General features: G+C 40.3%; 3 protein-coding genes across 3 annotated transcripts in view; all 3 read right to left on the bottom strand.

Moving 5' to 3' along the window:
• Nucleotides 1-16,877: 16,877 nt before the first annotated feature.
• On the bottom strand, nucleotides 16,878-61,089 carry antxr1c (ANTXR cell adhesion molecule 1c; the record flags this gene model as incomplete). The annotated part of the gene is made up of 18 exons (XM_083903806.1): nucleotides 16,878-17,147; nucleotides 23,474-23,554; nucleotides 24,686-24,853; nucleotides 24,949-25,047; nucleotides 27,438-27,476; nucleotides 27,681-27,776; nucleotides 31,615-31,693; nucleotides 38,079-38,148; nucleotides 39,134-39,232; nucleotides 40,418-40,478; nucleotides 42,233-42,313; nucleotides 43,359-43,427; nucleotides 43,517-43,590; nucleotides 43,687-43,717; nucleotides 43,814-43,895; nucleotides 44,757-44,828; nucleotides 46,443-46,514; nucleotides 60,953-61,089. 18 exons carry the CDS (start codon nucleotides 61,087-61,089, stop codon nucleotides 16,878-16,880), a joined length of 1,680 nt encoding a protein of 559 aa, XP_083759932.1.
• Nucleotides 61,090-65,460: 4,371 nt separating this feature from the next.
• On the bottom strand, nucleotides 65,461-67,761 carry LOC310939107 (retinol-binding protein 3-like; the record flags this gene model as incomplete). Its single annotated transcript, XM_083903774.1, has 4 exons — nucleotides 65,461-65,786; nucleotides 66,113-66,255; nucleotides 66,358-66,548; nucleotides 66,661-67,761. The coding sequence occupies 4 exons, from the start codon at nucleotides 67,759-67,761 to the stop codon at nucleotides 65,461-65,463; spliced, it is 1,761 nt and encodes a 586-aa protein (XP_083759900.1).
• A 2,333-nt stretch (nucleotides 67,762-70,094) lies between these two features.
• The window catches only part of gdf2 (growth differentiation factor 2), a gene marked incomplete at both ends in the record, with an annotated part of 2,464 nt that continues 469 nt past the window's right edge, over nucleotides 70,095-72,089 (bottom strand). The window contains one exon of the mRNA XM_083903625.1: nucleotides 70,095-71,017. Coding sequence (XP_083759751.1) covers nucleotides 70,095-71,017 — 923 coding nt within the window. The remainder of the gene's footprint in view (nucleotides 71,018-72,089) is intronic.

Raw genomic sequence — 72,089 nt, 5'->3', positions numbered from 1 at the left:
ACACTGAATGTTGTCGTGACCGGTCAATCCCGTCTTACATGTGCAGGTTTAAGCCACTGTTTTTCAAGCACTTAATTAGAGTCGGTAGCACCAAATTTGCTTTAGATACACACAAACACACACATGCCCTCCTCAGTGTGAGATCCAGATCCAGTGTGGAACCATCTCCTCATTCCCCCCCCCGCGGAACAATCAGAATGCCTCCTGGAAGCTCAGGTCTAATTGGCGGACTGTACCACTGGGCTGTTATTGTACCAGACTGTAGCTTAGGAGAATCTCCCACAGGCCTTCAGGGTATTAGAGGCTGATACGAGCTCTATCAAAAGGCAGGTTTTCCCACGAGTGGAGGGGAAAACCTGACGCAGACTGAAAACCTGAAGGTCAGAGATAGACTCTGCATCGGGAGAAGAGAAAGTAAAGAAAGTAGAAGTGAAATCTAAGGCTTAAGCTTTACACGAGCATTGCGCTCCAACTTTTTATTTCGTGTTTAGACGAGCGTCTTTGGGTGGAAATCTGCGTGCACGTGGTGGCGCTAAAGTGTGTGAAATTTGATGTAGTATGCATGCCAGGTGGCTAGGTGGCGCTGTGAAGCACTGCCATACAACAACACCAGGAGCGTGCGAATGCGTTGAAACTTCCTGCTACTTCTCTCCAGTAGGGCGAAGTAGCAGCTTAGGCAACTTGAATGTCCGACTGATGGATTGTAATCCGACATGTTTGTTGTTGTTTGTCTGTGCTGCACACAGATCTGACGTCAACGCGTACGGGAGGATAGCTAGCGTGAGCAGCTCAGAGCGCGCTTTTTTGCGTTTTCAACCCTTTAGACGGGAACACGACGGCGGAGCGTTTTTTAAGATTTCCACTCTGGAGGGTGGGTTCATTTTTTTTGTGTTTTTCAAGGTGAAGTAAGTAGTTTATAGTGCCATCTAGAGGATTACAACAAAGAACTGCTGCTCTGCTCACCCCCTCCCTTCCCTGAGCGCTACGGTGTCCTCAGCTGGTCAAATGTCGTCCTCGTCGTCTTTCTCCGTGTCAGCAGATGAGGTTCGTGAGGCGAGGGAGAGGGCGGAGCTACCGTGGCCGTAGCAGACGAAGCGGAGAGAGTGGAGGCGGGACTTCCGCCACAAGTAAAGAGACGCTTGATTTGTTCTCTCGCGTTTGTCCTTACAGGCTCCTGTAGAAACATGGCGTCTCGCTGCTAACAGTGGCTATGCAACCGCGGCCCGCGACCATGTTATTTTACATGACTTTTTGAAACACTACGAAAATGAAACAAAAACTATTATACAGCGACTAGACAATGCAGGAGCACATAATATGTATAAAAAAGTGGATTTTGGGTTATATAAACCCATAAATACTACACAGTGTCCCTTTAAGCCCCAAAAACGCTGTCGTCGTCTAAACGAAAGGCACGTCTGCTAAAACATATTGTCGTTTTCACCCGGGAGTATCGTTTCTTTGCACTTAAGCAAACTAATTTGTGAATCGTATTTGACTTTTTCCCCATTTTTCTTCCTAATGTCCTTCCTAAATGGATCAAAGTATGCCTTGGATGATGCCCTGGAACACTATTATGTGTAACTCTCTCCTACATTTCTTTTACACAGATATTGTTTGTATTTTTGTACAATTTCGTCTTTTACCCGACAGCTTTGATCAGGGCACACGTGAAAAGACACAAACACTTCACAGCTCTGTATGTTAGAGTTAAAGTCAATGCATTTCAAGTCAACAGCGTTCACACACACACACACATGGTGAACAAGAACAATGGCAGCAGGTGCCTTAAATAGACTCATCAATCAATCACAGTGTCTTTAAACAGGTGGTCGACCATGTGATCTAATCAATTGATTCGTCTATTTAAGGCACCTGCTGCCATTGCTCTTGTTCACCCTGTTGACGTGAAGTGTTGTCTTTAACTTTAACATACAGATCTACGAATTCATCAAGTTTTCCTTTGTGTATTTTTTTCCCCACATCAGATTCCTTCATTTTACCTTCACTCCCACTTATATTTTGGACTCTTGAAAACTGTGACATTTGAATATAATGTGCTCTTTCACCCATTAAATCCAGCTCTTTCCAGTTTCCTTGTACAAATATCCCCCAAAAAATAACAATTAATCAATAAAATCACCACAAGAAACTTGTTTACGTAGACCATTAGAAAAACTATGATTTATGTTACCAAACTTTGCTAGCTGGCATCGCTAGATAGCAGAAGTGACAGCTAATACAAAATATAAAAAATAAACAACTTTGCACAGAGCCTGGCTTTAAAGTCAACTTGAATTTCCTATAAAGTTGGTTTTTTTTAAACTGGAAGAATAAAGCAGTGTCACACACTTGCTAGCTTGTTCGGTTTACGTATTCTCAGTATGCTAGGAGGGAGACGATAGCCAGGACCTGAGTTGGAAGTTATAATCACATTATATCTGTGAATTCTGAATCGACTATGCACATTCACCTTCAAAACTCTAGAGTTTTCTTCAAAGGTGAAGCTTTTAATTAAAATATATCAAAATAAAATGACCACAAACAGCTTAAAAACACATTCTAGGACTCCTGTTGTACGTAGACAGTGAACATGCCGCCAAGGAAAGTCAACAAAAACTATGTTTTATGTTAATGATTTATGTGTCAACTTTAATTTCCTACCAAGTTGTTGTTTTTCAAAAAAAAAACTGTATGAATATCAGTGTCACACCCTTGCTAGCTTGTTTGGTTTACGTATATTCTCAGTATGCTAGGAGGGAGACTAGCTAGGACCTGAGTTGGATGGATCGTTTTTAAGCAGGAAATTTACCTAAAGTTATAATAACATTATTTCTGTGAATTTTGAATACACAAAAATTCCAACAAGCATCTTAAATCTTAATCTTTAATCTTCTGGGATTCCTGTTTTACGTAGACCGTGAACATGCCGCCAAGGAAAGTCAACAAAAACTAGGTTTTATGTTAATTTATGTTATGATTTATGTGTCAAAATTAATTTCCTACCAAGTTGTTGTTTTTCAAAAAAAAACTATGAATATCAGTGTCTCACACTTGCTAGCTTGTTCGGTTTACGTATTCTCAGTATGCTAGGAGCGAGACTATAGCCAGGACATGAGTTGGATGGATCGTTTTTAAGCAGGAAATTTACCTAAAGTTATAATAACATTATTTCTGTGAATTTTGAATACACAAAAATTCCAACAAGCATCTTAAATCTTAATCTTTAATCTTCTGGGATTCCTGTTTTACGTAGACCGTGAACATGCCGCCAAGGAAAGTCAACAAAAACTAGGTTTTATGTTAATTTATGTTTTGATTTATGTGTCAAAATTAATTTCCTACCAAGTTGTTGTTTTTCAAAAAAAGACTATGAATATCAGTGTCTCACACTTGCTAGCTTGTTTGGTTTACGTATTCTCAGTATGCTAGGAGCGAGACTATAGCCAGGACATGAGTTGGATGGATCGTTTTTAAGCAGGAAATTTACCTAAAGTTATAATAACATTATTTCTGTGAATTTTGAATACACTAAAATTACAACAAGCAGCTTAAATCTTAATCTTTAATCTTCTAGGAGTCCTGTTTTACGTAGACCGTGAACATGCCGCCAAGGAAAGTCAACAAAAACTATGTTTTATGTTAATTTATGTTATGATTTATGTGTCAACTTCAATTTCATAACAAGTTGTTGTTTTTCAAAGAACTCTATGAATATCGCAGTGTCACAACCTTGCTAGCTAGTTCTGTTGACGTATTCTCACAGTATGCTAGGAGCGAGACTATAGCCAGGACTGGACTTTGAAGGACTGTTTTTAAAGTTTCTTGACTTTGATAAGACACAGTTGTCGCACTAACAGAGCCATCGTTAACGTGATCAGTAACACCTGTGCTATTCCTGCTAAAACGTGTGAAAATGGCTGCCGCGCAAAGGGACCAAAGTGAGTAGTTTTGCTGGTGTGGAGGTGGTACAGAGTACGGACCCCAAGTCAAATAGAGGCATAATTTGAGTTGTGTGTTTCCCACTAAACATTACTTTGGACGTCTTAATTAAAAGTACTGTGGAGGGTTTAACTCCGTAATGTGTATATCCATTGTTTTGCGGCGCCCCTAAATAATTACATTCATTCTCTGCCGCACAATAGATGGTTGCCGCCAAATTACAACATTGCTCAAACATGGTCGAAACAGTCACATAACCATAAACAGTCATTACGAGCCCGTTGGAATGAAGCAGTGAAATACCAGATGGAATTTTAAGATGCAGGGGAAGTTCCTCCTGCGTTTATTTTCTATGGGAATAAAAAAGGGCGTAACGATGGGGGATTATGGGGGATTAATGGAAACGAGACCTGCGTCGTACAATATAATGCGGGGAAAAAGCGAAGTTCGCACATGAGCACATTTGCGGGATGAGAATTCAAGCCAAAGTATAGTCAGTATATCTGACTTCTCGGTTGCATATAATGTGTCCGCCATGTAACCGTGAGACCGGTGAACCCGTCCTTCAGTTTGCTTACGTCACGCTCTCTGCTCGTGTCTTTATACTCTGAAGGCGTCTGCACGTCTTTCCAAGAGTCTTAAAAACTGGAGACTGGTGGTCTTTTTGAGGTGTGTGTATATGTGTGTGTGTTGTAACTGTGGGTTTTAAAGGTTTTTTTAGGGACTGTAGCTAAATTATTAGCGAAGGAGTGCGGGGTCAGCAAAGGGCGATTGGACGGTCGGACTTTTCTAGAGTCTTGATGACCACCGCCAAGTACTTGACAGTTGCCAAGACCAAAATGTGGGGTTTACTGTGTAACTTGCCCAAGGACACATTTTGGGGATCAAACCGCCGTCCATCCGGCGAGAAAATAACCCACTTTACCGACTAAGCCACAGCTTCATCACCTAGGAGGGTAATGTAGTAACGATGTATTTATATTCTGGAGGGTGGGTGGTCAGATTTTTGTGATTCACTTTGAATTATTATATTCTTTGAGTATGTATAACACACAACAAGTGTATATGTGTTTCTACAATATTGCGTTAAAGACACAAATGCTATGCTTCCGTGAGTGTGGGATCACTTTGGTTTTCATAGCCTAAAGTATCTTAGCCGATTTTAGGCCTCGTTTCTAGGCAACCAAAGAACAAAGTTCTATCTGGAAAACAGGAATGTCTCACCATTATGCTACGTTTTGCGGCATTCGCAAATTTTGCTAGCTGTTAGCTGGGCTGCGCGGCGAGTATCGTGCTAGCGGCGTGGCGCGTCAATCGTTCCGGGACCGTATCTGTATTCCCCGGGTCCTATGTTCCCCACTTTGTATGTGACCGGGGAACATAGGACCCTTTCTATAAAAAAGGGTCCTATGTTCCCCGCTGTTCACCCAAAGGGTCCTATGTTCCCCGCTTTGTATGAGACCGGGGAACATAGGACCCTTTCTCTAAAAAAGGGTTCTATGTTCCCCGCTGTTCACCCAAAAGGACCCAGGGAACATAGGACCCTACTCCTTACCCTAACCCTTTACCCTGGAGCCTTTTTTTTTCAAAAAAAAGGTACCTATGCTCCCCGATCGGGGAACATAGGACCCAGGGAACACAGGTACGACCCCAATCGTTCCAACGCTCGAATTGCAAACGTTGAACGTTTGGTGACACGACGCAATGATGCTATGACCAATCAGCGTTGAGACTCTACACTCTTAGAAATAAGGGTTCCAAAAGGGTCCTTCTACAAGGGCTGAGGTTCTACCTGGAACCATTTGCTTCTGAAAGGGTTTTTCAAGGGTTCTTGGTAACACTAACGGTTCCAGTAAGAACCATTTTGAGCCAGAGAACCCTTTAAAACCCCTTTCCTGAATAAAGGGTTTTAAAAGGGTTCTTTGTAGAACCCACCAAAAGGGTTCCAGGTAGGACCTTTATAAAAAAGGCTCTACCCGTTAGCCAAAAAGGGTTCTCCTATGAGGACAACCCGAAGAACCTTATATGGCTCTACTTAGCACTTTTATTTCTAAGAGTGTACTCAAAATGGAGGAAGAAAATGAAATTTCTGTGTTTGGACACCTGGAATTCTAGGGTTCCACACAAGGTTTAACAACACTCTTAGAAATAAGGGTTCCAAAGGGTCCTTCTACAAGGGCTGAGGTTCTACCTGGAACCTTTTGCTTCTGAAAGGGTTTTTCAAGGGTTCTTGGTAACACTAACAGTTCCAGTAAGAACCATTTTGATCCAGAGAACCCTTTAAAACCCCTTTCCTGAATAAAGGGTTTTAAAAGGGTTCTTTGTAGAACCCTCCAAAAGGGTTCCTGGTGGAACCTTTATAAAAAGGTTCTACCTGGAGCCAAAAAGGGTTCTCCTATGAGGACAAGCTGAAGAACCTTATATGGTTCTACTTAGCACTTTTATTTCTAAGAGTGTGCTCAAAATGGAGGAAGAAAATGATAATTTCTGTGTGTGGACACCTGGAATTCTATGACCTAAGTTGCGTTCACGTACTGGGACAAAAACAAAAAGGAGAGAGCGTCGCATATGGTCACAGATTAAGCCGTTTGTTGTGAACGCAGCATTAGATGTCACTAAATCTCACACTCCAGACTGTTAAATCTCCTTTTAATCCAGATCGTCTTTATTTGTCTTGATCTGTGTGTGTGTGTGTGTGTGTGTGTGTGTGTGTGTGTGTGTGTGTGTGTGTGTGTGTAGACTCTAGGAACAAGCCGTGAATCTCTGTTGATGTTTCTTCTTCTTCCCACTTCCTGCTCACGAGGGGTAATAAAAACTACTAGACTAGGTACAGTCATCGTCACTGGAGACAGTCTGGGTCAAACTTAAGGACAATCTGAAGTGTTTCTTCACAAAGGACGAAGAGGTCACAGGTCATGACAGGAGGGTTTTATACAGAGTGTGTGTGTGTGTGTGTGTGTGTGTGTGTGTGTGTGTGTGTGTGTGTGTGTGTGTGTGTGTCGTTGGAAAGAAGCCACACACATAAAAACGGCTTCACTGAGAAGATGTGGGAGGAGGATAAGATGAAGAGGTGGAGAGAGAGAGAGATTCAGTCAGTCGGTGCCACACAAGTTGCCCTCGGGGCCTGAAGTGCTGGTGTTGGCTCAGCAGGAAGCGTGGAGGAGGGGGGTGTGTGTGTGTGTGTGTGTGTGTGTGTGTGTGTGTGTGTGTGTGTGTGTGTGTGTGTGTGTGTGTGTGTGTGTGTGTGTGTGTGTGTGTGTGGTGCCACGTTTACATCACAGAACTGTGATCCTTTCAGGACTCTTTCAGTGTCTGGCACACTGGCTGCATCCAAAACCTGTTCAGTGGAGTTAAGACCCTTCAACAGCGACGGCGTTTCGATGACTTTTTCACACTTTATTTCATCCGCGGCAAAGTCACCACATCTCCTTTTTACGCTCGTTGTCGACTGTCAGTCAGAGATTTCCGACATTTGAATCCCTTTGAAAGTAAAGCCAAACGTCCAAGGCTCTTCATCAACACCCCAGATTTGTACATGAGCAAGAATGAAACATACTTATGAACATACACTCTTAGAAATAAAAGTGCTAAGTAGAACCATATAAGGTTCTTCAGCTTGTCCTCATAGGAGAACCCTTTTTGGTTCCACCTGGAACCCTTTTGGAGGGTTCAACCAAGAACCCTTTTAAAACCCTTTATTCAGAAAAGGGGTTTTAAAGGGTTCTCTGGGTCAAAATGGTTCTTACTGGAACCATTATTGTTACCAAGAACCCTTGAAAAACTCTTTCTTCAGGGAAAGGGTTTTTCAAAAGCAATTGGTTCCAGGTAGAACCTCAGCCCTTGTAGAAGAACCCATATTTCTAAGAGTGTACATAGTGTGAAATTGGTTGAAAATATTTGTTTTATTATCGTGCCAGAACTAGACGGAGAATTTACTGTATTGTGCAACAAGTCTAGATTAATTTGCTTTAGTCATGCTGTAATCACCAAATATGATTATTCTTCAGTCTCTTTTACTAAAATGTGGCCTGAAAATACAGGAAATACATATCTAATAGTAAAATAACAAACATTTATCAGAAGAAAAGCCTGTTTCTAGTGCCAAGTTTTCAGTGTAATGTCCTTAGCAGAACCCTGACCTTCACTCTTACAAATAAAAGTGCTAAGTAGAACCATATAAGGTTCTTCGGCTTGTCCTCATAGTAGAACCTTAGGTTCCACCTAGAACCCTTTTTTCTCTGGATCATAATGGTTCTTACTGGAACCATTAGTGTAACCAAGAACCTTTGAAAAACCCTTTCTTCAGGGAAAGGGTTTTTCCAAAGCAAATGGTTCCAGGTAGAACCTCAGCCCTTGTAGAAGAACCCTTTAGGAACCCTTATTTGTGTTGTTAAACCTTGCGTGGAACCCTAATTAAGGTCATTGGTAACACATGTGTTTGTCTGAGTAGTTAATTAAGAGAACAGCTGCTGTGGAACGGTTTATAACACCAGGTTGATCACGTTGTAGGAGGTTAACTTGCAGAATATGCAGATTATCTCAGCATTTTGCTCAGGTCTTATCTCAGCATGATAAGACCAAAAACAAAGTCTCTTTAGACGACTTTGACAGAGGAAAAGAATGTGCACAAACCTTCTCTCCGAGGTCCATCTGCAATACCGCCAAGGGCCCACTAGTAGGCCACAGCCCTCCCTCTCTTTTTTTTACAAGCAGTGATTTATTTAAGCTTATGAAGCTGCCTGGAAAGTCTGTGAGGAAACATCTGACACATGCTGCGATGTACATTACAGTCAGTGCTGTGATGTACTGTCATAAATGTGCTGTCACTTCAAACGTTAACATTCCACTCCACAAAAAACAAGCGACGTCGTCTGCAGACTGACACCGAGCGTTGTTTACGTCTCAGGCGGCTAACGACGGCGAGGAAACATCGCGTTTGTAAAACCGTGAAAACAACACGTCTGTCTGTGATTGTAAAAGACATCGTTGTTGAGGATTATCCTTATTCAGGGACAACGTTTTTGTTCCTGTCGATTCAGAGACTCAGAAATGAGCAACAGAACGTTCAAATAGAACCTGATATTCGTTTACATGAACCAGCTATTGACACACTCACTCTGCACATCTGATTTGGACTCTGTGATTCTCTCTGGGTTTTTTTCTTTGTTTTTTTTCCAAAGTCCACATCATCATCATCATCATCATCATCATCATCATCATCAGTGTCGGAAAATTACTGAGAAGCAGCAACCTGCACTCAATGGGAAAATGGTTCTGCATTATTTGACCATTTCTCTCATATCTTGCACCCTCCTAAATCCTGAATTAAAGGGATAGTTCGGAATTTTGGACATAAGACCTGTTTTCCAACTCAGCCGGTGTGATGGAGACGTCTGGAGACGTTTTCATGAAATTTCATTCAGTTCTTCTAGTTACCGAGTTCGCTGGTGCTATGGCTAGCGCAAGTCAACGGCACACGCTAGCACGGTGTTAGAAACACTCATACCGACTCCACAGTGCACCCGAGGCAAATCAATTGTAACGGCAGACTATCGATGTACATATCTGTGTTGATAGAATAATATTTGAAATACAACTAACCTCGCATCGCATGAATTTTTGAGGGGCTACTTTCTCTGCAGCAGCGGAATCAGTCCGCTCCTGCCATAGCCTAACAGGAAGTATAACACGCTGCTGCCATAGCCTAACAGGAAGTATAACACGCTGCTGCCATAGCCTAACAGGAAGTATAACACGCTGCTGCCATAGCCTAACAGGAAGTATAACAGGCCGCTGCCATAGCCTAACAGGAAGTATAACACGCCGCTGCCATAGCCTAACAGGAAGTATAACACGCTGCTGCCATAGCCTAACAGGAAGTATAACACGCTGCTGCCATAGCCTAACAGGAAGTATAACACACCGCTGCCATAGCCTAACAGGAAGTATAACACGCCGCTGCCATAGCCTAACAGGAAGTATAACACGCTGCTGCCATAGCCTAACAGGAAGTATAACACGCTGCTGCCATAGCCTAACAGGAAGTATAACAGGCCGCTGCCATAGCCTAACAGGAAGTATAACACGCCGCTGCCATAGCCTAACAGGAAGTATAACACGCTGCTGCCATAGCCTAACAGGAAGTATAACACGCTGCTGCCATAGCCTAACAGGAAGTATAACACACCGCTGCCATAGCCTAACAGGAAGTATAACACGCTGCTGCCATAGCCTAACAGGAAGTATAACACGCCGCTGCCATAGCCTAACAGGAAGTATAACACGCCACTGCCATAGCCTAACAGGAAGTATGACACGCCGCTGCCATAGCCTAACAGGAAGTATAACACGCCGCTGCCATAGCCTAACAGGAAGTATAACACGCCGCTGCCATAGCCTAACAGGAAGTATAACACGCTGCTGCCATAGCCTAACAGGAAGTATGACGCGCCGCTGCCATAGCTAACAGGAAGTATGACGCGCCGCTGCCATAGCCTAACAGGAAGTATGACGCGCTGCTGCCGCCGCTGAGACATAAATCCTTCAAATTGCAAGGTTGGTTTTATTTCAAACATTCTATCAACACAGATATGTACATCAATAGTCTGTCGTTACAATCGATTTGCCTCGGGTGCACTGTGGAGTCGGTATGAGTGTTTTTAATGCCATGCTAGCAGGTACCGTTGACTTGCGCTAGCCATAGCATCAGCAAACTCGGCAACTAGAAGAACTGAATGAAATTTCGAATTTCCGAACTATCCCTTTAAGAGAGCATATCCCTCGCTTTAGGTCATGCACCAGTTGAAACCGAGAACCTACACTTTCACTTTTGCCACAATTGAGTCGGTGGATATTTGTCCCTGGTTTTGCTCTTATAAGGAAGACGCTGAGCCTCTGGGAGGAAGTGTCAAACTCAGCCTTCTTCTTTGGTGTTAAGTTTTTGCATTACCCAATTTCTTGCTTTGAGATTAAACCAAAAAAAAAATCCCCTCCAGACTCCAGTTTCTTGGATGCGCGCAGATCATTACACGTTTTCCCCATGTAGAGGATTAGAAAAACGGTGGATCTGGTTATATAAGCTCCAGCTCCGACATGCCAAACAAACCACCGCAGTGCTTACAGGACAGCTTTCCATCTTTTCCAGTCCCGGGCTGTTTTGCGCTCACACCAGCAGTTACCACGGAGACCGGGGGCATCAAAATACAATGACAAATACCAGCATCAGTGTGTGTGTGTGTGTGTGTGTGTGTGTGTGTGTGTTGGGTCAGTGAGGTTCAGTCTGGGAGGTAATGTGAGACCGAGATGAAACGCTCAGCCATCAGCACATTCCTCTGGGGCCTCGAGTTCCTTCTCCTCAGCTCTAAGAAAGAGAACGAACCAAAGGTTCCACGCAGCAGTAAACATGTCATTCTCTCTACACGATGCAGTCGCTTCACAACAGTCGTAATCATACGGCAAATAATCGCTCCCTCCACCTCTCATTTAGACCGGCGTATGGTATGTGTGCGCATGTCGGCGTAGCCTTTGCGTAATTATACGTTGCGCGGAGAGGCTTTTGCACAGAGAAAACCTCGCCTGCCTTCATGGCGGTGGTCGACGGTTGGAATTCACTCCCCACAAATATTGTCTGAATATCTGTGAAGCAGACTTTTTCAAAGCAGAGCTCGGGCTGGTTGTGATGTGGCTGCAGAGGCCGTCACTAGAAAACCATTTATATCACGGTCTACGCAGAGGAAAAACGCATTTATTCTCCTCTAGTATGTTTTTAATTCAAATTCAATTGTCCTAATTATGGTCTAAGTTGTGAGGTGCGCCCCCTGGTGGAAAACTACAGCGACATAATATAGAACATGTGGCAGTGAAAGAGAACTCATGGATTTCTACAGAAGCACATGGCTAAACATTCATGTATTAGCCTCTTTAGCAACTTTGAGTCCATCTTGCCAGAATAAACTGTTTATTTAGGTAGATTTTTTTTGGTAATAAGAGACTCAGAAAAAACATTTATATGTTTTACTTTGAATGATTTTATTGCTAGCATGTGAACATGAACTTTGCCACACACAGAGGCTCACACCTCACACTGACTGGTAGCTAGCTCAGCTAAATACTGAAAATTTACCAAAACAAACCAAATGAGACGACTCATCTGGGGAAAACCAAAAATCTATTTGCAGTGTTGCCAAGACTAAGTGGTAGTTGGAAAGAAAACTGGACACGTTATTGTTCCACTCACTTTAAAATGTGAAAATACACAAAATCCAATGCTAACAGGCAGCCGGCTAAGCTAAATGCCCGCAATCCATCACAAGATTGAACAACAACAACTCTCTTAAACTCACGGCTAACCTTGGTGGGTGCAAGACTGTGATGCATATCTTATAACGTATTTGTGTTAGCGTTAGCTTGTGAGGAATTGGCGCTATGTGAGCCTACAGCTAAGTTCAGATTGCGCTGCGCGTTCAGAATAAGCCTGAAGTGAATCATGGTGTCATCAGCGTACAGTGTGACAAAGCCAAACAACAACAGAGGTTGTTGGCCTCTAGAGCTGAATGTCTCCCGCAATTTAGCTACATTAGCCTCCATTTTGAGCCTGTCTTCCAACTCAAGCAACCCTAGTGGTCGTTTGCAGCAGCGACAGCGGAATATAACACATAGTTACCTTGGGTGTTTTGCCACAAAGGTTCCTATGGGTCGTGTTTGGGGGTTAGGTTTTGGGGTTCGTTGGTTCGCTTCAAAACCAAGCCTGATGGAATAAAATCCATATGTTCTTTGTATTTACCGTCCCATAATGCCGTTGTTTGTCTTCAACAGAAAGTACGGGTCACTACAGGTGCATCTGCGGAGCAGGATTGAACCTAATGTGAAGGTTACGTGACTGTGTTGGGAAAATCCCAGCTGCTTTTAGTTTTGTGTTTTTCTTTGTTGGGCTCAACCTGTCTGTTTGAAAGAGACTGAGCGTCCGTCTGCCTCCGTATTTGTCTGCGTTTTTCTGATTCAGCCCTCGCCTTTCAACACACCACATCCTCCTCTCCTGCAAAAAAAAAAAAAATGCAGACTTCATGGTTATTATGCAGCTGGAAGTGCTCAGGAGAGCCAAACTAGCTCGCTTTAATGTCATTACTAAGCAGAGAAACTCGCTCAGAACATAATGTGCTTTCATTTACATTAAGGTTATTAATGACACTTTGATTCCCGGCCACAGATCCGTGTCCCTGCAGCAGCTGCTGCTGCTGGCGACGCTCGGATTCACTCGGCTTCGCGTCCAACAGTGACCTCGTTTCCGTCTCTGGGGAGTTTTGAGCGAGGTCAACGGGTCACCGTCACTCATTTGACCGGAAGGTAGCCAGCGGTGAAGCCAGCAGCGCCACGGAAAGAAGTGCTCAAGGAAATTCAGTGGAAAACCGTCTTTCCTCCATCAGCGGAGGCGAAGCCTCAGGAGGTTTGACGGGTGAGGAAAATCCTCCTCAGTGGAACCACTTTTTTCTGGTTCTCTCTTCTAAAACGGTCTCTAAGTGAAAGGAACAGGATAATGGCTTTAGAAGTGTTTCACTGATATGTTAGTAAACGGTCAGTAACAGCAGCACAACAAGCTATAATCACTTTATAGAACCCTGCACTCTTAGAAATAAGGGTTCCAAAAGGGCTGAGGTTCTACCTGGAACCATTTGCTTCTGAAAAACCCTTTCCTGAAGAAAGTGTTTTTTCACTTACACAACCCTTTTTACTGAATTGTTCTTTTTCGGTCGTATATTTGCTATTTTGCCTTGTACTTCCTGTTTTATTTTGATACTCAAGGCTCGTTTGAGGCGTCTTCACTTCCTGCCCACCTGTGCTTCCCACTTTGTTGATTATCTCACCTGAATCCCATTAACTTCCCCCTTTATACGCCATTGCACTGGTAAAAAACTAGTTTAATCTGGTTTTTACTGGCTTGGTTCCAAGCCATATGTTTGTACACTCTTAGAAATAAGGGTTCCAAGGACTGAGGTTCTACCTGGAACCATTTGCTTCTGAAAAACCCTCTCCCGAAATAAGGGTTTTTCAAGGGTTCTTGGTAACACTAATGGTTCCAGTAAGAACCATTTTGATCCAGAGAAATAAAGGGATTTAAAAGGATTCTTGGTGGAACCCTCCAAAAGGGTTCCAGGTGGAGCCTTTATAAAAAAGGTTCTGCCTGGAGCCAAAAAGAGTTCTCCTATGAGGACAAGCCGAAGAACCTTATATGGTTCTACTCAGCACTTTTATTTCTAAGAGTGTATTTAGTGTAACAGAGGAGCAGAACACTATTAGCAGTTGTTAAATTTATGAATTCTTTTAGCTCCATTTTTGGTCTCCTCCACTTCCTTCATAAAATATGTAGCCTTAATTCATCAAATATGTTCCAAATAATCGTTTCCTTTTTATTAATTGTAGTAGTTCTTGTCTCCAGCCTCATGTCGAATAGTTTTTGAGATGTAGTCAGAAATATAACACAAACAAACTCTCTTGTAGAAGCTTGGAAATCAACCTTTATTTATACTGTTTGTTGTTGTTGTTTTTTCCTAAAAAAAAAAAAAGAGTGATGTCATCAGTACAGAATAATCATATACGTCTGAGATGATGAGATTCAGTTTGATTTATTTCAGTTTGATGCTGCAGCAAATTGCGATGTAACACAACATAATTGTGTTTTTCACTGTTGGATCAATCAAGTTTTGCCACGTAAATGACAAATAATCATGTTTTATTAACTCTACCAAATTACACAGTCGTTAATTTCCCAGAGACAGAAATACTTATGACTTCCAACACTTTTAATGAATACTTTTGGAAATAAGTCAAATTTGATGATTAGACACTGTCAGAAAATACACAATCATCTTATAGGAGCAATGGTGCACAATTAAAAGTAGTACCCGGTCACTAAAAGCTGACCGAAATACATAAAATGAGATTAAAAGGCATTTTGGGGGTTACATACACATTTGTAAAGCAGTTTAAACACTGAGCGTTACCTTTACCCGGCAGTGCAACTGCTTTTAAGACGCCGATTTTACAAATGAATGCGGTAACGCAACGGTACACGACATGACTGAATGACGTAAAATTAAAATTTTAAAGTATAAAACAAAAAAAAAATAAAGGAAGAAAACTCCAGAAAGCACTGGATGGAGATGAAATACCAACATTTTTCAACTTGTTTTTCGAAAACCCTGAAGTCAAAAAAAGCTAATCCTGCTTTACTTTTTTTCCTACGTTAGCATGTAGCCACAGCTAGCATCTTTGCTAAAAAAAAAGAGCATAACGCTCTCACCCAAATTCGTACAATTTAATTTCATTTTAAAAACATTAAACGTCAAGTTCAAATTGATAAAATGTGTCAGAGTAGCTGGTGGGTTGAGAAATGCTGGTACGCGTCGTATACGTCGACCGTTAGCTGGCTAGCTGTTGTGTTTCTAAATTCCGCGCACAGTGTCCGTCTCGGTGGTTGGACACCTTGTCGATATTCAAGTACTCTCCTCTATGTCTCTCAGGGAGTAAAAATAAATTAGATGCTCTTTGAACTGCCCTGCAGTTGCAATGTGACCTGCAATGTGACCGGTGATGATAAACGAAAACACACATAATCGTTACTTAAAGTAAATAAAAAAGTCAACAAAAAAGTAAGGAGAGATGCCAACCTGATTGCCTGATTTCTTAAGTTTCATTATTATGATGCTAAGAAAAAAGAAAAAAAATCATACTGTAGTTGCCCAGCAGTCTATGTGCGCAGATACAAAACAAAACATATATAATGCTGTAATCCAAATTACAAAAATCCAAAGCCTCAAAGACAATCGACCAAAGTAGCATTCAAACACATACTGTAAAAAACCATACCGTCCATGTTACGTCTGTACACTTCCCCGTCTCTGTATCATTTCTGTATGAAAAGGGCTAGAAAATGTCGGGTTTACATTGTTATTGGATAAAAGAAGCAAAACAATAACTTGAAGAGGAAATAATAATTGTCTCTTGACCGATTGAAATGACTTTAAAAATCCAAATTCCCAAAACCTCAGAGCCTCAATCAGTCAACGTTTACTTAGAGCTAATTCACACGGAAACTTTCCCGATACAATCCTTTTTTTTTTGTTCTGCAAACACAGAAAACATGTCTTCATACACACCAAACCCCGCCCCCCCCCCTAAAAAACAGCTCTAAACGCGGTAGAATTAATGTCAGGCTTGTATGTGACGCTGTAGCGCTGCCACAGGAATACACCAAAAACTAGGATTTGGAGCATTTCCCAAAGTTGTGTTGATTGTACACATGAAAACGCAGGGATGGGGTTTTTCCAAAAATTTGGCTTTAGGGCTCCCAAAACGCCGGGTTTACGACACAAAACTTCAATCTCGTAGTACGGACCCTTAGTTTTTGCACTCACGACCTACTTTTCACCTTGATTCTCAACGACAATGGCGCAACTCAGTGGTTGACTTTTAAAAACAACGAAAAAATTCCATCCATTGCAATGTTCTTCTACTTCTCTGGACTTCCTGTCCCATCATGCTTTGCTGTCCAGCAACAATCCTCCCAACACAAAGTAACACAGTATCACCCCCCGTTCACTCTCTACGGGATAGAACGACAAAGTCAAACAGCTCGATGCTCTTTAGACGTTCGATTTAAAGCTTCACCAATCACTGTGATACACAATAAACCAATAAACCAAGCTAAATATGGTAAAAAAACAAAACACGTGTGAGACGACTAAATCTCCAGCTCGCTGTTTAACTCGACGTTCTCTCCCGTACGTGAAGAGAGAACGCAGCATGACGAGGATTCAAACCCTTTGGTTTATAGCAGGAGTACCTTTGGCGGCGGGGGAAAGGGGGTTGGGGGGGGGGGTCAGCGAAGAAGAAGAAGAAGAAGAAGAAGAAGAGCGCGAGTGAGCGTGTCCGTGTGAGATTCAAGGTCGGAGCGTGGGCGGGGGACGCGACGGCGGCGGACAGGGAAGCCCCGGTGGCGTGCGGGAAGGCGGCGGACACGCCGTCGGCGGCGCCCGGGCGGGAGGGGCGGCGGCGGCAGCGGCGGTGGCGGTGGGAGAAGCGGACGGGGTGCGGGTCACGGGGAGGTAGTCCGGCGGCGGCGGCGAGGGCGTGTGGATGGGCGTGCGAGGTTGAGCCTTGGCTGCCGCGGCCGACTCGTCCTTGACTCGCGTGAAGTTGATGCAACGACCCTGCAGGGAAGAAAAGACACGAGATTAATAAAAATGTTTAAAAAAATTCATCAGGACAAATTGATCATTTCCTGATTTTCAAAAATTCATTAAAAATATTCCTTAAGACGTTTACAAATGTTTTCAACAGATCCTTGTTCAGGGCGATGCCGACTATTATGAAGGTGAATTTCAAGTCATTCCGAGATACTTTTTATTTTTTTGAAGAAAGTCAGCTCACTGTCAAAGTGAGCTGATGCAAATGGATAATTTCAAGAATTTCAAATATTCATGAAAATTATTCCTTAAGACGTTTGCAAATATTTTCAACAGATCCTTGTTTAGAGAGATGCCGACTATTATGATCGCGAATTTCAAGTCATTCCGAGATACTTTTTGTTTTTGAGAAGAAAGTCAGCTCACTGTCAAAGTGCATCAGGGCAAATGGATCATTTCAAGAATTTCAAAAATTCATTAAAATTATTCCTTAAGAGGTTTGCAAAACATTTCAATGGATCCTTGTTCAGGGCGATGTCGACTATTATGATCGCGAATTTCAAGTCATTCCGAGATACTTTTTGTTTTTGAGAAGAAAGTCAGCTCACTGTCAAAGTGCATCAGGGCAAATGGATCATTTCAAAAATTCATTAAAATTATTTCTTAAGAGATTTACAGATATTTTCAACAGATCCTTGTTTAGAGCGATGCCGACTATTATGATGGTGAATTTCAAGTCATTCAGAGATACTTTTTGTTTTTTTGAAGAAAGTCAGCTCACTGTCAAAGTGCATCAGGGCAAATTTATCATTTCAAGAATTTCAAAAAATCATGAAAATTATTCCTTAAGAGGTTTGCAAAAAATTTCAATGGATCCTTGTTCAGGGCGATGCCGACTATTATGATGGTAAATTTCAAGTCATTCCGAGATACTTTTTGTTTTTTTGAAGAAAGTCAGCTCACTGTCAAAGTGCATCAGGGCAAATCAATAATTTCAAAAATTCATGAAAATTATTTCTTAAGAGATTTGCAAATATTTTCAACGGATCCTTGTTTAGAGCGATGCCGACTATTATGATGGTAAATTTCAAGTCATTCCGAGATACTTTTTGTTTTTTTGAAGAAAGTCAGCTCACTGTCAAAGTGCATCAGGGCAAATGGATAATTTCAAGAATTTCAAAAAATCATGAAAATTATTCCTTAAGAGGTTTGCAAATATTTTCAACAGATCCTTGTTCAGGGCGATGCCGACTATTATGATGGTAAATTTCAAGTCATTCCGAGATACTTTTTGTTTTTGAGAAGAAAGTCAGCTCACTGTCAAAGTGCATCAGAGCAAATGGATCATTTCAAGAATTAAAAAAATTCCTGAAAATTATTCCCTGAGAGATATGGAAATATTTTCAACAGATCCTTGTTCAGGGTGATGCCGACTATTATGATGGTAAATTTCAAGTCATTCCGAGATACTTTTTGTTTTTGAGATGAAAGTCAGCTCACTGTCAAAGTGAGCTGATGCAGATGGATAATTTCAAGAATTTCAAAAATTCCTGAAAATTATTCATTTAGAGATATGGAAATATTTTAATCAGATCCTCGTTCAGGGCGATGCCGACTATTATGATCGCGAATTTCAAGTCATTCCGAGATACTTTTTGTTTTTTTGAAGAAAGTCAACTCACTGTCAAAGTGAGCTGATGCAAATGGATCATTTCAAGAATTTCAAATATTCATGAAAATTATTCCTTAAGAGGTTTGCAAATATTTTCAACAGATCCTTGTTCAGAGCGATGCCGACTATTATGATGGTGAATTTCAAGTCATTCTGAGATACTTTTTATTTTTGAGAAGAAAGTCAGCTCACTGTCAAAGTGCATCAGGGCAAATGGAACATTTCCTGAATTTCAAAAATTCATTAAAATTATTCCTTAAGAGGTTTGCAAATATTTTCAACGGATCCTTGTTCAGGGCGATGCCGACTATTATGATGGTGAATTTCAAGTCATTCAGAGAGTGTTTGATATTTACAACTGAACAGCGATTGGGGGGCGTGAGCAGAACCCCGTGTGGAGAATGTGTCTGTAGCCAGATTACGCTTGAATCCTCACTATGTTGATCAAAGTTCAAGTTTGCCATGTTGTGACCAAGCGGAGTAGAATCGAAGGAAGGGACTGAAACTAAACGGTTACTGCGTAAGAAAAAAAACGACCTTTAATCTGGCACAAATCACGTTTTCCTCCTTTGCTACTTGCGAATCACAACCCTGACCACACACTTCACTCGAGTTCCTAGAAGTCGCAGTTACCGCAGTAAAACGACCCGCTCCAAGGTTGCATCTGGTCGGCGGCCGCAGCGAAGTGAAGTGAACGCTAATCTGTTAATAACCACCGTCGGTGATTGGCGCCCACAGGCCCACGGTTTCGGGATTTTTAGTGTCCCTCATAAGTTACGACGACGTACATCTCATTCCACTTTAAAAAAATAAAAAAAAAGCCAAGGGAGGAACATGTGTTTCAATTTAAAGACAAACGTCTTTGCAGGAATGTAAGAAGGAAATATCACGACGGAGAAACAAAAGCTGGGGGTTTAAAGAGAAAAGACACAAGAAAATAACAACAAACCAAAGAAGAACTGAGGAAAATCTGGCTCTAAACTTTTGCCCTGAAAAATCCTTTTAAATCCACCAGAGACTCTTCTGTAACAATGCTGTTGAACTTTAACTTAACTCTCACCAGGTCAGATGCAAATTAAAGCGTCCAGTGGATCCAGATCTGAGACTCAGTTGGACAGACATCGCTTATGCACATACGGAACAGGAAGTATGTAAGAAAAGTCTCTAACACACACAGAGTTCACTCTATAATCACAGTGAGACGAACGTTTGGCAGCAAATCAAAAAAGAACGCGGTCACGGAGGACGAATTCCGTTCATCCCGACGACTAAATTAGCAGCTGAGCGCAGACACACGAGCGGAGACGGAGGATGAAGCCGTTTCTGAATCTGTCACCACTGATCCCCCGTCTGGTATTCAAGAAAATAAAAAAACAAAACTGTGTTTGGATCGTTTTCTCGAATTCTTCGTATATTTTCTTGCATGAATGAATTCTATGAACGACAAACGCGTAAAAACCTACAAACCCGATACAGTTGAACTACGTGTGCGTGTTTTGTTCTCTGCGTGTTTTCGTGCACATATTTCCGTCGATGCAAACCTCCGCAGCCTCAATACATGATTCTCACGACTAGTTGAGCTGTAACCTACGTTCTCTGAGAAGCCTTTACTTTTTCTGAGTTTCGTTGTACGGAAGCAGACAAAACACGGCCCGAAACAGCACACCTCCCTATGTACGGAAGCCATAAAGGGTCATACATATACATTCTATTTCCTCCGTTTTCTCATTATAACAAGATCATTTTGTGCCGTTTTCTTGTAATAACGAGATACCTTTCCTCCGTTTTCTCGTTAAAACAAGATTGTTTTGTGCCGTTTTCCTGTGAAAACGAGATTGTTTCCCCTCTGTTTTCTTGTAATAACAAGATATCGTTCCTCCGTTTTCTGGTTAAAACAAGATTATTTTGTGCCATTTTCTTGTGATAACGAGATATTTTTGTGCCGTATTCTTGTGATAACGAGATTTTTTTCCTCCGTTTTCTCGTTAAAACAAGATTGTTTTGTGCCGTTTTCCTGTGATAACAAGATTTTTTTCCCTCCGTTTCTTGTAATAACAAATATCGTTCCTCCGTTTTCTCGTGATAACAAGATTTTTTACCACCGTTTTCCTGTGATAACAAGATTTCGTTCCTCCGTTTTCTTGTGATAACAAGATTTTTTTCCTCCGTTTTCTCGTGATAACAAGATATTTTTCCTCCATTTTCTCGTGATAACGAGATATTTTTCCCCCGTTTTCTCATGATAACAAGATTTTTTTCCCCGGTTTTCTCATGATAACAAGATTTTTTTCCTCCGTTTTCTCGTGATAACGAGATATTTTTTCCTCTGCTTTCCCGTGATAACGAGATTTTCTTCCCTCCGTTTTCTTGTGAAAACGAGATATTTCTTCCGTTTTCTCGTTAAAACAATATTATTTTGTGCCGTTTTCTTGTAATAACGAGATATTTTTGTGCCTTTTTCTTGTGATAACGAGAAATGTTTCCCTCCAGTTTCTCGCGATAACAAGATTTTTTTCCTCCGTTTTCTTGTGATAACTTTTTTTCCCCCTCAATGTTCCCGTAACTCATTATCTTGGTCAGGATCTTGCTTCTTATTTACTTATTAATTCAACTTTCTTTCTTTCTTACGGCCTTTGTTAGTGGTGTGTGTGCTGCTCTCTTGACTCTTATATAATGAGGTTAATTACATGATATTTTGCAAATGTAAAAATGGACGCACACACACTCATTCACCTCCTCCACTGTCTGCAGCCTCACCAAGGTCATAAAAGTTGGACTCTTTTATGACCTTGGTCTGGGTAAAATAAATGTGTGCACATGTGTTAAACATGGACTCAGCTGGTGGACAGAGAATCGGGCTTTGGCAGAATCGTCTTCTTCTTTTTTTACGTATTACCTCATGTCCTTTAACCACCTACAGTACATGCTTCTCTGGGGAGACTTGGGTTTATATGAATGAGTGAGTAACAGCTCGTCCTCACACTGTCATCAGTGTAATGGCTGTGGTTTGGTGACACACACACATAATGGTTAACTCCTGTCTGAGATTACATTGACTAGTGGCCTCAACTCATTGGTAATACAGTAATACCACTGAATTCTGGGATATTGCTCAAACACTGTCTACGGAATGCACTAAATAAATAGATTATTCCACTATTCCATAAGCTTTCAGATATTTCAGCTTCGCAAACGTAACTACGTTCTAGTTTCGTCGCTCCATTTGACAAAGAAATCGTTAAAACTGAAAAATGTTGGCCTGTGGACCAAACAAAGACGTCTGAGAACATCATCATTTTGAGGTTTGGGGGAAAAACTGATCAACATTTTCTGACACTTTACGAGCCAAACAAATGATTAATCTGGAAAATAATCATGAGTTGCAAATCTACACAGGTTCCAGCAGCTCTCATGTCTCCATCAGCACGTTTAATTTGTGGTTGGTTGGATTTATCTGCACATTTATGTTTGGTACATTGGTTGGTACAGGTTATGGTTGTACAAGTTTGACGCGTTTGGACACAATCAACCTTAAAATCTTGCTAATAACTAAACTAAAGCACTAAAACAAACACTCGTGACATTGATTTGTAGCTAGCGGCTGGAAAAGCAACAATAATAATAAAAAAAAATAAGCCACCATGGCAACAAAAGCCACCGTTAATGATTCAGACTGAACTTGTTCCAGTTAATTTGGACATTTGGCAGCTTTGGAGTGTGAGACTGTAGCAGTGAGAACAGACGTTACACCGATGAGCCAAATGTTCCTGACGCTTCATTACAAACAATCTGAGGAGGCGACAACATTTGGAAAGAAAATAAACGTCGCGCAGAGTCGACAGGTGGAGGAAATCAAATTTTATTTTTGGGTACTTGATCGTCATCCTGAGCTCTTTGGTAAAGACGTGATCGCCTGCTTTTTTTTTCTCATTTGTCTCATTAGTCTTAGGTTGAAGCTGAAAGTTTATCTGGAGGAGGTGATGCCGCCAGGAAAAACACTCTTAAACGTGGAATTCCTATTAAAAAAGATCATTGGAAAATGTTCTGCTAATAAGGCGAAGTTTTTACAAGCACTGATCAGCAGGAGAGTTCCTAGTATATATACTCGTAATTAAGCTATAGCTACATATGAACTGGAGTAAAACGGGGGAAAAAACACTCAGAAATCCGTTTGTTAATGTTTATATTGCTTACAAAGGATCACACGGACGTGACTTCATGCTACGACGGGATTTGCGAAATGTCTTTCGATAGTTTCTGAACTCGGTGAACTTTCCGATGTCTTATCTGCGGCTCTTTGATATAAAGTTTTTTCTGGGCGTTAAAACCATGAACCATGTGGCTAAACCGAGGAGAAGAACACTCACACAACACGTTAGCTTCGTTTCTGCTTTCGATTTGAATTTATAGAGCCTAATGCGAAGCAGGTGTGAGAACGAAACCGACTCAAACGGGGGTTGGAGGGCGCAGAAACACCGGGGGTGAGTGAAACAGAAGAGGAGGCTGGAGGAAGTAGGGACAGGATGAGTCATCTGTACAGATGTCTGAAACATCAGACGCTGGATATGCACGAAAAATAGTTTAAAACCAGGTTTCTATCCTCTTTTCTTTGTCACCCAGACATATGTTTGGATGGATAAATGTTGAAGGTGGAAAGGAAGAGGGTGGAGGAACTCACATGATCCCCAGGCTGAGGTCTCATCAGGGAAACCTGGTCGTAGCCGCGGCGGAACAGAGCCCAGATAGCGTCCAGTTTACCCTGAAGATGACGGGGGAGAAAGGAAATGTCATATTCTGCCTCGCAGAAACAACTAGGAAACAAAACGGAACCATCAGAAAAGCTTTTAGAGGTTAGTTTAATTTACTACCCTATTTGGTCCTTAAGGACAAAAATGTCCACCTATAAAAACCCTTATAAAAACAGATTAATATTTCTTTTCTGATTTTTTTTTCTTCTACATAAATCTCTTAAACTTGACTCGAAAAAAAGTACGTTCGAGTGTGTTTCCATTGCCGCTGATGTTTTAGCAAATTCTGGGAAGCTGTTGATACACGGTGGCATTTTAATGCCCCTTCCATCTGTCACTTAAGTCCATGGATTTTGTTGTTCCCGCAAAAGTTCACACATACTTCCTCTCCTCCACTACCGTTTCTGCCAATTCCTGCATTTCCCAGTATTTTTCCATGGCACAGAAATGCAGAACACTGGGGTTACATTTCAGTCGTGATTTTTCTCAACATCATCCCCTTAAAAAACGTTAAAAAAAAAACCAGATTGATGGAAAACCAAACATGAGTAAACTTTACCTACAATGACAGGGATGTATGCAGAGTGTAAAATATCTATATGAATCACTGCGGTGCTGTGTGTGTGTGTGTGTGTGTGTGTGTGTTGGTGCAGCATGCACAGATTACAGTAGTGCTACTGTATAAAAGGCCAGTGCTGCAGCACAGAGCTGTATTGTGGAGCACAAACAGCACTGACGCCAAGTCTAATAATGTCCGACAGTGTGTCTGCACTATGCGTTATACATATCTAGTTATAGGTGTGTACATTAGTAGTTGATGGGCTTTATGGTTATGCAACAAACTCTACATAAACACGGTCGGGACGGGCTTTATTCCTCCCCGCTGTCTTGTGAAAACTTTGAAACTCAACATCTTTTCATGCTTTTGGACGGATTCCAAACCCACTGAATTATTTAAGCGGTCAAAACTGTAAACACGGCATATTTTGGAGTTCCTAGAAAGCTGGGTCTTTGTTTGAGGAATGGCAAGGATCCATATGTGTGTGTTTGTCTTCTGTAGATCCCGTCAATTAACGCTATTATTTTTTGCGTTTATCATTAACAATACAGCGCGCCATTGCCGTTGCTGAGGTTGCGTTTACCCGGATGGGCGTGTACCACTTCCGGTTCTGTGGCGCCTTCCTGTTGTGAGATTTCTTCGGTTTGGGCTCGAAGGGTTCGTACTCCTGCTCGGGCATTTTCACCACGGCGTTCTTCGGCTTCTCCAGCTTGGCTCCCTCCTCGGTCGAGCCCTTTCCTCCCCAACGCACCTACAGAAACCGGGCAAAAACGTTAAATATGCCGCCATGTAGGAGCTGAGAGGTTGAGCCCTCAAGAACAGAAAGTGACATTATCATTCTATTACCTCCATTCTCTTGATCCCTCCAATTCCTCTTCCACCATAATAAGAAGCATCCACAGTTGGCCACTTCTTCTTGGGGAGGCCGTCTTCATCATCTGACTCCTAGAACACCAACAACGACATCGCTCAGAGAGTGCAGACCTTCATAAAGGTTTAAAAACGTTGTCGTCTGCGTTTATGTTATTGAATTTAACTGCTTTTAGCTATTACCATCTAATGTAAGCACGGGACTTCCTGTTTTTACAGTTTTGTGACGTAATCAGTGTGTAGATTCTTAGAGATAGTTACTGGGAACATACTTGAGTGATCATCTATCCATATTCACATTGGACAGGAAGTTGCTAACAGAAGGACAAATGTACAGGATTAGGGTTAGGGTTATGGAGATGGTAGGGGAGGGAAAGGTGAAACTTTGTTTGATGGTTGAGGGTCTGATTCTACTTGCATTTACCAAATTTTGTTGAAATCCGACCGGTTTTGAGAGCGATATGATCGTTTAACTGTTTTGCTCATTGTAAGAGAATGGGATTTCTTGAGAATTCGATAATTCAGTGGGTAGATTCTTACCAAAATTGAATGGGAACATACTTGGGCGATTACCTACTCATCACAAGAATATTCAGATTAATCCGTCAAAAAGTGTGGACAGGAAGTTGCTAACAGAGGGACAAACGTACAGGATTAGGGTTAGGGTTATGGAGATGGTAAGGTAAACGAGGGTGAAACTTTGTTTGATGGTTGAGGGTCTGATTCTACTTGCATTTACCAAATTTTGTTCAAATCCGATCGGTTTTGAGAGCGATATGATTGTTTAACTGTTTTGCTCATTGTAAGAGAATGGGATTTCCTGAGAATTCGATAATTCAGTGGGTAGATTCTTAACGAAATTGAAGGGGAACATACTTGGGCGATTACCTACCTAAATTCACATTGAGCCATCAAAAACTGTAGCTAGGAAGTTGCTAACAGAAGGACAAACATACAGGATTAGGGTTAGGGTTATGGAGATGGTAGGGGAGGGAAAGGTGAAACTTTGTCTGATGGTTGAGGGTCTGATTCTACTTGCATTTACCAAATTTTGTTGAGATCCGATCGGTTTTGAGAGCGATATGATTGTTTAACTGTTTTTCTCATTGTAAGAGAATGGGATTTCTTGAGATTTCGATAATTCAGTGGGTAGATTCTTAGCAAAATTGAAGGGGAACATACTTGGGCGATTACCTACCCATCACGAAAATATTCAGATTGATCCATCAAAAACTGTTGCTAACAGAAGGACAAACGTACAGGATTAGGGTTAGAATTAGGGTTATGGAGATGGTAGGGGAGGGAAAGGTGAAACTTTGTTTGATGGTTGAGGGTCTGATTCTACTTGCATTTACCAAATTTTGTTCAAATCCGATGGGTTTTGAGAGCGATATGATCGTTTAACCGTTTTGCTCATTGTAAGAGAATGGGATTTCTTGAGAATTCGATAATTTAGTGGGTAGATTCTTAGCAAAATTGAAGGGGAACATACTTGGGCGATTACCTACCTAAATTCACATTGAGCCCTCAAAAACTGTAGCTAGGAAGTTGCTAACAGAAGGACAAACGTACAGGATTAGGGTTAGGGTTATGGAGATGGTAGGGGAGGGAAAGGTGAAACTTTGTTTGATGGTTGAGGGTCTGATTCTACTTGCATTTACCAAATTTTGTTCAAATCCGATCGGTTTTGAGAGCGATATGATCGTTTAACTGTTTTGCTCATTGTAAGAGAATGGGATTTCTTGAGAATTCGATAATTCAGTGGGTAGATTCTTAACAAAATTGAAGGGGAACATACTTGGGGGATCACCTACCTAAATTCACATTGAGCCGTCAAAAACTGTGGACAGGAAGTTGCTAACAGAAGGACAAACGTACGGGATTAGGGTTAGGGTTATGGAGATGGTAGGGGAGGGCAGGGTGAAACTTTGTCTGATGGTTGAGGGTCTGATTCTACTTGCGTTTACCAAATTTTGTTGAAATCTGATCGGTTTGAGAGCGATATGATCGTTTAACTGTTGTTGCTCATTATAAGAGAAGGGATTTCTTCTTCTTCTTATTATTATTATTACCAAAATTGAATGGGAACATAAAATTAGCAACTGTAAGAAGTTGCTAACAGAAGGACAAACGTACAGGGTTAGGGTTATGGAGATGGTAGCAGAGGGAAAAGTGAAACTTTGTCTGATGGTTGAGGGTCTGATTCTACTTGCGTTCACCAAATTTTGTTCAAATCCGATCGGTTTTGAGAGCGATATGATCGATTAACTGTTTTTGCTCATTATAAGAGAAGGGATTTCTTCTTCTTATTATTATTATTACCAAAATTTAATGGGAACATACTTGGGTGATCACCATATTCACATTGATCTGTAAAAAACTGTAAGAAGTTGCTAACAGAAGGACAAAACTGTACTTTACTGGTGGTCTAATGTGTTAATGTGTGTTATGTGTGTTTGACTCACGGGCTCAGGAGGAGGTGGAGGAGGTGGTTCTTTAATCACCTGTGGGTAAAATAAGACACACAACATGTTGACCAGCTCTCAGAGGGAGTTTTTACTTTATTCTTTTTCCCGTTATACCTAACCCCCCCTAAAGCTCTCTCTCTTCAGAGCTTACAGACACACAGTCCCTGTGGGGGTTCGGACAAACGACGTCCTTTGAAGCTCTTAATAACAACTTCCCGGGCTGCAGTTTGTGCTTCTTACCACAGTGCAGCACAGAGGCCAGAACCACCACATGAAGAGCAGCGCGAGCAGCAGGAACAGCACCAGCAGCGTGATGAGCAGGATGGTGCCGTCGAACTGGTGGGAAGAAGAAGAAGAAGAAGAAGAAGAAGAAGAAGAAGAAGAAGAAGAAGAAGACGCACGTTTGTAATTAGGATCCCATTATATAATTGACTGCAGATTGTTCACGGAGACTGTTTTTGTCTCAGTTTACTTGTCTTCAACATAAATAAACCTGTATATCATCATATATCATCATATGTATATATATATATATAGAACTGTATTAAAACATATGGTTTTGTATTGTAACGTACCGCGTTATGCTATCCTGTATCATCTGTAACATTACACAATGTAATTTAATATTTTTTTAAAAACACTATATTGTATTGGCTTGCGTTATACAATACTGAACTGTATTATATCCTTTAATTTTGTAGTGTAGCGTACCGCGTAATGCTGTACTGTATTATCTTGTTATATATAATCTGTAACATATATATCCTAATAATACTGTAATTTATTTAATTGTGTTAAACTGTATGTATATTGTATCATATTGTAATGTATGAATACTACTGTAACCATCATACTGTTTTGTGTCATTTGTATTGCACCTTAATTAATGTATTCTACTGTGAATTACAGTATTAGATAATACAATATATGTATCGTCCTGTGCTGTATCGTATCATAATGTCATGTGACATAAGCTAATGTATCGTCATGTGTAACACAATGTTGTACTGTGATGTATCATACTGTGTTGTCATAATGCAACATAAGGTGATGCGTTGGATCATGTGATACTATTTTATATTGTAACGTATCTATCATATTGTAATATAATGTGAGATAAAGTGGGTAAGATAATACAGAAATAATAGGTTTTGTGTACATAAATATGTGTAATACTATATAGTATTGTCTCAGTATTGTAATGTGATGCTACAACAATATTATTGTTAAGCATCAAGTATCATTATAAATGGCCTGTTCTGTATTTCTACTATTACTTCTAGTGCTTGAGTACTTTCACATGTTAACCCACGTACTTTCGATGTACTTCAGGAAAACCTGTGCGTACCAGAAGTATGTTGAAAGACGTCAAAATGAAGAGAGACTCTATCAGTGAGTGGAAATGGCAGCGGTGCGTTCGTCAGACATTTTTGTTTATCTCCATGACGGCGGTTCGTCGTGTCATGAGCCTGATTCTCCAATGAATCCATGAGTACATTAGTGTAGTGACAGAGCGTCCTCGAGCCAAAACATGGTCCCCATTAACAGACCGCAGATGAGAATCACATATGATTTAGACGTTCCCGTGATCTATGTATCTCATGGCGTGGAGTCGCGGTGGATTTATGCGAGCTCAACGCCGGGGTCCGTCATCGCAGAAGGCCTCGCTCGCTTTAGCGTGGAGCAGTTTTTATTGGGGTGTTTTTGCCTTGATTTATAGTATAGTGCCATCTTAAGGCCTGGTGCGACTCCAGCCTATATGGTTTAGTTTAGTGGGCGAGAAGCGGCTAATTGCGATGGTATGTCTAATTGAGCTCTGTACATCACTGACCACAACACAGAGGCTTGAATTGTTTTTACGTGGATGTGATGTCAGATGGACTGAGGAGGGAAAACAGCTTCAAAGAACATAGTTTGGGTTGGAAAGACGCTGTGGGTTCGACCCATATGCTCCAACATACATGTTTTATTTGGCTAAAATGGCTTTAAATCGTATTAAACTGCATCTCGGTTCATCTTGGTTGTTGTCAGGCCGAGGGCAGCTCCACCCTGCTTGGCGCTACAAATGCTACACGCTAAACCTCAAATGACCAGAGGTATTAGCTATATGCTCAGACTGTTCTAACATCACTATTTGTGATCATTTTACCTTTTTACAAATGATTTCAACACTAATTTTAACTGTTTGTCAATGATTTTATAAATAGCTGGAGCTGTTGTTCTCTTTGCTAGCTGTTCCTAAGCTAACTAATACAACAAGATATCCTGTCAATTTTAGCTTGTCTCACCTTAGCTAGCGGTTCCAACTATGTAAACAATATATTTTATCACTCATTTTAACTTTTTGTCAATGATTTTATAAATAACTGGAGCTGTTGTTCTCTTTGCTAGCTGTTCCTAAGCTAACTAATACAACAATATATCCTGTCAGTTTTAGCTTGTCTCACCTTAGCTAGCGGTTCCAACTATGTAAATAATATATTTTATCACTCATTTTAACTTTTTGTCAATGATTTTATAAATAACTGGAGCTGTTGTTCTCTTTGCTAGCTGTTCCTAAGCTAACTAATACAACAATTATATCCTTAGTTATAGCCTATCTCACCTTAGCTAGCTGTTCCAACTATGTAAACAATATATTTTATCACTCATTTTAACTTTTTGTCAATGATTTTATAAATAACTGGAGCTGTTGTTCTCTTTGCTAACTGTTCCAAAGCTAACTAATACTACAGTAGCCTACAATATATCCTGTCAGTTTTAGCTTATCTCACCTTAGCTAGCTGTTCCAACTATGTAAATAATATATTTTATCACTCATTTTAACTTTTTTGTCAATGATTTTATAAATAACTGGAGCTGTTGTTTATTTCTCTTTGCTAACTGTTCCTAAGCTAACTAATACAACAACATCCTGTCAGTTTTAGCTTCTCTCATTAGCCACCTTAGCTACCTGTCCCAAATATGTAAATAATATATGTTATCATCACTTGTATCATTTTATAAACTATTTTACCAGTGACTTGAACTCTTTATGGATTATTTTAACATTAGCTAACATTTAGCTAACGGTTAAGCTACATTTTGAACAGTTTTGTTCATTATTTTAACATTTGCAACTATTCTGACAATATTTTATTATGTCACGATAAATTAATAACAATATTTGTGATGCTATTTTACAGAATTTCAAAATAAAAGTATCTGCGTTGACACGGAATGATGATCATTCTCAATAAAACATGAATTAATGATGCAAAAATTAATATTTTAATTAGAAAAACATACAGAAAATTCTCATTATAACTAGAGAGGCCGCATTAAATTGATCAAAGGGCCACATTTGGCCCTCAGGCCACATGTTTGAGACGAGGTTTTGGTTTGTCCAAGGACACGATGACTCTCTCTTTCACTTTCACAAACCACAGAGTGTTGTCACAGTCACACAAACGTCTCCTGCCACAACCTGAGGGGGTTCAGAGGGTTCGTTCTATGTAAAGAGGAGGTGGATCTTTGCTATAAAACTCCTGTGGTTTGGCTTCCTCCCAAAAAAAAAGGGAAAATAATAAAAAAAAGATGAAAGATATAAAGAGTCCAGACCAACTGTCTTCTAGGAAACAGTTGGAGGGGATTGAAGAAAAAGCTGAAGAAGACTGAAATTGCATCGCAGTCCTAGAGGAGGTTAGAACATCTAAATCTGTGATTTCATCTTCAGAAAATGAAGATATTATTACAACCTACCAAGGACAAAGATGAAGGATTTACTTTTTTACTGTAATTTATAGGACTAAAGTCCTGTTTTCCTTTAAGAAAATCCTACACAGGAAAGATATATAGATGTTTTTAAGCAGGTTTTCAAAAACATCTGTTTTCGATTTACATTAAATATACATAGAGTTATTTTTCATACTTATGTGGCCTGAACAAATTCTCCTTGTTTTGCGGAAAATGGATGTTTACAACAATCGATACGACGTATACAAAGTTAAGATATACCAGAATATTAAAAAAAAGTGTATTTCTGCACAAAAAAATTTGGTTGTATCCCATGTTTTCTTTGTTGAATTCTAGTGATTTACAATAAGATTTACTGTAAAACGTCAAAGTATCAGTTGGCTTCTTTAAATTGTATATAAATATATAATATGAGATGTTATAGGAAGCTGCCACTTACACACTCTGTGGTGGTGATGTGCACGTTGCTGCTGATGAAGGACAGGCCGTCGTTCATGCTCACCTGGAGGTAAATCACCCTAAAGTAGGAGATAAACGGGACAATAAAGGGAGTTAGTTCACAACAAACATGTTATTTAGGTCAAAGGCAGATGGTTCAGACTCTTTCCGGCTCTTAAACGAGTCCAGTCGAGCAACGATGAAGCGAAAAACAACACAGATCGGAGGGGAAAACAAAACAAACTGTGAGTCACGCGGCAGGAACGAAGAAGCCGAGCGAGGAGAGACGGACGAATCCAAACAAAAACAGGACACATCAGCGGCCTGTTTGGATCACGCTGACGTTTCCGCGTCCTCGCTTTTGCAGACGATCACTGATTTTCCCTCAGAGATGCAAACGCACGGAAAAACCACGTGTCAGCCGCTGCTGTTGTCCACTTCTTAAAAACATGTGGACGTAAGGACGAAAGGAATGCGTCCACCACCACCTCCCCCAACACCTCCACCACCTCCACCTCCCTGTGTCCTGAGGACCAGGTGAAACCAGGAGATCTGGCAGATGGAAAGCAGAACGCTAAAGTTTGGCCGATAAACCTGTCTTTACTCTGACTCACACAGATCTGTCCGGGTCAAAAGAAAGAGGAGTTACATGCACGTCGATAACAACAACAACAACACAGCTAAGCACTAAACCATTGGTTCTCAAAGTGCGGCCCGGGGGCCAATGGCGGCCCACAGAAACATTTCTGGCGGCCCCGCAATGAATTACAGTTGATAGTTTTAATCCAGGAGCGACTAAGCTTGTTAAATGTTTATTGGACATTACTGGATACAGACCAATAAGTGTAAACAAAAATACTGGGTATTTACCTGGTTTCTATATGATGAATTTTAGTGTATTATTGTGTTATAAGCTGCTAATAAGCAGGTAGCTACAGCCCCCAATTACTAGATATTTACCCAGTAAATATATGGTAACAGAAATGTGTTACTTGGTATTAACCTGTAATTAGAAGGTAAGAACAATGGCCAAAATACTAGGTAATTACCCAGTAAATTATAAAGCGTTATTATATTAACGCTTATATTACATTTCAAAAGTCTTAGACCAGCAGCGGTGTTAAACGTACGGCCCGTGGGCCAGAACCGGCCCACTAGTGTGTCCAATCTGGCCCCCAAGGATGAATTTGTGACCATTTCACAGTATGATGATGATGATATGATTTAGTCATACTGTGAAAGATTACATTTAAAGGCGCCATATGTAAGAATGTGGCCAAAAACAGTTACTTCATTCACATTCAAAACACAGAGGTCTTTTAGGTTTCGTTTTCTGACATAACTGGCAACCCGTGGTTGCTCGGCAGCTGAGACTCTATGACTGCAATGATTGGTAGACGGCAGTAGGTGGCGCCACATGACAAAAACGTGATTTCGAAACATAAACATGATTTGCAGTCTGCAAAATATTATTTTTAATGCAAATATTTTGTCTGTACTGTTGTTGTTGGTGAGTTCAGTTTGTTATATGAACATTATTCCTGAGTCTCTGTGACATATTAGGAAGATTTTATGATTTATTACATAATGCACCTTTAACAAACATTACAACTTAATTTCAGGCCGTTTTGTTAAAAAAGATATTTAATTTCATAAAAAAAACAAAGAGAAACATCTTGAGTGCTTGTTGCTAAAAGGTGATTATCCTATTATTTGAGTGGTCCGGCCCACTGGAGATCAAATTGTGCTGTTTGTTGCAGCTAAACTAAAATGAGTTTGACACCCCTGTCTTAAAAACATCAGCATTTCCAAATGTCTTCAATTCATTGTTGATTTTTGGCAATTATTATAAATAAAAATCTCCAACACTGCAAGAAACAGTGTGTTATTACTGCTATTAACACTTAAGCTAGTCTCGTCTGGCACTCGTGATCCAGTCTGGGCTAATTAATCGATGATTAAAGGAACAGAAAGAGAGAGAATGAAGTAAAAAGGAAAAGATGACAAAGAGGAAAAGAGAGTGTGAATTTAAGCGAGCGGAGGAAAAATAAATGAGCAGCGGAGGAAAAGCTGTCGTCGAGCTCAGTGTCAGACACTTCTGAGAGAAGGAATCTAAACTTAGACGCACACACACACACACACACACACACTTGAAAGAGACTGAGCAGACGCACAAATTCATCTGTCACTCATTAACTCGTCTTAGAAGAAAAACAGACGCTGAAACAGAGGCCACGACAAACACTGATGGAGTCACAGTCAACGTAATATATCACATGAAAGATCCAGTTTGTGGACGTGGGAACAAGAATCCTTCTAATCCTTCTTCAAATAATGCATTTATACATGAAAAACTAATGTTTACAACCAAAAACATGTTCACAAGAAACTATCAAAATGTGACGGAGCAACAAGCTGAGCTAGGTTTTTGCATGATAGGACAGTTTATCTTGTATTATTAAGTCATATTTTGCTAAAACATATGATTATACATTTAAATAAATCACTTCTACGTCCAAATTTGATCAGAAAAACAACCAAAATGTGATGTAGCAACAAGCTGAGTTGGGTTTTTGCATGAATTGCACAATTTATCTCATCATATTTTGCCAGAACATGTGATTTTACATTAGAAAAAGTGAATTTATACAACAAAATTTTAACCGAAATTTGACATGGCAAAAAGTTTTTGCACAATTCGATAATATATCGATATATTCTTAAAGGTGCCATATGTAAGAATGTGGCCAAAAACGGTTACTACATTCAAATTCAAAACACCGAGGTCTTTTAGGTTTCGTTTTCTGGCGTCTAACTGGCAACCCGTGGTTGCTCTGCAGCTGAGACTCTACTGACTGCAATGATTGGTAGACGGCGGTAGGTGGCGCCACATGACGCCAAAACATGATTTCAAAACATAAACATGATTTGCAGTCTGCAAAATATTTTTTTTAATGCAAATATTTTGTCTGTACTGTTGTTGTTGGTGAGTTCAGTTTGTTATATGAACATTATTCCTGACAACAAGTTATTGTACAATTCGATAATATATCTATATATTCTTAACTTATACTTTGCTTAAAAGTGTGATTGTACGCCCAAAAATGTGACAAAGCAACAATTTTGTGTCACATGTTTACATTAATTCTAACATAAAGGTCATATTTTGTACCAAACGGGCAAAGAAACATGTTAAGTTGGATTTTTTTGTGCGTGATGACCAAATATAAAGCACACTTCTTCCTCTCAATGACTCACAAACACACACACACACATGGACACACACTTGAAAGAGCTGCTGCTGCTGCTGCTGCTGCTGCTGCATGGCTTTGATCAACCAACAAAACACTGGACCCTTAACAGAGAGTGGGGGATGAAAGAGGGAGATAAACACATGACAGGTATGAAGGGAAACAGAGGAGGTGGTAGAGGAGTCGTGGAGTTTGAGTCTGTGAGACGGAAAGTCAAAGTGTGATTTAAGAAGTAAACGTGACGTCTCAGAGAAACACGGACGCGACGTGAGCCTCCGTTTTCTTTTCCCGGCAAAGTATGGATTACAGCGTCCGAGTCCGAGGGCTTTAAATGTGTCACCACTGCAGTTCTCTCTGTTCCCCGCACAAATATTAACTGTAGTAGTGATTTATCGCTGCTAAAAGGGAATATATTCTTTATTTTTTTCAACCATAATTACAGGTGCCCTTAAAAGCTCTTTCAACGGTCGTCCACTGACCCGTACATGTTCACTCACTCTGTGGCTTCTCCCTCTTCCCATAAATGCCTTAAGGTCGCCGAGGTTTCGCGAATTTGTTGACGTTGGAATGTGGCGAGGCTCGGTCAGCTGCCGGAGGTTTTAGAACCCGACCGCGTGACCGTCGTCGCGAGAGGAGCGCTAGTGTAAACTAGCGTCAGCCTTCTTTCGCTTTTGCCGAGCGAGCGTGAAAAGACCTCGTCTTTCCGGCTCGCATCGTTCACATTTACTGTTTGAAGACGACGAGCGTCGTTACAGCCAAGATCCAAGGTTAAAAAGGTCCGGAACAATGACCCCGTGTAATGCTAATCCCGTGCGAGTAGAGCAACGATTCTGCTGCAACTTAGCGATGTTAAGGTAAAGTAAGGTCTATGTATGAGTGCATATTGAGTCTATAATTGCGTTCTCAAAAAAATTTGAAAAAATGTGCAACAGCCAAGATCCAAGGAAAAAGGTCCGGAAAAATTACCCCACATAATGCTAATCCCGCGCGAGTAGAGCAACGAGTCAAATATGCGCGTAAAAATCTCCTGTTTACAAGTTTTCTGTGGATTTTCAAGTGCCCGTGAAGTCGGGGTGAAGTTGTTTTCCGGTGGCCTGTATCAATCCGCGCTAGCTACCAGAACCTCAGCCCCATCCATTATTTCCACGGCCATACGATGCTGCAACTTAGCGATGTTAAGGTAAAGTAAGGTCTATGTATGAGTGCATATTGAGTCTATAATTGCATTCTCAAAAAAATTTGAAAAAATGTGGGTTTTTTAGAGAACGGCCAAGATCCAAGGTAAAAAGGTCCGGAACAATGACCCCACGTAATGCTAATCCCGCGCGAGTAGAGCTACGAGTCAAATATGTGCGTAAAAATCACCTGTTTACAAGTTTTCTGTGGATTTTCAAGTGTCCGTGAAGTCCGGGTGAAGTTGTTTTCCGGTGGCCCGTATCAATCCGCGCTAGCTACCAGAACCTCAGCCCCAATCCGTCATTTCCACGCCCATACGATGCTGCAACTTAGCGATGTTAAGGTAAAGTAAGGCCTATGTATGAGTGCATATTGGGTCTATAATTGCGTTCTCAAAAAAATCGTCGTTACAGCCAAGATCAAAGGTAAAAAGGACCGGAACAATTACCCCACGTAATGCTAATCCCGTGCGAGTAGAGCAACGAGTCTGCTGCAACTTAGCGATGTTAAGGTAAAGCAAGGTCTATGTATGAGTGCATATTGAGTCTATATTTGCGTTCTCACAAAAATGTGAAAAAATTTTGATTTTTTTTGGGAACGGCCAAGATCCAAGGAAGAAGGTCCGGAATAATTACCCCACGTAATGCTAATCCCGTGCGAGTAGAGCAACGAGTCAAATATGTGCGTAAATATTCCGTCATCTCCTGTTTAGAAGTAGTTTTCAGTGGATTTTCAAGTGTCCGTGAAGTCCGGGTGAAGTTGTTTTTCCGGTGGCCCGTAACAACGCTGTAAAAAGGTCCGGAACAATGACCCCACGTAATGCTAATCCCGCGCGAGTATAGCAACGAGTCAAATATGCGCGTAAAAAATCTCCTGTTTACAAGTTTTCTGTGGATTTTCAAGTGCCCGTGAAGTCCCCCCGACTTCACGGGCACTTCACGGGATGTTGTTTTCCGGTAGCCGATATCAATCCGCGCTAGCTACCAGAACCTCAGTCCCATCCGTCATTTCCACGCCCATATGATGCTGCAACTTAACGATGAATAAGGTCTATGTATGAGTGCATATTGAGTCTATAATTGCATTCTAAAAAAAACGTGAATTAGTAGCATTAGCAGTCCGTAAGTCTTATCTCTCGGAAGTCCACATTCTTAGTACTTCCAAGACACTTCCGCAGTGTGAACTAAAAGTCATATTAGCTATATGGTTATATGGTATAGTCCTATTATACTCACTGTAAGTTTATTCTTATTCTCACATCTATAATCAGGATTTTGTTCAGATGGACCAATAACACCTGCCAAATAATGCTCCAATGTATAAATGTAGTCATATTTTCCACTACTCACTCTTACTCACTCTTGTTATCACTGTAAGTGGAGGTGGAAAACCACAAGGTAGCATTTTTTTTATAGGGTAGCGAAAATACAAGAGACTCCGCTATCGATTTTCGCTGCGGTAGCACTTTTTGGCAGAGCAGCAAAATGTGACAGAACCCTTGTTTGGCGCTTGTTACCGGGTAGGATGACAGAACTGCTACAGATGTCCTGTGTTAAAATGACATTAGCTCATGTGAAGCTAATCCCGTCCAAAAAAGGGAGCTTTAGTCACATTAGAATTGTGTGTTTAAAGAAGCACAAATCGTCCGCATTTGTTTTCACCGCTCAGATCTAAATTCAGGGCAGACGCGGTGGGATGAACGCATGAAGGGTTCACCGCTTCATGTGCTGGCAGGACTACAGAGCCCAGAGCTCCATATAAAACTATGCTATAATCTCGCTATAAGCTGTGCTGGGATCTAGAAAAAGAAGGAATGCGTGAGCGGCCGTGGATCATAAAGAGCTAATGTATGGCAGTCGGTGTTTGGGGCAAAAAAAGAACACGATCTGGCAAACATGTGGATGCCAGCCAGTGTGTGTGTGCTTTTTCTGGGAACATAAAGTTGTAAAGAGGAGGAGGAGGAGGAGGAGGAGCAGGAGGAGGAGGAGGAGGAGGAGGAGGAGGAGGAGGAGGAGGAGGAGGAGGAGGAGGAACTTACTTCCCGACTTCATCGATGACAGGAGCCGGACACAACAAGAACGTGTCTTCAACTCCGGCTGGTTTTTCATCTGGAAAGCAACGAGACAACGTTCCGATAACTGTATGTTCATCTAGTGAGTCACTTTAAATACAGGTACATGTGAAATAAGAGTCATATAACAAGAGATTTGAGCGATAAAAGTGTTAGAAAGGGCCCATAAGATCACACATATATAGCATTAATGCTGTGGAGCTTGATGGATTTTCACTTATCCATGAGGAACTAGGAGATAATTTGATCTAAAGAAGGTAAAATAAATGCTAATAAGAGTTAGCAGTGACGGAAGAAGCTGAAACGTGGACTTAGTGTGAATTCCAATTCCTTGCTTAATCCTCAATCTCAAAAACGCTCCCTCTAGTGCAAGTGCTGTCCTGATTCTCAGAAAAATTAAGTTGAGGGTCAAGTTTAAGGGCTGTATCGCCCTCAATATTGAGATTTTCCGACACCACCCTTGGGAGCAAGGGCTACCCAGAATGCATTGCGTGTTTTCACATAAGAAAGATGGCGTCGAAAGCAGCGAAGCGAGTGCGATACAAATTAAGTATAAAATGATGAAAACCATTGTATTATCTTAGTTTAGGCCCATATAATGGATTACTGACGTCATTGTTGCGTAACATTTATTTTTATTTTACGATCTTTTGTCAATAGCCGGCCGGTGCGTACAATCAATCGTTTGCTATCTTGCTAGCTAACTGTCAGCTGAATATTTGTATGAGTATCATCTTATAACTAACTGACAACCTAATAACTCGACTGACAAACGGATCAGAATAAATAATCCTGACATAAATGTCTTCTTCTTCTTCTTCTTCTTTTTTGGAGTTGACAGACTGGACGCAGCTTTGGCGTTATTCTGCCCCCTACAGTCTGAAGACGCATCTGCATTTAAGGGTGTGTCCCATTTCTAAGTGACAAAATAACCCTCAACACTTGGTTTTGAGGTCCAGTTAAGATTAAGGGTTGAGCTCGAGGGTTAAGATAGGAATTGGAATTGGCCCTTGGTTACTCACTTATCGTGATGGTGTCGTTGATCTTAAAGCTGCACAGCACCTGGTCGATGTTTCTGGCGTGAAGAAAACCGTTGCCTCTCACCACCACTTGGAACGACTCTGATGTTCACAAATCGTTAAAAAAAAAATGATTCCAATGACTTCACATCAGCATAATGCATTTAATACAGTATTATGGGATGTAATTACAATACAGGTTCACGTGCGTGTTTTCATCGTATGCTAATAATAAGAGTTGGAAATACGTACTACGTAAAAGTAAATACTGTGAATATGTTGTTTATATGTCACTATATGAACCAAAAAAATCAGTCCTATGTTAAAGGCGCCATATGTAAGAATGTGGCCAAAAACGGTTACTACACTCAAGATCTAAACACCGAGGTCTTTCAAGGTTTCCTTTTCTCCGCTATTGTAGCTCGGACATAACTGGCAACCCATGGTTGCTCGGCAGCTGAGACTCTACCGACTGCAATGATTGGTAGACGGCGGTAGGTGGCGCCACATGACGCCAAAACATGATTTGCAGTCTGCAAAATATTTTTTTTAATGCAAATATTTTGTCTGTACTGTTGTTGTTGGTGAGTTCAGTTTGTTATATGAACATTATTCCTGAGTCTCTGTGACATATTAGGAGGATTTTATGATTTATTACATAATGCACCTTTTAAACCCTAGTTTGATTGTTATTGTTCAAAACATTCATTCAAATAAACAGCCAGCTGTACTTCTAGTCTGGTGAATGACATGAGCTTAAATCACATATCATATCAACATCATGACGTCAAAATAACAAAAATTGTGGTGCTATTTTTGCAGAATTTCAAAATAAAAGTGTGCGTTATGATATGGCGTGATCTCAAATGCACCATAAACGGACAGAAATGATCTAAAAATGTTTAATAAGCGGTGAATTAAATCAATTGCCTGCAGCAGAGGAACAATCTAATACTTTCCTCCTTCAAACGATGATGTAAGGAACTCCCGAGTTTAATAAGCAGATGTTAAAAAAGCGGTAAAAGTCTGTCCTGCGTTTGCCAAAAATATGCTAATCGACTCTTTTTCTACCGTCCGTTTACGTCGTCCTGGTTTAACGTCGTGTCTTAACTGTCATAATCTTTCTCTTGGCGCGACAACAAAGCAGCGAGTGTCCACTGCAGTTTATTCACCGTGGACCACAGTGACTCTGTAGGTGACACCGTGTGACTGTAACAGACGCTCGGCGTCCGTCTGGAAACGCCATTAGGGTGACATCAGTGTGTGTGTGTGTGTGTGTGTGCTCACCTCCCGCACACACACTCGACGGCTCGGCCGCCAAAATCTCAATGCAGGATTTCTTGATGATCTGGATGAGGTGAAAAGGGGGGAAAACAAGGACATCGTTTTATAACCGTTTTATGAAACCGATACTGATCTAAAAACGTCGGCGTCGAAGCTACAAGAAACAAACGAGTCGACAAAATAAAAGCACACGCGGGAGTTAAAGGTCACTTTGGGTCAATCTCTCTCTCCGGCTGTTTCATAACCATGTGCATATTGGCCGCCGCCGCCGCCGCCGCCGCCGCCGGTCATTTACGCCGCACATGTGGTGCGCCGTAAACAAAGGGAAAACAAGCCAGTAACCACGGTAACGGTTACACGACAGGAAGAGGGCGACGCGGACTGAGTTTGCCACTGGTCAGAAAAAATTGGATTTAATCCAGGGTTTAACCAATTTCATCATTTGCAGACTGGTAAAATAGAAAGATATATGTATATATATAACTCTTTATTACTCTATTTATTACTTTATTTAACCAGGTAAGAAAAGTCCCATTGATTAAAATAAAATGATATATATATAATATATATATATATACACGTATATACTGTATACACCTCTCTATATGTACATATATAACGAAATACCTGGAAAATATATCAACCCTACACTCTGAGAAATAAGGGTTCCAAAGGTTTCCCCCTCCAAGGGCTGAGGTTCTACCTGGAACCATTTGCTTCTGAAAAACCCTTTCCTGTTTTTCAAGGGTTCCTGGTAACACTAATGGTTCCACTAAGAACCATTTTGATCCAGAGAACCCTTTAAAATCCCTTTCCGGAATGGAAAGGTTTTTAAAAGGGTTCTTGGTGGAACCCTCCAAAAGGGTTCCTTAAATGGTTCTACTTAGCACTTTTATTTCTAAGAGTGTAGGGTGTTATTAGAGGATATACCAAGACATTTTTTCAATTTTCATGTAGAAAAAAATCAAGGTCCATGAAGGTACCACATATGGTTCCTCGCCCGTCTGTGGTACTAAAGAAAAACAACTCCCAAAAAGAGTACATATATATAAGAAAATCGAATAAAAACCATATAAAATTACATTATTTTAGAACATTAGACAACATTTTACATCAGTGGTTCCCAATCCTGGTCCTATAGACGGTAGATGTTCCACTGCTCCAACTCACTTCATCAACTTACCATATTATTAGCTTAAATGCAAGAGAAAACAGAGCCATATGACCATACTTTTGCCTTATGGAACTTCTGGAAGATGTTTTGATTGCGCGATCCTCTACTAATTCGATCGAATTGGACAATAATGCGTGATCTGTGGCGTCGCTGGATCTCTGGTTCTAAGATCTTGCGGTGACGTGGTTTTCAGATGTCTTACCAAACGTAGCTCTTTGCCCGGTAAAGGCTTCGCTTCTGGCCTTAATGTGATTGCTGTTGCATTTTATACACTCTTAGAAATAAAAGTGCTAAGTAGAACCATAAAAGGTTCTTCGGCTTGTCCTCATAGGAGAACCCTTATTGGCTCCAGGTAGAACCTTTTTATTAAGGTTCCACCAAGAAACCTTTTGAAACCCTTTATTCAAGAAAGGGGTTTTAAAGATTTTCTCTGGATCAAAATGGTTCTCACTGGAACCATTAGTGTTGCCAAGAACCCTTGAAAAACCCTTTCTTCAGGAAAAGGGTTTTTCAGAAGCAAATGGTTCCAGGGAGAACCTCAGCCCTTGTAGAAGGAACCCTTATTTCTAAGAGTGTATGTATGAAAAGTTCTATATAAAGACAGATAGATGAAAAAAAAAAAGACAGATTCAGCGTTAAATTACCGAATCGATGACTCCCCGCAGGGCGTGGAACCCTCCCAGCACAGGAAACACGTGCTCGATGGTGTCTGCGATGGTGGCCAGCTTCAGGAAGTGTGGATAGAAGAGGAAAATAGGTTCAACAAACCATTAACAACATGGAAAACTGAACTAACCCTAACCCGACATCCAGTTCATGTAATCATAACAAGCCCAATTTGGCCTTGAACACACACACACATCGAAGAACCTCCTCGCATTCGCATCCTGTTTACGTTAATAAACGGGGGCCAAGTTACCGTCACTCACACAGGAACTAGCGCTGGTTGATTAGGTCACTTTAGGTCGTGAAGTCTTTAGTTACAGTTACGTTATTGTGTTGGCACCGGCCCGACAGGCAGCTCTCAGTTTAACTCCAGATTGGTTTTCAGGAAACCTGAAATTACAGGTTTGGACAAATTGCAGCGGACGCCGCAACAGCCGAGCGCGCAGCATCTCTGGATTCCTGAGAACACGCATGTGTGTGGTTTGTAGGAAAAGTACAACAAAGCAGTGAAATATTGAAGTTTTTACCTGCGTTTCACTGCTTTTTATAGTGTATTGTATGTTATTTGCGGGGAGTAAACAGTATACGGTGTTGTTTATAGCCTAGCATACTGAGAACTACATTTCCCTTGAGATGTTTGGCCACAAGTGAGACACAGGTGTTCTGCGTTGAGTCTAATCAAGCTAAGTATTTAACCTCTGCACCACAGCAAGCCTCTTGCTGCCCATAGCAGCTTGACTGATAGCATGTTAGCATGTTCTACGTCAATATATGCCCTAGCAAAAACTGTCTCCATAGTAACATTTTCAGTGTTTTGAGAACCTAGTTGGAAGATTTTGTGTTGAAAAGACAACAGGCGCACAAAAAAAATATGTTTTTGGTATTTTTGTACATTAGAAAATGTACAAAAATAAGTCATCTTTCTGAGAATAATTAGGATTTAATGTCTTGCAGCTCGGTCATAAAAACCTTTCCAATGTCTCCGCATCCCTACAAATTGCAGCGGACGGCCGCAACAGCCGAGCACGCAGCATCTCTGGATTCCGTGTGGTGGTTTGTAGGAAAAGTACAACAAAAGTAGTGAAATATTGAAGTTTTTTTTACCTGCGTTTCATTGAAGTCTTTGACGCCAACGCAGTACACGATGGCTCCGAGAGACCTGGCTCGCTCTGCCTGGTTTCAGAAAGAGGTTATTTTAATGACGACAAAAAAAAAACATAGCTTAGCGTTACGGTAGCTCGTTAGGTTTGCAGTTCCCTAACCTCCTGCTGCGCGGTGACCAGCTGATGCTCCTGCAGTTCGCCGTCCGTCAGAGCGATGATCACGCTGGCCGTGCCTGGGAAACCGAAAGAAAACGCGTGATATGAGTCGCGGCTGTAGCTTCACTACAAAAAAACTTGAGGTATGAAGGGATGAAGATGACACTGCTCACCAAAGTTCTCGCGGAATATCTGCTCATTTGCCTTCAAAACAAGCAGAAGCGAGCGATTCAGCTAAATCTGTTTTAACGTTTTAACTCCTGCATTTTGGAATCGAAACAAACACAAACGGAGGCTTACCCTCTGTAACCCGAGGTGCATGAACGTATCTCCACCTGGAATCTCCTTCTTCAGAGCGTTCAGGCCCTTTCTGATGTCCACCCTGAAGAGAGGAACGGGTGGAAGAGCAAGGTTTGATGAACGAAATCTGCACTTTTGCATCCCTTCAGTGCAGGGGTGTCAAACTCATTTTCACTGAGGGTCACATCAGCATCATGGTTACCCTCAAAGGGCCAGATGTAACTGTCACACAGAATAAATGTTACTAAATGTAACCAAATATAATGTAAGATAAAGGTAACACATTGCTAAATAACTGTCTCTGTTTATTACTTATTCAGTTTCCCTCGTCGCATGATGCACGTACACAGCGATACGCTCCGATCTAGTGGCGGTTCCGTCACTTTACGGGTAACGCAATCGCCATTGCATTGTGGGAAATGTAGTTTATGGTCAACGCATGCCTTAAAGCAGAAAAGACCTTTTTTAACACAGACCTATTAATCACTCGCGGGCCGCACAAAATGATGTGGCGGTTCCACATTTGTTGACACGTGTGCTTTAGTACATTGTATTTCCATTTAATACTATTTTTAAATATCCACTCCACATTCATTTCTGAAGAAATTCAATCAGAATGACTTGGTTCCTCGTTTTGATTTCGTACACAAAAGAAAGTGTCCGGAAGACTTTGAAGGCAACATTTTTATAAAAATGCAAACATGTTCCCGCTCTTGTTTATAATGTGTGTCCCTTTAAAGGGCCCTGACCCCCTAGTTTGGGAAACCCTTAACCGAACTGTATACACAGTGGTTGATGCAACTTTGCATCAATTAGTCCGTTTAAACAGGATCTTTTCCCTTTAAAGCAGATTTTATGTCTTTTTTCACAACACAAATACAGCTCAGATCTAACAAACGCTATTAATGGATAATAAAAGTGTGTCAGTCAGAACTTAATGAACCTGTTTTCTGTCAGTTTCATGATGGTGGTTCCTCTGGAGGAGAACGTTATGAAGGACATCCTCAGCATTGGACTGGAACAGGAGGGGGAAAAAAAACAAGACACAAAACAAAAACACACAAAATCATTATCTGTAAAATGAGTTGACGACATACAAACACGGTGCAGTTTAGCCGCGACGAATCACGCGCGAAAGAGAAGACGTCGACGGCGTTTTGGCCGCCGCTCGGCGATCGTCCGCCCTTTGCTCGACATCGACGTCAACGATCGTCTGAATCCAATCGTCCCACTTACGTCAACGTTCCAAAGAAAATACTTCGAAAGCAACAAACTCTTCCTCGGAAAATCGTAGAAGACCTCGCGCTAATCTGTCATCTGCTTGTCAGGAATATCCGAATGAAGACCTAACCCTGAATCAGCAGAACCTTTGTCGTATTTGTTTACTGGCAAACGCTATAGTTAACATTAAAAAAAGGAATTTGTAACTTCCTTTAATCGAATGCAGTTTTTTTCCCCTCTGTTTAATGAAACTTTCTCGTGTTTGTTTCAAACTGAAACTTTGACGTAGGTCGATTGTTTGCGACCACAAACACCTTGCGGGTGCTGTGGCAACAGAGTCGCACACAAACGCACACACACAAACACAGACGCACGCACACAAGCTAAGACAGATGTCGAAAATGTGTATTTGTGTTTCACTCCGCGTTAAAACCTCTTTACTAGGCTCTGCTTCTTGCTCACACTTTGGTTTCTGACCTCGTCTCGGTATAAAAACAAAAGAGCGGACGGATACGTGACATTAAGACGTTACAGTGTTGAGTCACTGAACGACTTAACATATGGACGGACGGTCGTAGAGCTGTTAAAGGAACAGATTTTATTTCACTCGACTGCAATGACACGGTTCGCGAATCCTCTGTCGACATCTACATCGAGTTTAAAGCTCGATTCAAGCTTAAAATTGCATTTCTTTCATGCTTCAGTTTTCTATACAGCTTCATAAGTTATGTTTAACCCAATGTTTTGTTTAGCTTTCATGTATTTTATAGCGTATTGTATGTTATTTGCGGGGAGTAAACAGTATACGGTGTTGTTTATAGCCTAGCATACTGAGAACTACATTTCCCTTGAGATGTTTGGCCACAAGTGAGACACAGGTGTTCTGCGTTGAGTCTAATCAAGCTAAGTATTTAACCTCTGCACCACAGCAACCTCTTGCTGCCCATTTGTGTATATGTAGAAGGTATTTGACTGATAGCATGTTAGCATGTTCTACGTCAATATGTGCCTTAGCAAAAACTGTCTCCATAGTAACATTTTTCATTGTTTTGAGAACTTAGTTGGTAGATTTAGTGTTGACAAGACAACAGGAGCGCAAAAAACAACAGGGACAATATGTTTCTGGTATTATGGTACATTAGAAAATGTACAAAAATAAGTCATTTTTCTGAGAGTAATTAGGATTTAATGTCTTGCAGCTCGGTTGTAAAAAAAACCTTTCCAATGTCTCTGCATCAGTTGTTGAAACAAGACATCATTATTTTTAGGATTTGGGAAACAGTGATCGACATTTTCTGACATTTTGTGGACCAAAAAGATATAGATGAATCTGGAAAATAGTCAACATTATCTATTGATCGTGATACTTGCAGCTACAGTTAGCTTGTGTGTTTAAAAATACGCTCACCTTTTGAATTTCTCTGCTAAATTTTCCACAAAGAAGTAGATTTCCTCCCAGTGATGCTTCACACTGCCAGACCTAAACACAAGGACAGAGGGAAAACCATTATAGCAACAGCTAAGTCGTTCAGGCTAATTTAAACATCACTGAAACGAGATAATTAAAGACAAATAATGAAGTTTTTTTTTACAACAGGCAGTGAACAATAAGTTCCATTCAAGCAAATAATGAAAAACATCCGCTGATAACTCTGGGCTTCTGGTGGTATCGTTAGCATAACAGCAGGTAGCCTTGATTCATGGTCGTTATTAGCTAGCCTGGGCTGGAAGCTAGCACACGGCAGTTGTAAAACCATAATTTATGGTTCGCTGCGAGTTACAAAATGATTTGTTCGGCAGGAACTCGCACTAAATACCACGGCTTAAGCTATTCTCCACATGTGGCAGGAGAAATAAAGCCGCGTTTAGAGCCAAAAACAACAAGAAAGGGTAAAACCATTAGCTCGGTAACATGAAGCTACACACAGTTTGTGTACTTGGCAGAAAAATACACAACCCAGCTTAACTTGTTACACAGAATTTAGTATCGATCACAATTATCTGTGACAATTTAATATTCTTAAATTCATTGGTTTTAACATGTGCTATTTACCGTCTCCAACAACACTTAAACAACTATTTTTATTAGTAACGTGACACTGTTTATGTACAACTGAGGGGAAAACTTTTAACAATACTCTAATACAATGGTTCTCAAACCTTTTCGTAATCGTTTGATAGTTTAGAAAGATGAGATTATGGGAAATAAACACAATGAAGCATAATCTGCCACCGCGTTAAATGTTTGGACTGTACGTCAACTAGCTAGCTGTTATTTGGTTAATTTTCTACGCATTTCCCAACAATATTTATGATTGTGTACCACTGGTGGCACCACAGTTTGAGAACCATAGGTCTAATGGCCTGATTCACTGGTGAGATGAAAGAGGCTGTTGGCGTGTTGCGGTGTAATTTAGTTCCTTAAATGAGGCCCTGGAGGCTCTGGAACCAGGTCCTGAACTCCCCAGGAGGCTCCTCAATAAAACTGGAAAATTACTTTAAAAAAAAAAGAAGTCCCTATGGAGCCACCTTCATTTCCTCTGAGGCGACTGTGAGTGTATGTGCAATTGTGGTAATTGTATTAAGTGTTAACATCGCGGGAGATGGCGTTCCAGCCTGTGTGACCAGTCAGCAGGTCAAACCGTTAGCTAACGAATGAGCCGCAGAGCGATGACACATGAGGAAATGAGCTAACTGACTGTGGTAACACTAGATTCCTGTTTAGAGGATGAGGATCACGAGGAATAAAGTGCAAGCCTGACTCAATGTAATTCTAGATACTGACAGACAATGAACATTTTAGGATAGACTTTACCATTAATGGTGTCAGTAAGGGTAATTCATAAGGAAAATAAGGAAACATTGCAATGTTTTTGCCTTTATTGAAATGTTGCTGTCTCTGTGTGGAGCAGAAGGTCAAGGGTCATTTTTTTAATCCATTAAGATTGATCAACTGGATGCACTGGACCAGCATCAATAAAGTCATTTAACTGAAAAAGCGTAATGTTTTGTTTGCCACCCATTCTGTCATGATGAAAATACTTTTTGCAAAGGTAAGATTAGATTAGATAGATTGAATTAGTCTGAACATCCTTCAAGTATTATCAGTTCCCATCAAACTACAGGACCCAAAAAATATTTGTCTGAGAGCCACGTTTTAGACACAACAAACAGAGGAGAGAATTTCTCACTTGCGAGTTTTCCATACCTTGGGATCATGAGAAAACAATTCAAGTCATTTCAATTTCAAGTCATTCTCAGATACTTTTTGTTTTTGAGAAGTCAGCTCAGCTTCAGGGCAAATGGATCATTTCCTGAATTTCAAAAATTCATTAAAATTATTCCTTAAGAGGATTGCAAATATTTTCAACTGATCTTTATTTAGGGCGATCTCGACTATAATGGTGGTAAATTTCAAGTCATTCCGAGATACTTTTTGTTTTTTTGTAGAAAGTCAGCTCACTGTCAAAGTGCATCAGGGCAAATGGATAATTTCCTGATTTTTAAAAATTAATGTAAATTATTCCTTAAGAGGTTTGCAAATATTTTCAACAGATCCTTGTTCAGGGCGATGCTGACTATTATGATGGTAAATTTCAAGTCATTCCGAGATACTTTTAGTTTTCGAGAAGAAAGTCAGCTCACTGTCAAAGTGCATCAGGGCAAATGCATCATATACTCCTCAATACTCCTTCCAAAGAAAACAAGCTGAGTGCTCAGAAGAACGAAGGTGATCTGCTAGAGAGGAAGCAAGAAGACATTAGTAGACCATTGCTCTGACGCTGCCAAGGCACGAGGATCGGGTTCGGGCTCCCATAGGCCACACATGCTGAAAAATCTACGGCAAACACAGTAATTCATGGCATCCACAAACACATACACATGTCATGTAAGTGTGGGTCGATTCAACATCTTGTCGCTTTAGTGATGTGACTTGTTCCACCACATGAAGGCTTTACTGAAGAAAAGAGGACAAGACCTTACAAGCTAAACACAAAAAATACTCCCGAATGATCTATATATATATATATATATATATAGATATAAAACAACAAATTGAGGTGGAGTTGTGTTTTGCTTTGATGTCCAACAAAATGTGCCGCATAAGCAGAAATAGGGCCTGTGACCCCGTGTGCAGATTGTTTTCCAGATACAGAAACCGTGAAAAAACATGTTGTACCAAGTGTGGTCAAGACTTTCCATGTCATGCCGAGGTGTGCGGATCATTTTTGAGTATTTATTTAACACCGGGGTGAATCTGAGGACGCCCACCTTTTGGTTTTCAGCTGATTATCTTTCACTTTGGAGCCTCGGCGCCTCTTGTTTGCCTTGGAACGCTCGGGTTGTCTGAGGTGGCTCCAGTCAGGCCGAGCTTGCAGTTTCACTCACCTGTTCAAACACTATTGGGAGGAAGTGGCTCATTTTTATCTGCGATTCTTCATGAAACTGTTTCTCCTTTTCTGAGCTTTGATCTAATTCTAACGGACCTGATGTTTGAGGTTTAGCTGCAGAACCGAGAATGAGTTTCCTGAGCCATGAGCAGTTTGAAGTTATGTCATAGCAAATTGTCAAAACCACGTGACAGTTGTTTTTTCTCTCTCTTGATAGATTCCCAACGCAAGTTAAAAAAGCACGTGTCTCGTTTTCTAGACGCAAAAAGTGCATCAGGGCAAATGGATCATTTCCTGAAATTCAAAAAATCATTTAAATTATTCCTTAAGAGGTTTGCAAATATTTTCAACAGATCCTTGTTCAGCGCGATGTTGACTATTATGATGGTAAATTTCAAGTCATTCCGAGAGACTTTTTTTTTTTTTTTAAGAAAGTCAGCTCACTGTCAAAGTGCATCAGGGCAAATGGATCATTTTCGTGATTTTCAAAAATTCATTAAAATTATTCCTTAAGAGATTTGCAAATATTTTCAACAGATCCTTGTTCAGGACGATGCCGACTATTATGATGGTAAATTTCAAGTCTTTCCAAGATACTTTTTTTTTTCGAGAAGAAAGTCAGCTCACTGTCAAAGTGCATCAGGGCAAATGGATAATTTCCTGATTTTCAAAAATTCATTAAAATTATTCCTTAAGAGATTTGCAAATATTTTCAACAGATCCTTGTTCAGGACGATGCCGACTATTATGATGGTAAATTTCAAGTCTTTCCAAGATACTTTTTTTTTTCGAGAAGAAAGTCAGCTCACTGTCAAAGTGCATCAGGGCAAATCGATCATTTCCTGGTTTTCAAAAATTCATTAAAAATTATTCCTTAAGAGGTTTTGAAATATTTTCAACTGATCCTTGTTCAGGGCGATGCAGACTATTATGATGGTAAATTTCAAGTCATTCTGAGATACTTTTTACTTTTGAGAAGAAACAGCTCACTGTCAAAGTGCATCAGGGTGAAAGGATTATTTCCCGATTTTTAAAAATTCATTAAAATTATTCCTTAAGAGGTTTGCAAATATTTTCAACAGATCCTTGTTCAGGGCGATGTCGACTATTATGATGGTAAATTTCAAGTCATTCCGAGATACTTTTTGTTTTTGAGAAGAAAATGAAATGAATTTCCTGAGCCATGAGCAGTTTGAAGTTATGTCATAGCAAATTGTCAAAACCACGTGACAGTTGTTTTTTTTTTTCTCTCTTGATAGATTCCCAACGCAAAGATTAAAAAGCACGTGTCTCGTTTTCTAGACGCAAAAATTAGCTGCTTTATCGTTGAGAATGAAGTCAATTCAGCTGAGATAATGTGAAAAACCTGTTGGCTCTACTGTAGCTTCGTCTGCCAGAGGAAACACGGCCGATGATTCGATGAAAACACCGACTCGTTGGCCAAGTTTCTCTTTGACCTGCTTCAGTCTGCTTCAACTGGCAAACGCGTCAAAACAGCCTCATGCGCTGACACCACCAGACGACCAAAACAAGGCGGGAACTACCGATTCAATCACTCTGCGGTTACCTCACTTTATTTAGAGCTTATTTTTTTACAGAGTCCACGGCATCAATCACGATTACCATTGATGTGTCGTGCCCGTGTTGCCAAATGTGGTCCTCGGGTTCCAGCTGTTTGCCAGATTTCAAAACATTATTGACTATTTTGAGCAAAAAGCAGAAAGAAAAGAACTAGGGTAGAGTGTAAGTAGTGCTGAGCGAAGCGGGAAAACGAATGGTGATGTGTATCTCACCATATGAAAACAACAGGAGTTATTTTTTGGCATAATATCAAGTCTTAAACGCCCAGTGTTTGACATGTAGGAGCATTCATTGGCAGAAATTGAATATACTACCTGTAAGTATGTTTGTTTAAGTGTATACGGTTTGTTTTTTCGGAGATTCCATCTTGGACGTCCAGGTTCCTACAGCAGCAAACAAACCAGATTGTGCTTTTCACATCAGGATTAACTATAGCCGTCATGGTACAGTTTGTTTTGGAGCAGTAAAGCCCTTAGTAAGCATTGTGTTTCGACTGAGAACAGACAACAACCCAACAGACCACAAAGGAGGACACACAGCAATTTTTTTTTTCAAAAATGGAATGTTTCAACTTTTGTTAAATTTTTTATTATTTTTATTGAATTTTTCAACTTTTGTTGAAATTTTTTTTTTTTCAAAAATTGGAACGTTTCAACTTTTGTTCCATTTTTTATTATTTTTAATTAATTTTTCAACTTTTGTTGAAAATTTTATTTTTTTCAAAAATGGAATGTTTCAACTTTAGTTAAATTTTTTATTATTTTTATTGAATTTTTCAACTTTTGTTGAATTTTTTTTTTTTTCAAAAATTGGAACGTTTCAACTTTTGTTCCATTTTTTATTTTTAATTAATTTTTCAACTTTTGTTGAAAATTTTATTTTTTTCAAAAATGGAATGTTTCAACTTTTTTTTACATTTTTTGTTATTTTTATTTTTATTTTTTTCAAAAATGGAATGTTTCAACTTTTGTTACATTTTTTTTATTTTATTTTTTTTTTCAACTTTTGTTGAAAATTTTATTTTTTTCAAGAATGGAATGTTTCAGCTTTTGTTACATTTTTTATAATTTTTATTTAATTTTTCAACTTTTGTTGAAAATTTTATTTTTTTCAAAAATGGAATGTTTCAACTTTTGTTAAATTTTTTATTATTTTTATTGAATTTTTCAACTTTTGTTGAAAATTTTATTTTTTTCAAAAATGGAATGTTTCAACTTTTGTTACATTTTTTTTATTATTATTTAATTTTTCAACTTTTGTTGAAAATTTTATTTTTTTCAAAAATGGAATGTTTCAACTTTTGTTAAATTTTGTATTATTTTTATTGAATTTTTCAACTTTTGTTGAAATTTTTTTTTTTTCAAAAATTGGAACGTTTCAACTTTTGTTCCATTTTTTATTATTTTTAATGAATTTTTCAACTTTTGTTGAAAATTTTATTTTTTTCAAAAATGGAATGTTTCAATTTTTCTTACATTTTTTGTTATTTTTATTTAATTTTTCAACTTTTGTTGAAAATTTTATTTTTTTCAAAAATGGAATGTTTAAACTTTTGTTACATTTTTAATTTTTATTTAATTTTTAAAATTTTGTCCATTTTTTTTTTTTCCAAAATGTAATTAATAGTTGGAGCAGGGCAACATCTAAAACATGGCAGGGAAGTGTTCCCTGAGGACCAGGGTTGGGAAACACTGGAGTAGAGTCGTAACTAAAACCAAAGCAAAACAACTGCATTCAATTTGATTAAAATGTTGTTATTCCTCATCTCTTCGCCTCCATGTTTACCGTTAACTCACTAACAAACAACGATCTTTGACTCTGACCAATCTAAGACCTTTGAGAAAGGGTCTGCAGAACTATTCACTGCCTCCACTCACAGATCATTTGTCCTACAGTTGTCCAGTCATTTCCTCTGCGGCTTCATCAGTCCACCTCTCAGAGACGCTGATGTATTGTTTCCAAATAGCTGCGGGCGCAGAGGGGAGGCCGTCGTTACTCTTTACTTCTGCGACGCTAAACAGACCGTGTAAGGAGGTTTTTCTCAATGTCTCGCGTGAGACAAAAAAAGAAAACCTCCTGAAGAATGAAATAAAACATCTTGAGTCATCTGTAATGATGTTGTTTTCTGCTGACGGGGCAGGTTTGCAGAGGAAGAAGAAGAAGAAGAAGAAGAAGAAGAGGAGCCAGCTGGTGGTGGAGTTTGTTTTTGTGAGCAGGGAGAAAGAGACAAAAACCAGCTGATGTAAGGAGATGAAAACAAGGCAGTGGAAGGATCACGTTTCCAATGTTTTGTTTTGTTTCCCTTTAAATCGTCTGCACTTTACATTTATCCCGACCACGTTCAACACCAGGCTGTAAAGTCGTAGCATTCCAGCTGTAACTTTCCATCACACGACGCTACGATTTCTTTTGTTCCTCCAGCATCGACGCTTTTATTCTTGCACAATTTACACTTTGGTTTACATATTTTCAATGTTCCATTCTTATCAGCATTTAGACGTTTTTGTGTGTGTGTGTGTGTGTTTTAGGGCTGATGCAATCATCTTAATCTGTTGTTGTTCTCTGTATTGTGTCCTTTGTCTGTCTTTGCTGCGCTGTGCATTGTTCTGCAGCTGTGCAGGGAAAACGTTTCAATCTGGAACAATAAAATATATTTAATATACCCACATTTTCCTTTTTTATTTCACTAGAGTTTTGAATTAATTACCAAAAAACTGATGTTTGCCTGTGTTAGATTATACTTATTACCTCATTCTGGTTCTTCAAACGTGATTTTTTCACTGTACAAATCTTTGGTCTACATGTTTATAGATTATTTTTGGCAGCTGTTTGGAAGTCTACAAAATAAAGTGTGGTGTTCTAAAGTAAAACATTTCTGGATTTAAAAGCTGATTAAATCATTATGACCATGAATAGTAAGGAAAAAACAAAAACAAAACAACAAAATGGTACCTCCCAAAAAACCTGTTACTAACCTCTGCAGTGCTGTGCGCTAAGTGTTTTAGCATCTACATGCTAATGTTTTTTCTTCTTTGAAGCCTGTTACTTTCAAACAGTGTCAGTCTTAATGCACCATTGTTGTGTTTAAAGTTTGTTCGCTGCTCAAAACAATGCTGTTAATTCGGTTCGCTAAAGCTAAATTTAGCTACAGTGAAAGTGTATTAGCATCTTTTTTTTTTAAAGCCCACAACTGTATTATTCACAAACAATGTAAACAATAGAGTTGTCATCTATTTTAACGCACCATTGTTGTGTTTGAAGCTTGGTTGCTGCTCCAAACTGGTCTAAGATGCTAATTCTGTTCTCTAAGGCTAAAGCTAAAGTTAAAGCTACAGTGAAAGTGTTTCTTTTTTTAAAGCCCACAACTGTACTGTTTACATCATTCTCATTTTCTAGCTATTTTAATTCACCATTGTTGTGTTTATAGCTTGTTTGCTGCTCCAAACTGGTCTAGGATGCTAATTCTGTTCGCTGAGGCTAAAGCTAAAGATACAGTGAAAGTGTTGTTTGTTTTTTGTTTTTTCCCCACAAGTCTATTGTTTACATCATTCTCGTTTAGTCATAGTTGTCAGATGTTTTAAAAAGTATTTAAAGCTTGTTTGCTGCTCCAAACTGGTTTAGGATGCTAATTCTGTTCACTAAGGCTAAAGCTAAAGTTACAGTGAAAGTGTTTTTTTTGTTTTTTTCCCCACAAGTCTATTGTTTACGTCATTCTCTTTAATAGTCATAGTTGTCAGATGTTTTAAAAAAGTATTTAAAGCTTGTTTGCTGCTCCAAACTGGTTTAGGATGCTAATTCTGTTCACTAAGGCTAAAGCTAAAGTTACGGTGAAAGTGTTTTTTTGATTTTTCCCCACAAGTCTATTGTTTACATCATTCTCGTTTACAGTCATAGTTGTTAGCTTTTAAAAAGTGTTTAAAGCTTGTTTGCTGTTCTAAACTGGTCTAGGATGCTAATTCTGTTTGCTAAAGCTAAGTTAAAGCTGCCATTTTGGGTCTCTGGGAATCGCTTGACCATTCCTGCGATTCTGTAGCGCTAGCAAATGATAAAGCAGTTCGTTTGGTACCAGACTTAACCAGTGTTTTGCGTCTTTAATTTCTTAACCCACGTCTACGCTCCACTAACCCACAGGCACTCGTGTCCCAGAGGGCAACAGGATGACGGCATGTGGGAAAAAGCTCCCTCCGCGTTGAGGCTCCGCAGCTCTCGGCTTCATTCTCACGGTTCAAAGAGTCGAAGAAGGAAAAAAAATCCCAGTTCGGCTCAGAAGGCTGAAGTCTGCCATTACAGCTGGGCCCCGGCCCCCGGCCCCCGGCCCCACCAGCCCGGCCCTGCTCTATCCAATGACGCTGCTCCAATTTAACTGACTGGGCACAAGGAATTGTTTGTTTAAAACCACTAACCTACTTTTACAGCCATAGCTGAAAGTCAAAAGTCTTAACTTTGTGATTTCTAAACTAATGCTGCTCGACGATTTTCCAAAGTCTGAATCACCGGTTGTTTGCAGATGTCAGTGTGTACTGAGGGGGTTTTATCTGCACTTTCAGAAAAGCACTTTGTAAAGTCACGTTTGGTTTGGATTACAGTGAGAAAGGCCTTTTAAAATCGTCGTGTCCTTTTTTTTCTCCCACTGCCTGAAGGTCTGAAATAACTCAACAAGCCTGTACTTCCTGCTGAAAAACACCGCGGCAACACGCTGCAAGAGGCCAAAACACATTACACAGCTCAAAGGTATTCACGTATCAAAGAGTGCAGCTGCAGCTTTTTTCGCTGACTTGTGACACGAACAACAATAAAAGAATCATAACCATAATAATAATAATGATCTGAAGCCATGATGGTTTGTGTTCTCCAGAAATAAAGACGAGACAGACACGGGTGCGGTTTGACATCGGCCTATCGGAGAAACTCAAGTATTATTAGTGTTGTGAGAACACGGTGATACTGCGTTAAAGCAGCGAGGCGTAAGGAGTGATGAGGTCATGCTGGAAAAAAGACAGATAAATGGAAAAGACCCAGTGGAAAAGAAAACGACACGGACAGAAGTGAGGGCAAAGCAGATTCTTTTAAGACTGTGTGAAAACTGTGTTTATCTTTTTGCACCATTTGTAATATATTAATTAAACGTTAAATGCACTTTCCCTTCCTTTGATGTATTGGTGAAATACTTTTTCCATCAAGAAACCACGTAACAGCCCACAAATATGTGCGTATGCGGAAATACAGGGCTTTAAACGTACATTATGAGCTTATATATCTTATATTTTTGGAGCTGCTGAGAAAAATAAGCGCAATTTCAACAACATCGTGCCTAAGTTAACCATTTACAAAGGCACAAAACATTTAGCCACAGGTGTCCGGAAGTGAAAATGTAAAATTTCACAGTATGATCCGAATCTAGTCATATTGTGAAATTTTCACAAATTTTTCACAAACACCTCCTGGGGGTCATTGCCATGACATTAGCATACTAACATGCAAAAAACAAGCAAAAATGGTATATTCCTGCACCGCAAGTCAGGAACCTCTACTAGCATTAGCATGCTAACATGCTAATGTCACTGCAAACATGAAATCATGTTGTTGACTTTTCTTTATCTAGATTCCGTGTCTTAATTTAGCTTGAGCCAAGTAGCTCAACGCAGAACGTTGACATAATCTAAAGTACCTCTAAAGACTTATAAATTCCTCTTATTGATTTAATTATTGTTGAGTTTTTTCCTTCCTTTTTGATCTCCATTTGGAATATAAAGTTTGTGGTTCACATGAAATTGGCAGCGGTCACGTTGTTGTTGACATAATACAGCCAGTTGCTACGCTAGATTTATGCCTTTTTTATCGTATATACAATTTTAGCGACGGACGTAGCCACATTATAGCTGAGCATAAATGTGGCTCGCTGGAGGAGCCCCCGGATCGTTTTACCAAACCCTGTAACAGATGTCCCATATATATATATATTCTAACTGGCAACCCGGCGCAGCAGCAGTCGTAATTACCGCGCGTATACTTCAGACGGCTGCAGCCACGGTGTGACATCATCTGCCCGAGTCGGCGCTAAACGCCTCTGGAGTCGACTTTACGAGTCGACTCAGCAGTTTATCTTTCCTCATTACTGTAAAACTCATGACAGTCTTGTCCGCCTTCACAGAGCCAACGACATGTTAGTCATTCTAAGGCGAAGGCGAAGGCTACAGATGGATGGATGGATGGATGGATGGATGGATGGATGGATGGATGGATGGATGGATGGGAGGATGGGAGGATGGACGATCAACAGAAAGATTGTGTCATGTTACAGACATTACACCTACAAAATGCTCCATTACACAATATTGGCCTTTTTGCCCATATCCGATCTGTTGATATATCAGGGTTAGGGTTGCTTGGACCGATAACTGATACCGATACTGATGTATAGACGTTTTTCCCTAGTGCCCAACAGAAGATGTAATTCAGTCACATGTTACTGAACTGCATTGTGGGTCTTCTGCTGCTTCAGTTTGCTTGCACGACATTTGCTGCATGCAGCAATAGTTACCAAGTGTCCAAACCAAATGGCAGCATGTGGAGTCATATTTAGGGATGGGAATTGGTATCATATTGGATATTGGACAGGAAAGCAGTTTCCCCGAGTCATGTTTGATACACAGTTGGAGAATTGTGTCTTTGAAATGACTCAGCACGAATATCAGTATCGACAGAGGTTGGTATCGTCCCATTCCTAATCTCAAACAGGATAGTGTTCCAATCGGAGGTCTTTCAAAAGACCTTTCCCCCCCCATTTTCAACATTTTTGTTGCGTTCTCCTGACAAAAGCGGACACCACGTTGCCACCAATTTAGCAACATTAGCAACACCGGCCACGCGTCAGGAACCTCTACTGTCAAGAGTTAAAGCTAGGTGTAGCTGTGAAGACCTAAAGAACCTAAAGAACCTGCTAGCTCTGCTAAAAAAATCCAATAACAAGTCAGGAAGTCATCTCGGATTCTTTAGTTGGCCAAATGGTTCAAAGACCTCCAAAGACTTCGCAGTAGTTCTTCTAAGTCTTTTTTAAAAATGGTATCTTCCTGCACCGCATGTCAGGAACCTTTACTGTCAAGAGTTACAGCAAGGTGTACCTGTGAAGACCTAAAGAACCTGCTAGCACCGCTATAATAAGAATAACAAGTTAGGAAGTCATCTCGGATTCTTTACTTGGCCAAAAGACCTCCAAAGACCTTGCAGCACACTCTTATTCTTATTCAGGAAAGGGGTTTTAAAGGGTTCTCTGGATCAAAATGGTTCTTACTGGAACCATTAGTGTTACCAAGAACCCTTGAAAAACCTTTTCTTCGGGAAAAGGGTTTTTCAGCAGCAAATGGTTCCAGGTAGAACCTCAGCCCTTGTAGAAGGACCCTTTTGGAACCCTTATTTCTAAGAGTGTAGTTCTTCTAAGTCTTTTTTAAAAATGGCATCTTCCTGCATCCTTGGTCCCTCTACCTGCTACAAGCTCTCCACACCCCCGATCTTTACGTCTTCCATGTGGAACAACAGCGATCATAAAGTCGCAGCTCAGGGCCTGAGGGACGTGGAGCTGAGACCAATCTGGTCTGTAGGAGGTCTGACGCTGCCGGCTTCTCTCTCTCTAACGAGCTTCCGCCTGTTTGAAGTCCGCCGCTAATATCTGAGCCTCGTTAGCCCGCCGCCGGAGCGTGTGCCAGAGCACGCAGGAGGGCTAACAATAGCATGTGAGTGTTCAGTAAATAAATAAATAAATCAATCAACGAAAGATGCCCTTATTTGCAGCATGTGTCCATGTTTTCAGCCTTTCACATCTGGTCCAGGGTTCTGATAGAGTGAGATTTGTACACCGTTATAGGTCAGCGGTTCCAGTTAAGAACTATTCCAAGTGTATTTAGCCCAAAAACATCTTCTAATGTTATTTTAAAGCTGCAAAACTGACTTTGTCTTGAAAGAGTTTGGTGATTGGTTGGCGATTTATTGGACTAAACCACAAAAACCAGTCATCGACTCAAATGGACATGAGTAAGAGGGGTCAAAAGTTCCGATACAGCAGGGATTGTACAGTATTGTAGTGCACCAATTCCAGATAGGACCACATATACTCTGGAATAGTGTTAAATGCAATACTTTTCATAATAAGACAACACTAAAAAGCTAAATTTAACACCATTCCTAGCATATTCAGTCCAACTAAGTCTTTTAAGGGTGCAACATTTGCGTTGTTTTGGAAGAGATAGAGAGTTTGTTCGTGATTTATTGGATAAATCCATGGAAACCAGTCAGGAAATCAAATTGTCATGAGGAAAATGGGTCAAAGGTGAGGATTATACACTTTTACAGTGCACCGATTCCAATTAGGGCCAAATAAACTCTGGCATAGTGATAAGGTAACACTGAAATAGCTAAATTTAACTTTATTCCAAGCGTATTTAGTGCAAATAAGTCTTTTAATGCTGCAAAATTTACAGTGTCTTGAAAGAGGTTGGCAATTTATTGGATAAATCCAAAAGAAAAAGGGGTCAAAAGTTGCACCAATTCCAGTCAGGGCCTAATATACTCTGGAATGCAATACTTTTCTTTAGGTAACTAACTAAAAAAAGCTAAATTTAACTCTATTCCAAGTGTATTTAGTCCAAATAAGTCTTTTAACACTGCAAAATTGCTAAAACCCAGTCTAATTTTAGCTGTCATATCAGTCACGAGTGATTCTGCAAACTCCTCATCAAAACCACGCGACGTTTAAAGGTGCTGTGCACAACATTTTTTTCTTCTTTTTCACTCCCCTCTCCCTCCTCGCCGTCCAAATTAAGACCACATTTTCCATAAATGTTGTTGCTTCCTGTCCTCCCTTGTTTTCCCTCCCCACCTCCCCTGGCATCTGTCCATCAGTGCGAGAGAGGAGCTGATACGTACGACATATAGACAGTTAGAAAAAACACAGAAGGACGGAGTCGTGTGGTGTGAATGCAGCGATAAGTGTCTCAGTAAAGATTCTGAGCTCACTGCTGCTGAAGTCTAGATGTCACTTCACCACAACATTTTTCCTATGTGGGCGTACGGGGAGTGGAAATGAAGTGAATGGTCACTGAGTGAGAAGAGAAACACAAGTTCATCAGGGGAAAATTGTGTATTTTTCATTCTTGTTCTTGTTTTTGTTGACAAAAAGATTGTTTTGGGGGATGTTGATTTTGGATTTACAGCATCCTTGCTGCTTACTCAGCAAACTGAGCTAATTCAGGACGAGTATCTCCTTGGTGCATGATGCAGATAAATCTCTAAACGTCAATCGAATCAAAGCACAACACGTGAACATCATCTCTGCAAAGTTTCATTTTGATCAAGTGAAGCAGAGCAAAATTAGAGAGGTTTGAGTACAGCAAGTCTCATTTGTCACATTTTAGAAACACCCCATGATGCCTTTTGTATTTTCCTCATGTATTAAACCACTTTTATATCACTATTAGTGTTCAATAAAACCGTGTATGTACTTTGTTCCTGCATCATTCCATGTATTTCCATTCCAAAAATGAACACTAGATGGTGAACGGTGTCACCGAGTCAGAAGAGAAACACAAGTTCATCAGTTTCTTGTTCTTGTTTTTGTTGACAAAAAGGTTGTGGGGGGGTTTGTTGATTGTTATTTAGGATTTACAGCATCCTTGCTGCTTACTCAGCAAACTGAGCGTGGACAGCCTCCTTGATGACGTCATCACGCACGCACGCACGCACGCACGCACTGATGCAAAAAGGTCTCTGTGTTAAAAACCCACACTGAAACCCTGTGGTAACATTCGCGTGTCATCATAATATTCAGTGGAAAATCCATTTTTGAAGATGTGTCCTTGAACGCACCATGAAACGACTTCCAAGATAAAAGCCTCCGCTACTTTCTCTACTAATAATGATGTTTTTGAATCAAATAAAAGTAGTTTTAACTTACTTGTCAAGCACAAAGTAGAGGTCGAAAGCTCCCTGACAGGAGCTCTCCTCCTCCACCTCCTCCTGCAGCTCCGGCTCGGATCTCGCAGATGGAGAAGAGAGTAGAAATAATCCGAATAAAAGCAGGAAAAGCCGCATGTTCAACAGGAGAAGTGTCGCTATGAGTTCTCCTTATGAATCAAAATAAAACAAATATAAAATAATAAATCCTTTGTGGATGAAAGTGGGACAAACTTCCTCAGCGGCTTCTTACATCCCAGAGAAAACAAAGATGCAGCAAAGACAAAAGAGAGGATGCTCCGCTCTCCCCAAAGTCTCTTTGTTTCAGTTTATAATCGACATCACTATAGATGTTTCCTCCAAAGCTCCATACGATGAGACACACACTTTTTTTTTTTTTTTTAAAGAAACTTTGCAGAAACAAATCCAGAAGGAGACGAAGTCAAATGGAAACAGTGATGCAGGAGGAGGAGGAGGAGGAGGGTTCGCTTCCACAAAGAGAAAGAAAAAAGCTTCCTGCCAAATAGTGTGTGTGTGTGTGTCAAAAGTGTTTTAAAGTCTGAAAAAAGGTTCTAAAATAAAAGTGGGACATGCAGAGCAGTGTTGGCTCAAGAAGAACTGGGAGTCCACGGGGTTTTTACAGGACTGGTCTGAAGTGGATCAGGTCTCAGGTTTCATCCTGACTGAGGAGGAGGCAGAGCAAACCGGCAGCGAAGTCAGTTTCTGGTTGGATATGGTGAAGTGAAGCGAACCCTGGAATCAAATTATGCTAAGTTATTTTCATTTTGAATATTAATAAGGTTAAGTATGAAATGTATCATATTTTATTGTTAATATTATTATTATGAAAGCTATTATATTTTTCTGAATATTCACATTTTTAATGAAATATAAAATGGACTAAAAATCCAATTTAAAAGTTGTTCTTTATTTTTCCTTAATAATACCATAATTCGGCATTGACTTGGAGTCTCTTACTTTACCATCTTAACCCTTTAAGCCTATTTTGTAGGTCTCAAAATTGTAATAGAAATGAAAAGAATTCAGGACGACAATCTCCTTGGAATGATGCAGATGAATCTCTAAACTTCAGTCAAATCAAAGTACAACATGTGAACATCATCTCTGCAAAGTTTCACTTTGATCAAGTGAAGCAGAACAAAATTAGAGAGGTTTGAGTACAGTAGAAACATCCCATAGTGCTTTTTTTATATTGTTATGTATAAACTACCTTTATTCCACTTTTAAATCACTATTAGTGTTCAATAAAACAGTTTATGACTGTTTCTGTATCATTCCATGTATTTTCATTCCAAAAATGAACACTAGATGGCGCGATTGAGCCGTGTCTCTCTTTGTTGGCCTGTGTCGTTGCCACACGTCGCTGTCCTTGTTGACATTATTATTTTGATTGACAGCTTTGTTAGCCAATGAGAAGCAGCAGAACGCCCGCAGCATGTGACGCTACCTAGCTGCTGTTGCTTCTCCGGGCAGAGACGCCCGGAATGTTTTGAGTGTAACACAGGAAATCCGGTTGACGAAGAGTTTGTTTGTTTTCACTGGAAAATCGATTTTTCGCGGATAAACATCGAAGGTAAGATTTATTTTACAGTTGTTGTTCGGAAGAGTGACTTCTATTGTCTTTATTCTTTAGCTTTTATCTCCGTAATGCTTTATCGTAGACTGCTTTGAGACAGAAATGAAGCGAGTGGGTGACGCAGCATTTCGGCGATGGTTTCGCGTCAGTTGGTCATACGGCATGGAAGCTATGCTTTAAAAAAAAAGAAGTGTATTTTAGCCTAATATCATTCTTATAAATTATATAAAGCGCTAAAAACTACAATGAAGACATGTGACGTGTTTGCCTCTGATTGTACTACAATTCGGCATTGATTTGAAATCAGAGTCACGTTATATGGAAGCTAAGTATGTTGTTTTCAAATAATAATAACACAAAAATAGTGCATAATAAGAAGCTTTTTTAGTGTAATACTACAATTTGGCACTGTTTCTTTGACCTTTCAATGGAAGCTATTGGAAAAAAATGACATTCATTAAAAAGGGGGCGTGGCTTACGTGCGAACCATAGTTAAGAATTCAGCATTGGTTTGGAGTCAGTGAGTGCGTCACGTGACACTTAAAAACAATGATATTCATATATATAAAAAAATTAACTTTTGTTCAAATATTTTATTTATTTAATGTTTCAACTTTTGTCAATTTTCTTTCAAAAAATGTAATATTTAAACTTTTGTTCAAATTTTTTTTTCAAAAATGTAATGTTTCAACTTTTGTCAGTTTTTCCCCAAAAATGTAATATTTTAATTTTTCATTATTTACATTTTTTTTTTTTTTTTTTAAACGAATGTTTCAACTTTTGTCAGTTTTTTTAAATTAATGTTTCAACTTTTGTAAAAAAAAAAAAAAAAAAAAAAGAATGTTTCAACTTTGGTCAATTTTTTAAATTAATGTTTCAACTTTTGTAAAAAAAAAAAAAAAAAAAAAAAGAATCAAAAATTGAATGTTTCAACTGTCGTACATTTTTTTTTTCAAAAATTTAATGTTTCGTCTGAATCGGGTGTTTTTAGAGCAGGGTAACATCTAAAACATAATGATGTCAGTTTATTCCATTTACATGAGCACTTATATATATATATATAACCAGATAACTACAAAAACCCGATAATAATCTTTTTTTTTTTTAGTGTGCATGTAAACGCACTCGGTGTGTGTCCTCAGGACGCCTGAAAGACTCACAATCCAAACTAAAACTAGCTTCACTGTGTGTGGAGACACAGGAAAGAGAGAGAGCACTGTCATCACGATGATGATGATGATGATGATGATGATGTGGACTGTAGACGCATGTTTTTATCACAATTAGTCTCTGCAACCGTCACTTTAAAATTGTCACTTTAGTCCCAATTGAACGTGTTTGTTTAGCTGCCACTTTTACTGTAGTTTCAGGAAGTGTCATTTCCACCTTCACACATGTACGGTAATGAGAGAGTATTTTGGTTTACAGAGCACAACAAACACACACATGGTGTGAAGAAGAGTGAACTGTAACCATCCTCCTGATGACTTTAGTTCACTATAAATATAAAACCACGATTTCACTCCACTTCACCACCTCAGTCGTCCTGTGACACTAACACGTGATGATCTCACTCCTGCTGTAATTACAACTTGAAACGATCTATAAAGATTTAGAGGAAAAACAACAACAAACGTCCATAAAGAGAATGAGGCGACGTGTTTATTTGTTTTGTCTGTGAATCACCTTGAAATGCACATGTTTAAGATTATCATCAATTGGCACATTTCAGCCGTTCAGTTTATTTGGAATTTTCCTTTTGAATAAAGTCTGATAAAGTCTGAGAAATCTTGTAATCCAGGATGTCCATTTAAATCACTTCATTGTAAATTCAAGTCTATTCAAAGCAGCTAAAGCCAGAATAATTATAGTTTTTTATTTGATAATCATAATAACCATCACAAAAACTTGCAGTGCCCCTTTAACCCTTTTGCCCCCTGTTTAAGGTCTTTAAATCCATATTTACTGATATAATATACATATACAACATATTAAGTATTCATATAATCATATATATAAACTGTAGGAACTTAATTGATTTTAAGATTATTATTTTTTGGCACGCATCATTGATTTATTTAGGTTAGTATGAGTGACAGATTCTTTGTTCTTTTTGTTTGTTCGCACACTTTTGGACAATAAACCCACGCAAAAAGAACAATAAAGTGCATTATGATGACATTATGTTTGTTATATAATAATAAAATAATGTTACTTTTGATTAAATATAGTTTGATTTGCTTTTTTTTTGTCAAAAAGTGGACTTTTTAACATGACATTTACTGTATTTTTTTAACCACTAAAGCACAATTAAATATGTGAAATGAATCACTGAAACAACATAGAAATAAACAAACGACGTTTCACAGAATTCCTTGTTTATTGCGATGCAGATGTTGCTCAATTCCTGGAAACGATTTATCAGCATCATGAGGAGAAATAATTTATTCTCTGTTTCCAGCTGTCGGCTGATGATGGTGTTGTCAGTCTGTTTGTTCTGCATCAAATAAAACACTTGACTGGAGCTGATTTATGTTAAAATTAATTAAAAAGTGCAAACAAAAACATGACCAACACACATTTCTTGTCTTGTTTTTATTGCGTCTGGCGTCCACCTGGCATGACGTTCACTGAATTATGGCGATACAGCGTTTACCATATAAGGACAATTAGGGTGTTGCATAATGGAATCAAACTTGTTGACTCAACTTTGTTGAGTCTGTTACTCCATTCCGGAGTAACAGACATTGCAACGTCGCTAACAGGCTAAAAGGCTTATGTGCTGCGATAAATGAATAAGAGATTACACTTAGTGCACAGAACCTACATTCTTTGCTTCTTAAACAAGTCTAGAGACTAAATCCTGAAACCATTTGGCTGCCAAAGCATAAACAACTGACCGGGATGTGGTTTTAATTCTGCCCTGCAAAGTGCTTGTTTAAGATGCCCTTGGCAATTTCCAGGGCAGCGTCAGCCTGAGCGGGTATGTGAGGTGCGATGCCAGCTCCCTCCCATGCCGGTCCGGCGGCGGTGTCGGAGTGGACAGTGGGGATGCTGAGGAAGACGTCCGTCTCGCCGACATGGAAGGTCTTGGGCGGGTGGGAGCTTCCGGCGGTCGTCTCGCCGACGATCATGGCCCGGCCGAGCCTCTTCATGATGTAAACAAACTCCTCGGCGGCGCCGGCGGTCGCCCCGCTGGTCAGGATGACCAGGCTCTTCTTAGAGCCGTACCTTGTGCCTAAATGAGTGGAAGAGGTGGGAAGAAGTTTTAAAATTGAGTAGGGTGGAAGAACACATACTGGGTCTAGCACATGCTTTAGTTCATATGCTAAATATCAAGGCCAAACTTTTGCTAATTTATACATGTGGCAACTCCAAAACAAAGTTAGCCTAAAGTTAGCGTTGTGTTTGGGGCCGCCTGGTTCAAGTTGGCCCCAAAAAACCCTCTGTGTATAGCTCTATTTTTGGTCTCCACCCTCTCCTGATTGAATTAGCTGACTCTTCAGATGCTAAATGTTTGCTAATTGGTGTCCTTGCTAACACATTGGCTTCAGAATGACTTACCCGTGAGTTCAGATAAGCTGCGGAGCTCCGTGGTGGTGCCGGACGGTCGGTCGTACAGCTTGTCCAGCACAATCTGTTTGTCGGCGTCAAAGAAGTACGAGCAGAAGCCCGCGATGGCTGTCGTTGGGCCGCCGAGGTTGTTCCTGCAAATAAAGACGCAAGCACAATCACAGGAAGACTTTTAATAAAGTTAACTTATCGTAAAAAAAACTGTTGTTTTAGAGTAAGAGAGTTGTTCTACCAACCTGAGGTCAATGATCATGGCGTCAGTGTTGACGACCTTGTTCCAGACATGCTCAACAATAATCTGTGCGATGGCTTTGACCTCCTCAAAGTCTCCAAACATATCAAAACGCAGGAAGCCGATGTTGTTCTCAAAAAGGTCAGTGTGGAAGGAGACTTTGATCAGATCGACGTACACCTCAGTGGGGTAAATCTGTCAAGACACACAAACATTAACCAAAGCTAAAGTCCATAGCATTTTTTTTTCCTAAACAAGTTATTCACTTTATGTTGACACTCAAGGAAACAGTAAAACCAGGTTTTACCATAGGTGGTAGGGATGGGGTGTTTGTGGTGGTCTTCAGGCTTTTGTCCCCAGAAAGGGTCTTCAAGTCGTCGGACAGCTTTGCCTCCAGACCCTCCTGTGATGTAACCATGCTGTACTCGCCGTTTGCCAGGAGCTCCTTCAGTTTTCCCGCTACGCTAGCTCCGATATCCTCAAAGGCATAGTTGTCGGCGATCAAGGAGGCTGATTCCTCGATGACGGATGGGACTTGGCCGCGGAGTTTGACGATCTTGATGGCAGTAGCGAGAGCGTCCTCGGCGCTGACCTCCACATCAGGCTTCACGCCGGTAACTTCCCAGGTGGAGCCAGTGATGGGATTGATGGACTTGGCAGTTGGCACGGTAATATAGAAGTCGGTGTCGCCCACTTTGATTTTGTCGACTTTCACCGAGCCCCCGGCGGTCTTCTCGCCGACAATGGTGGCCCTCTTCAGGTTCTGGAGGCAGTAGGCGACATCCTCGGCAATGCCCTTGGTGTTTTTGCTGGTGAGGATAATGAGGGGTTTGGTAGTGCCGTATCTGCCCCCCAGCAGTGATGACATAGAAAAGATCTTAGTGGTGGTGTTGGATGGACGGTCATAAACGCTGTCAATGTGGATCACAGGCTCAGCCGCGGTGAAGTAAGACACAATGTAGGAGATGCCGGAGATGTCCCCGCCGAGGGTGTAGCGCAGGTCGAAGATCAGAGCAGAAGTTGGCAGGATTTTATTCCAGACCAGATCCACGAGCAGTGGTCCAACTTTGTCGGCAGCCTCCTCTCCAAGGATGTGGTCGATCCTCAGGTAGCCGGTGTTGTCCTCCAGGATGTCGAGCTTGATGGAGGTCTGAAGAACGGCAATAAGCTGCTCGGGGGGCAAGGGAGGCATCTTCGGGGCAACCACTGGGGCGTAGTTTGGCTCATAGGAGACTCTCAGACGAGGGTCACTGACCGTGGTCTGGACTCCAGAGCTGAGGACATTAGCCAAGGATTCGGCATCTGGGATGTTGAGGATCTCCGTGTTGGTGCTGGCCGCATCGATGGCCTCCTTCATCCCGTTGAGCTTCTCCGGCGAGCAGTAGTTGTCCATAACAATCTTTGCCATGTCAACAATGAAGCTGGGGGAAAGCGAGGCATGGATGAAGAAAACATTTCCCCAAACTAGAAGGGATGCTAGCAGAAAGACGGCCTTAGCCATTTCTTGTCGTAGTTAAGTGTCGTATAATCGAGTAAGTGGCGATGGCTGCTCAGGAGCCAAACCTCCTTCCTCGAAGACCTTTCCTTGTCAAATGCCGCTGTTTTGGCTCCAAGTTTTCTGTTAACACACTCGTAAGAGGATTTGCCCCCACAATAAACCGCTAATCGCATTATCCCGAGTGGTTCCCGTAAGACAACTTAAACAAATAGATGTAGTATCTTAGATTTAAACAAGGTACTTTACAAGGTCAAGCTCGTGTCGAATAAGGTAAGCTCTGTAAGTATGAAGAAGGGGATCAAGAGTGGTGGAAAATATACATTCTTCGAGAACAAGTCACTGTTTATTGAATCATAACTTCAGAAATAATCCACTTAATTCTTTATTTTCTCATTAGAGGAACACGTTTGGTTACAGCACAGTTCAACAAGTTTGTGTTGGCTTCCTCTCTGATGGGTCAGCAGCATTCAGTACTAGTTTGTTTGGTGATTGCGCCCTCTGCTGGTTAACATTTGTAGTTCAGGATTTTTTGAGCTCAGACAATAGAATGGACTGGGAAAAATATGAAGTGACACCCAAGATAATGTACAAAGAACTTAAGATTGCAGCTACACATTTGGATTTCTGTACTGTCACAAGCTAGATTTGTATTCATTACTACTAAAAATGTGTTTGGATAAAAGCATCAGGTTAACACTTGGACAGAAAATGTGACTCTAAACCAGGTACGAAACATGTTGAGCAGTTAAAAATCTGATCAGAAACTGTTATAAAAGCTTGTGATGGTGTGTTTTGGTGGCGTTTGGTAGATTTGCAGGTCAAGTCTGGGTCACTCCACCAGCGACATGATTACAGTTTATAGACACGTGATAAAGACTTTGTGAAACACATGCAGGATCAAAAACAAACAAAAGATTCATTGGAATGTTTTAATCTTGACTTTACACTAAATTACGTGCTTACTTTTCCCACTTTCTACTGCTTTGCATTGCATTATTAGCCCCCCTATGATGTCAAACTGCACCTGAAATGAATAATAGCCTGAGCGAACGTCCTCTTAAAACCCTGTTCTGCACATTTTTTTGCAGCTCTCTCTCAGCTCAACGTCTTCTCCTGGCCGAGCTAATCTCGCCGTCTTAAGCGTTAATTCCACCTCGTGGAGTTGCACACAACACAATCCCGTTGTCTCTGCCAGCTCCCGAGACGCTGATGGAGACTTTTAAAACAATGAATTCCCTCATAAATCGGCCCTCAACGCAGAATTTATGTGTGAGATTTAGGTCGTGGAAAAAAAATATATGAGCAGGCTTAAAACGATCGGCCATACGGTATGACTCAGCACACACCAGGCATCTCGTTAAAATAATAATACAGATATAATAAATTAATGTACCGCATCTTTTATGAATTGACGTTGAATGAGTAGAAAAGACAGTTTCTGTTTTCCAATATTTATTCATTTTAAAGGTTGGAACGTCTCAAAAACAAAATGTAGACATCAGGAGACAAACTTATTTTGGAATACGATATAAATCAATGCACGCTTTGACTGCAATACAGGACTTTTAGAAGCTATGTTGCATGCTGTTAAATACAGTATATATTAATAAAAAAAACAATTACAATTGTAATATACACATTTACATTTATCAGCTTTGATTAAATGCCACCCTAAATACATCGTTTTACAGTATTTACGAACATAAAATAACATCTTTAAAGGTGAAACAGACCAAAACAGAGTAAGATTTGTACTGTATGTACATGCGTGTATTAAATATACAATGTAAAAACAAGGTAAATGCTATAAAACAGTGTTTCCCAAACTGTACATGGGGACCCACCTTTCAAATATGGCAAACTATCTACTAATAACTAAACCAAAACTAATATATATTTGTAATATCTAATATTTTTTAATTTATTTTTGTTTGGGGACCCAAGTAAAACATCCTGTGTCCCATCTGTGGGTCATGACCCAGTGTTTGGGAATCACTGCTATACAGCATTACCACATGGAAGCAATGTAAATACAAACAAACAAACTTTACTGTATATGCATATATTTAATTTCAGTGTAGCACCCTTATTCTATCCTGTTGGACCAGGCACAGCTTAATGTCCAAATGTCCATGAATTAATGAGTGAGTGTAAAATAATATATCGCTATACAGTTGAACGTGGAGAAAATAGGAGGCCTTGACCAGTAGGGGGCGACGGTCCACCATAGCAAGCCTCATCAACTACCTGCAGCCGCACTCGGCCACCTTCATCTCCTCATACAGGTATCTTATAGTGAGCCGTCCGTTCTCCTGATACATGACCGTGATGGGGTCCAGTTTTATGGGCACACAGCACGCCATGTTGGCCTTCTTGGGGTCCCTGATGTTGATCAGCGTCTGGATGAGCGCGTGCTTGGACGGGGTCGACTCGTCCGTCAGCGGGTGGTAGCAGAGGCCTCGGCACTCGAAGGCGTCGTACTCCGGCGGCGCCACGATCCAGCTGTCCCAGCCGATGTCCTTGAAGTTGACCTTGAGCGAGGTCCGTCGGCAGTACTCCCTCTCGGCCTTTCTTTTGCTTCTCCGCGGATGCTGTTGCGCTTCCAGGATTTGGTTCGGCAGCTCCTCCCCTCGGTTCCAGTCCGCACCGGAGTGCAAGAAGGTTTCTTCTTCGTGGTGGATCATCTCTCTCAACTCGTTATTGTTCTCCCTATTTCTGCTACCCAGGTCGTCCGAGAAGACGATCAAAGCTGCTGAGGTGTTCTCTCCGACGGTCATACTCGCATTGAAACAACCCGCTGCGGCTTTTCCACTGACAAATCCCCCGCAGTCCCTTTTGTCAACCACGACGTCTAAAACTGTCGCAGCACTGCCCGACTTGATCCACCTCTGAATGGCTGAGGTCACGTCAAACCTCATCCACACACTCTGCGAGCTGGTCACCTCTCTGCCGACCAGCAGTTGGGTCGTGGACGTCGGATCGTCTCGATCCACTTCGTAGACTTTGACGATGGCGCGGAAGCTGCGGTAGGAGGTCGTGGACGCGGCGTCCGGGAAGAAGAAGATCTGCAGTTCTGCTGTGGCGATCTTCTCGTGACTGGGGACGGTGACGTTGAACTGCAGCCTGTGTTTTGACTTTGTACCGTTTGTCGTTGAGAGTTTGATATCTGAAAGAAAACAAGAAGTTAGAGGGATTATCTCAGCAGCTGAGATCATACTCAAGGACTGTAGGATTTAGTGACATCTAGGGGTGAAGTTGCATATTGCAACTGGCTGAAATGCAAGTGCATATGGAGGCCCTCTGGAGAGCCAGTGTTTGATTTGTCATTTCCAGACTACTGTACAAATATAGTAGTACAAACAAGATGGCAGAGCCCACAGAAGAAGGCTTCATGTAATAAAAAAAAACAAATATTGTGTTCTGTTTCTGGAGATAATGTGACCAAAATCCAACACAGTCTTTATGTAGAATATATTAGTGTATATTCTGAGTTTATTTGGCCTCTCAAAAGTGTTTGCAAATGTTTTTTATTTATATTTTTCTGACATAAATCTTGTTAAATATTTTAAAACGAGCATTAGAAATAGCTCACATGATCACAACTACTACCACTACTTTTTCCTCTGAGCTATATAGCACTCTGAATCCACCTGCTCAAGTTTTCTTCCTGTTGAGTCACCTTTGCTAAGCTAACCCAGAGGCTACACAAGCTAGTCCCCCCTCTTTTGTACAATGAGGGACAAAAACAACACTGCAGGAGACACTAAGCACATTTTATGGTAAGTTGAAGCAAAATTAACTAATAGCAATAGGTAACACCGGCTTAGCTGGTTAGCTAGGTGTGCTAAGCTGTTTACATGCTAGAAACTAGCGTCCTGTTGAAATGCTACATGCTGCAACTGGAAACTTAAGGCCCAAAGCTAACTGCTAACTGTGTACACTAGTTTACTTTTTACTTTATTCAGTTTAACTTCTTTAATAATAAGCATTAGGCCATGATGTAGTGCAACTTTTATATGAAATAAACGTTTTACACGACATAAAGACAGAGCTTCCCTCTCTAGACATAGGATGCCGACCAAGGGTCACAAGTTAAAGAAGATAAGTGTTAAAAAGCAGGAGATTGAGTAAATTCTATGACAAATGTTAAAGTTTTAATGATTACATGTTTTATGGTACTTATTATTTGTTGTAGTTTGTGATCTTGAGGAAAGGTAATATACAGCTTTGTTAGGTAA

The sequence above is a fragment of the Microchirus variegatus genome (assembly GCF_963457635.1).
Source record: "Microchirus variegatus genome assembly, chromosome: 17".
Taxonomy (NCBI): domain Eukaryota; kingdom Metazoa; phylum Chordata; class Actinopteri; order Pleuronectiformes; family Soleidae; genus Microchirus; species Microchirus variegatus.
Note: the sequence above shows the minus strand (reverse complement) of the source record. Positions and strands in the feature narration are given on the sequence as shown.